The 72,089-nt window shown below is 34.6% G+C and overlaps 4 protein-coding genes and 1 long non-coding RNA gene across 9 annotated transcripts in view; 3 read left to right on the top strand and 2 right to left on the bottom strand.

Moving 5' to 3' along the window:
* LOC117920817 (plastidal glycolate/glycerate translocator 1, chloroplastic) overlaps positions 1–1,981 on the bottom strand; it is an 18,136-nt gene extending 16,155 nt beyond the window's left edge. The window contains exons 1-2 of the mRNA XM_034838461.1: positions 1,598–1,981; positions 808–1,123 (exon numbers count right to left, since the gene is read on the bottom strand). Of these exons, the coding sequence (XP_034694352.1) occupies positions 808–1,123; positions 1,598–1,891 (610 nt within the window). The 5' untranslated portion in view covers positions 1,892–1,981. The remainder of the gene's footprint in view (positions 1–807; positions 1,124–1,597) is intronic.
* Positions 1,982–13,241: 11,260 nt separating this feature from the next.
* On the top strand, positions 13,242–14,410 carry LOC117921214 (PLAT domain-containing protein 2-like). Its single transcript, XM_034839046.1, has 2 exons — positions 13,242–13,433; positions 13,869–14,410. The coding sequence occupies exons 1-2, from the start codon at positions 13,263–13,265 to the stop codon at positions 14,331–14,333; spliced, it is 636 nt and encodes a 211-aa protein (XP_034694937.1). The 5' UTR covers positions 13,242–13,262; the 3' UTR covers positions 14,334–14,410.
* Positions 14,411–15,562: 1,152 nt separating this feature from the next.
* LOC117920203 (BTB/POZ and MATH domain-containing protein 4) lies at positions 15,563–52,704 on the bottom strand. Of its 5 annotated transcripts, none has more exons than XM_034837597.1 (5): positions 52,094–52,704; positions 31,673–32,018; positions 31,188–31,467; positions 16,237–16,300; positions 16,064–16,155 (listed from the first exon to the last, which is right to left on the bottom strand). In XM_034837597.1, the coding sequence occupies exons 1-4, from the start codon at positions 52,486–52,488 to the stop codon at positions 16,269–16,271; spliced, it is 1,053 nt and encodes a 350-aa protein (XP_034693488.1). In that variant the 5' UTR covers positions 52,489–52,704; the 3' UTR covers positions 16,064–16,155; positions 16,237–16,268. The 5 variants fall into 5 exon arrangements, with proteins under 5 accessions (XP_034693485.1, XP_034693488.1, XP_034693486.1 ...); XM_034837595.1 differs by having other exon boundaries at positions 16,237–16,284; positions 31,192–31,467; XM_034837596.1 differs by having other exon boundaries at positions 16,237–16,284; positions 52,094–52,703.
* A 1,087-nt stretch (positions 52,705–53,791) lies between these two features.
* Positions 53,792–59,563, top strand: LOC117919799 (histone-lysine N-methyltransferase SUVR3). The gene is made up of 2 exons (XM_034837055.1): positions 53,792–54,401; positions 58,891–59,563. The coding sequence occupies exons 1-2, from the start codon at positions 53,831–53,833 to the stop codon at positions 59,277–59,279; spliced, it is 960 nt and encodes a 319-aa protein (XP_034692946.1). The 5' UTR covers positions 53,792–53,830; the 3' UTR covers positions 59,280–59,563.
* A 3,662-nt stretch (positions 59,564–63,225) lies between these two features.
* On the top strand, positions 63,226–67,923 carry LOC117920162. Its single transcript, XR_004652216.1, has 3 exons — positions 63,226–63,307; positions 65,176–65,261; positions 67,826–67,923. It is a non-coding gene; the product is annotated as an uncharacterized LOC117920162 (long non-coding RNA).
* Positions 67,924–72,089: the final 4,166 nt, after the last annotated feature.

Raw genomic sequence — 72,089 nt, 5'->3', positions numbered from 1 at the left:
CTCACCAGGTTTAGAAGTGTGGGACATGCACTTCTCTTAACAACAAGCAAACATAGGTCACTAGTGGCTTGATATAGTGTCGCTCTTTATTAATCATCTTAGCATGATTAACGTCCATTCTTGACCATCTGGGAACCTTCTTTCTTTTTCTTTTGTTTTTGTTTTTCTTTTTATTGTTTAAACTTGTACCCTTTTGCTGACCAACCCTGATCATGGTCCATCCTGAAGGCTTCAAATGTTACATTATTTTCATAAACAAAGAGTTTGGACAATACAACTGTACCAAAGTGAAATACGATGACTGAATGCAGGGGCAACGGCTAAACCCTGCATGTAAGAGTTGGCTTGGACATTTACATCAAGAAATGGCACTATTCAAAGTGGTACACAATCATTTATTATGTAAATTTGCGTAAGATAACAGGCACAAGAGGTCATGTTCCATGATGATCTAGAGGAGAAACAAAAAAATTACCACCATACTTGGGGATAATAATTGACAGAGGGGGAGAGAACAAAGCAAATGATGCTGGAGGACAAATGAGAAAAACATCACAAATTTTTTGGTGATTCAGAGTGAGCTGATTGGTGGCATTCTGAATAGATAAAACACTAATGAATAATGGGTTAAAGAGACTAAATGACATAAAGACATACAATCAATTTGTTAAATTTGCGTGGCCTGGATAACTTAAAAAGACAAATTTGTTTGTTTATGCTTTTACTTCACAGCAAAATAGAAACATGTAGAACAAGATTAACAAACCTTCAAAGAAAACAGAATTCAAGTAGCCGAAAATGCCATACCTATTATAAAACAAATCTTGAGACCCGAAGCTGCAGGAATATCTTTAACAGCAAGAGGCAAAACAACCAAGGATGGAACATAAAACAAGGGAAGCCATCTCTGAATAAACAGAAGTGCTGGCTGGAAGAAGTTCATCAAACTTTTTGCTGCAGCTGGAACAGTAGAATCAAGAATAACTAAAATGGTGAATATACAAAACATCCCAAACAGAGCACTTGGGAATTTGATGGCAGCAGCCACAAATGCCTTCTTCAAAAGCTTGTCCATTGCTAGTATTATCCCAAGAGAAACCACTAAATGCAACACTCCAAAGACCTGAAAAACACAAAAGAATACCTGTTATTTCCAAAATAGGGATTATTTTGACCCTTTTAATCAAATATCCGAATACATATCAAGAAGTTAGAATCCATGACTTCCAAGAACCAAAGTTATAAACTCATCTTAATCTACCACCATTTCATCCAAAAGCTTAAGTTGTTAGATAATGTGCCAATCATGCATACCAAATTGAATAATACTTTGACATCCCACCTCCACAAACCCATGATCTCTAAGAATCCCAGCTCTAATACCATATCAAATGCCTCAAAAGCTTATACTACCCAATAAGGTGTATCAAGAAACCCAAAAAGCTTATATTGTTAGATGATAGACCAACAATGCTTGAGCTTAAACTTTGGAACTCACATACTTAAAATGGAAGTGTCGAAGAACACTGAAAATATAAATACAAATATATATAAATGAGAAAAGTTGGAAGAGGGAGGAGAAGAGAGTGCTACACACGCTTTGGAGGCCCAAGGGAGTGCTCCCACTATCAGTCCCCATGGATTTCACCTGAAATCTTCGAAGGGGGCGACTTTTATGAGGACCCATCTGCAAAAACTTGGAAGCAGGTGCATCAACTCTACTGGGTACGGATAATTTTGGAAAGTATGACTGTTGATTGGAAGCGACATGAGGCGGTAGTCTGGGAAAATTTGAAAGTGAAGTAAGACAAGACGCGACAAGGGTTGGAGGAGAGCGGGGATTGGACAGTGAGAGGGGCAAGTTCCGGGAAATTGCAGAGGGCGTGGCCATGGAAAGAGAGGGGCAGTGAGTGGAAGTGTTCTCACACAAAAACCCATCATCATTTTGTATGGATGTTAAAAGGCTGTTTGGTCGGTATGGAAGATGAGGTTAGTTTTCAACGGATTCCACCGATTTTTTCTTCTTCATTCCGAAACAAGGGAAGAAAAGAAATGTCAAGGGATGGCCGCATCGCTCATTCTTTCCTTTTATATATAAATAATTTTTTTATTGTTTTTATTTATTTATTTTTATTTTATTTTTCTTTTAAATACGGATAGGATTTATTATTTTTTTTATTTAATATTTAAAATACTTTTTTTTAGTTGTTTTATTTGAACTAATGCAATTTTATGTTATATTTCAAAATATTGACTGTTCGAATCTTTCGATAACGTCAACTTCCACCTTTTTTTTTTAATTATTTTTATTTTAAAACTACACTTGATAACTATTATTTTTACTCTACCAACAATTGGTTATGTAGTCGTCGGCATTCTTACATGCTCCTCCTTGCCCCCTTACTTAAGAATCCAAAGGTGACCCCTTGGATGTTGTAGTGACGCTTTGGTTACAAAGATTATCAGGATCTAGGTTTATGGATAGATTCAATTAACAACCGTCCCTCAAACTTAATCAATATTAATAATATATCGTGATCAGGGTTTATTTTATCAGAAAAGAAAGTAGGTTTTGGGGATTCATTGATTAGTACACCTTCGGTGTTGGTAAGGTTGAGATTGTGGTCATCCGTCTCTGATTTACCACAGTTGATAATTATGGTTTTAATCTTAAAACTAAAGCCACAATTGGTAGTATGGTTTCAAAGCAAAATAATAATAATAATAAAGTGGAAGTTGACATGGTACGAACACATTAATTTGATGAATATTTTCAACACAAATTTAGATTGAGATTTATTTATTTATCTTTTAAATGTATATTTGATTGCAAACTCCTCGTTATCTAGCATTTTATTAAAAAAAGCTAAGTAAAATATAGCCTAATTTGTTAGGTAAATTTGATATGGAAAGTAGGTGAATGAAGAAATAATTTTCATACGATGCTACTTATTTTGTTATTTCATATCTACTATATTATTTGGATGACTACTTTAATATAGTAGTGATTCTTTAATATTAAGTGATAACTAGAATCAAAAGTTATTTTCATTATTATGAGGTTTGAATTTTGTATTTGGAAAGGTCAAAGATAAAGATAGTTTTGATATTTTTAAAAATTAATTAAATAAAATATATTTCTTGTACCATGCTTTTAAAAAATGGATAAATCATATTTCTAAGTGCAATATATATGATGGAGAGTTGTATTTTAAAATTTTCTTTTCTTTTCTTTTCTTTTCTTTTCTTTTCGGGAAACTCTTCCAAACAATAAAAAAATAAATAAATAAAAATGAACAAAATTTAAATTTAAAATCTTAAAAATTTAAAACTATATTTTTTGTTAATCTTTATGGAACTTCAACTGAATAGATTTTTTTGAAAATACTTTCCAACCATGATGAATTTTTAAGGTAATAAGAAATAATTAAAAGAAAAAACTTTTAAATTTTAAAACTATATCTAAAACTAAAATTGAATTTTTTTTTCTATTCTTTATTGGACTTCAACCAAATAGATTTTCTTAAAAGAACTTTCTAACCATGATGAATTTTTAAGGGAAAAAGAAATAAATGAAAGAAAAAGGTATACGGAGACAAAGTGGATGATTGATAAAATTTAATATTTATTACTTAATGACTTAAGTTAACTAATAAGTTAAATTATTTTTAAGTTATTAATTTAAAATTTAGTACTTATTTTTTACTTTTAAATATTATGGTTTTTGATAAAATGAACTTAAAATTTATTTGAAGTTATCAAATTGACTATATACTCTTATTACTAGTAATTAAAGTTTATTATCATTAATTTTAACTTATATTTATTTTCATTCATTTTAATTCATAAGTTGTTTAATCAAACATCCATGTTTAAGGTATTTTTAGATATATAAGATAACTTTAAAATATTTACTATAAAAAATAAGTCATGGATGTAAAGTTATGATTGTTAAATATATTATCATTAGATGTGAGCAAATAAGAAAAAAAAAGATTTGGGATTAAGAATAACTAAATTATTTTAACTAATACTTATAGACATCAACTTATAGGGAATTGCATGTAGTGGTCAGTAGATCATGTACCTGAGAAATTGATTAAATTGGATTAAATTAATTTATTACTCAATTTAATTTCATAAGATGCTAAGTGCAATTGAGTTAACTTCAAAATTGGATTTTTTAGAGCCAAAATTTTTCTATGGGTCCTCGTGTTCCTTGCTCGAACTCACACTCCCTAATAAGCATATTATTTTGAAGCATATTTAGGTTTTTATTCATATATGTGCATAGGAGCATCTTGGTTAAAAAGAAAGATTTATAAGAACTTATAAATTGTCTTTTTAGATTGAGTTAATTAATCAATTGAAACTTAATAAGGCTAATTAATTAATTAAAACCTAGTAGGCTAAATTAAGTGATTCAATCCAAGATAAACTCAAATCATTTAAGCCTACAAGAAAAGTCTATATAAGCTCTCTTAGGGTTTAGTTAGACACTCTTTTGATCCCATTCACTATTATTTTTTGGAAATAGAGAAAAAACCCTAGTCTTCTTCCTTTCTCTTGAGAGAGAAGTCTACCCTTTTCTTTTGCTAAGATTCAAGGAAGAGTTATAAAACAGAAGATTTCTAGGTCTTCAAGATTGTTCTTTATTAAGTGGAAAAAGATTTGGGAACATTCATATTTGAAGAATGATTTCTTCTTATCTAGTTTCCCATTGCGCCTATAATCTGTGGATGCATGCACCCTTTAGAGTTCTTGTGACTTGAAGTAGATTTATTTTGGATTCCAACAACTTTTCTTTTCTTTTCTAAGGGGTTCTTACCTAGGGATTGTTACCCCAGTTTAATTCTAAAATGCATTTGAGCCAATGCTCACAATTTGTTTCTATTTTTTTTAAGGGCCTCACTCAAGGAATGTTGTTGTAACTTAATTCACAAATGCACCTGAGCTAGTGCATACATGCTGCTACTCTTCTATGTCATTCTCATATTGCCATCCATTCAACCAAATCTTAACCTTCATATCAAAAGGTGATTTACCTTTCAAGTGTCCAAAAGGATCATTAGACCATTACCCACATAACAATTTAAATCTTAAGGGCCATTCCTTGCATAACAATCATGTCACCAAGGATAATTCTTTACATAATAGTTATGTGTCAAAGCACCCTTCTTATAGAGTTTGCATATTCTAGAATCTCATAATCATTAATTCATCTCAACATACAAGAGATTAGTCATCAGGCCTTAAAAATAGTACATCATCATGTGTATATATATATATATATATAATCGTGCTTACAACTGAGGATCAGGTCTCCTTAAATAGCTGAAAATAGGAATCTTAAATAGTATAAAGTGGAAGACAGGGCATTGTTTACTTTTTGACTTCGGTTGTGAATAGTAACCATCTGTGAATGAATAGTGAACAATAAAACTGACTTTTACTGTATCTTATAGTAAAACATTGATACCATAGACACCCAAGACAAGGTAATATGCAATGAAAACATAAATTATGCCAAAATTCAAGCAGGTAGCAATGTTTGATCTACGGTATCAGGGCCACGGGAAAAAAATTCGGGTGTGTTTTATGTTTTTTATCTATTCTAGGAAATGTAGCAGTGTGCTTGAGTGCGATCCTTGCCGGGTTGAGCCCGTTGTTAGCCAGAGATAGGTTTTTGTTAGGGTTGTAAGGGGTTGGGGCGATTACTCACTAGGTTTGTCAATCTACTATTAGGCTCTAGATTAAAACCTTAAAATGAGTTCGATTTTCAGAACCATGTCTAGGAAATCCACAGATTCTCAAGATATTATAGTAAACAGTAAAAAGATCAATTATCCTAAGATCCAAAATGATTTAGATGATTGAAAGTTACTCAAGGTGTCTAATCAAGAAATTTATAAGAAATGAACCTTTAAGTTCTTTACAGACTACACCATCAAGACTTTAGAACAAACCATAAGCATAGAACAGGAAGATCAAGTTATAAGACTCTTGGATAGTAAATCCATAGAGAAACATAAGTGTCATTACAACTTCATACATTTTGGTATGATTCAAGTTGTAGCTAAGCCTTTGACAAGAATAGGTTTAAACACCTCGATTGTCATGTGTTTAAGAGATAATAGACATCTTGATTATCGAGATTCTATTATAGGAGTAGTCCAAGTAGGATTAAATGATGGTCCTATTTACTTTCAATGTTACCCTAATTTCACAGTTAAATTAAGAGATGTCGATATCTTAGATTCGGTTGTCCTTCATGTTAAGCTTCATGGATTTAAGTTTAAGGAAGGAAACACTCCTGTTTCCATTATAACCAGATTTGCCTATAAGAGTATGACCACAAGTGTTGGATCTGGAGTACTGTGCACCAGTCCAAAGGGTGAAACTATTCTCTTCCACTCAGATGTCCTAAACAAGTCAAATATCATAATCCCCAAAATGATCATATGGAATGAGGTTGAGTTTCCTGAAACTTGACATTTTGCTAATGTTGTTCCAACTTTAGAGCAAAGATCTGAAAGGATTGAATAGATTGTTCAATATCCTGATGGAGGAGGAGATTTGATTTTCTCCAACTCTTTTCGTCATTCCAACAACCCTAGAATTTCTTATTATGAGCCCTCTAGAGCTTCAAGTTCTTCTATCCCAATAAGAACCACTAGGATAGATGAAGGATCCACTTCAGCAAATCCTAAGAACATTAAGCTAACAAGCGTAAGAAGTCACACCAATTTGGCCAGACCCTTTTACATGGAGGAAAAGGAGTCTACTCAAGGATCACATCAGGATGAATCTCCTGATATGTCTCCTACCTATTCTCAGATGATTAACACTGTAAGCCTAGATGATGAGGACTTTGAGATCAACAAGGATCTCTTAAGGAAGGACTTCTGCTCTGAAGTCACTAAGGAAAGAAGAGTTTGGTTCTTCAGCAATGTCCCTAAGGTCCTTAGAACCATCTACCAAGAGGAATTCTACACATACTTAACACAAGAAAAGAAAAACATTAAGTATTGGATCTGGTTTGAACTCTTCAAACAAGAGGAATACCTAGATTACCCTGGTAACCGTGTTAATAACACATTAACAAAAACTAAGATATGGAAAACTAGTGAGGAGATTGCCATAGAATCCATCCACCCTCCAGAAGCTAAGATAGAAAAGAACATTAATGGAACCATAGTTAAGGCTTCACCTTTTAAGACTAAGCCAGATGATAAAGGAACTGCTAGTGATGTGGATGTTAGAAGAATCATGGAACATAACAACTACACTAACATGTTTCTTAAGACTCTAGGTGATCAACTCAACAGGGTTGAGGAGATCATTGAAACACAAGACCATATCAAGACTTCGTTTGTTAAGAAAGATAATAAGCCTTTTGAATTCTCTAAGAAATTCCAAGAGAATCCCCATATTGATCAAGCTTTGATTGATGGGATTAGCTAAAAGGTTAAGGATAGCCTTATTGTCCCTGGGGCACCTCAACCCTCTCACAGGAGAATCAATATGGTCAAGGAGGATATTAGCCCTGAAGTAGAGGCTGATGAACTAATCAAGATCTTTAAGGAACCTCATAATCAAACAGTTTTGAGGATTATCCATAACCAAGAAGCACCTAAGACTAGGAACTACTATCCTAGACCAACCTTTCCTGATATGCAGTATGAGGAAAGAAACCAATATACTCAAGCCTCCTACACTAGTGGTACTATCTATGAATGGAACATAGATGGTATGACTGAGTATAACATACTCACTAAGCTCCAAGAAATGACCATGGTTAGTACAACCCATAAGTTAAACAATAGACTGTCTAATCATGCTGTAGCTCAAACGATTGTTGTTGGGTTTATAGATTAGCTAAAGGGTTGGTGGGATAACTATCTCACATTTGAAGATAGGAATGGAATCCTTAAAGCCTATAGGATTAATGAAGAAAATGAAGTGGTTAAGGACGAAGAAGGACAAGATATAGAGGATGCAGTGGCTATTATAATCTATTCAATTTCAAAGCACTTCATTGGAGATCCTGCAAAGATAAAGGACAAAACTGCAAATCTCTTAACCAACCTTAAGTGTCCCAAGCTTCATGACTTTAGATGGCATAAAAAGGTTTTCCTAACCAAAGTCATGCTAAGATCAGACTGTAATCAGTCTTTTTGGAAAGAAAAATTCATCTCAGGAATACCTAGACTTTTCTTTGAGAGAATTAGGATTAAGATAAGGGAACAGTTTAATGGTCAAATCCCTTATGATAAGCTTACTTATGGAGAAATTATAAGCATTGTCACAATAGAAGAAATTAAATTGTGCAATGACTTTAAACTTAAGCAACAAATGAAAAATGAACAAAAGATTTACAAGAATGAGTTTGGTTCATTATGTAACCAATTTGGTTTTAACCAGAAAAAAACTAAGCCTTCCTTTAAGCAACATAAGAAACAAGTAAGCAGAAAGCCTAGTAAGGAAAAGTTTTATCACAGCAAGAGAGGTACTTATGGAAACTATAGGATGAATGAAACTAAGAAATCAAGGCACATCCAAATAAGGATGAACAAGGAAACCCAGAAAAAGCTAGAAGCCCCTTCACAATCTAAACTAGTTTGTTTTAATTGTGGTAAGGTAGGCCACTATAAGAAAGATTGTAGGGTTAGACAAAAAATTAATAACTTGAATGTCTTAGAAGACTTAAAAGATATGCTTTATGAAGTAATGTTAAACTCCTCAGAATCTAGATCAAGGACTGATTCAGATAATGAAGATGATATTAATCAACTAGATAGTGGTGAGGAATTTTCTAGCCAAACTTCTAGTGACCAAGAAGAATGCATTAAGGGTAATTGTGATTACCAACCTAAGACTATAAATGTCATAAGCCAGGATCAAGAACTTGTCTTAGATGTTTTAAGAAAAATTGAAGATAAAAAAAACTAAGCAAGAACTTTATGAAGTTTTTAAGAAATCTGTCGGTAAGCAAGATGTTAAGAAGACAGTAAATCCTTATAGCCTTAATGAAATATTAACAAGATTTAACCAGCAGTCTCCCAAAGAAGTAACCATTAAAGATCTTCAAGAAGAAGTAAGACATTCTAAGAAGGAAATTAAGGATTTAAGACAATTCACAAGCTTAGGTTTTTCAGACCTCCAAGAACAAATCAATAGGATTATTATAGGAAATCTTGTTGATAACTAGGAGAACCTTGAAGAGGTTCCAAAATCTTCACAAGCTAATGATGAAGAGGCACATGCATACTTAAATACTATCAGTAGGGTTATTTTCCAGATATGGGAAGTCTCCCTTACTATAGTAATTAAGAATAAATGTCTTTGATATTATTGCTTTGATTGATTCAGGAACAGCTTTGAATTGCCTACAAGAAGGTCTTGTACCTATCCAGTTTTATGAAAAAACTAAACAAACTCTTTTTGGAGCTAATGGTAAAAGACTTGCTATTAAGTATAAGCTGTCAAATGCTCACATTTGTAACCAAGGCATTTGTATTAAGCAAACCTTCATCCTAGTTAAAGATCTTAAGGAGAAAGCTCTCCTTGGAGTCCCATTTTTAAGCTCTATCTATCCTATGTGGGTAGATGACCAAGGTATAAGAACAAAGCTCTTAGATAAGGAAATTCTTTTTGAATTTGCCAACCCACCTGATGAGAGGAGCATAAACACCTTAAGAGATCAGGTGATTCAAGCTAAGGAAAACTAAGTTAATCTCTTGAAGCAGGAGATTAATCTTGTTAGAATAGAAGAAGAATTAAAAGTTAAGAAAACTCAAGATGCAATAGAAAAATTTAAGGATAAGATTGTTGGTGAAGTTTGCTCTAACCTTCCCAATGTCTTTTAGCACAAGAAACAACATGAGGTAGAGTTACCTTATGAGCCAGACTTTAGTGAAAAAAATATTCCCACTAAAGCCAGATCTATCCAGATGAATAAGGAGTTGTTAAGCTATTGTGAAAAGGAGATCCAGGATCTTCTTGATAAGAAGTTGATAAGGAAGTCTAAGTCCCCTTAGAGTTGTTCAGCCTTCTATGTTCAAAAACAAGTTGAATTAGAAAGATGAACACCTAGACTAGTCATCAACTACAAGCCTCTTAATGATGCATTAAGATGGATTAGGTATCCTATTCCAAATAAGACCATCTTTGTGGTACCCTTTGGACATTATGAATGGAACATAATGCCCTTTGATATTAAGAATGCACCTTCAGAATTCTAGAACATAATGAATGAAATCTTTAACCAGTTTACTGATTTCATCATTATTGTTGAAAATGTCAAATCCAGAGTCAAGACCCTACCATGTCTTTCCCTAGCTAATCTAGAAGCCTTAAGATTGTTGAGATTGATGCCTCAGACATAGCTTATGGTTGGATTCTTAAGCAAAGAATTGATAACCAAAAGAAGTTGGTTAGGTATACCTCAAGAACCTAGGATATTACCCAACTCATTCATAACATCATTAAAAAAGAGATTTTAAGCATTGTCTTATGCACTTCAAAATTCCAAGATGTTATTTTCAATCAAGAATTTTTATTAAAAATTGATTACAAATATACAAAATCGATTTTTAAGAATATTGCTTCTAAACATATTTTTGCTAGAAGACATTATTTTAAGCAATTTTGATTTTCAAAATAAGTATACTAAGGGAGAAAATAACTCAATCCGTGATTTCTTAACTTGTGGATTTTGCAGGATTCACGAGATGATGACCCCTAAAAAGAATACCCAAACTCCTAAACCACCGAAATCCCAAACCAGTCAAGCTTCTTCTCCCCATAAAATGCTTTGGAGCCAACAAGTTGAGCTAGAAGAAGAAGCAAGGCTTCATTTTTCTGACTATATGCCTAATAAGATGTTATCCTTGTACTATGATCCTTCAGATCTTGCTAAACTAGTCAAGGCTACTCAGTATCCAACTATTTCAGGGTCTCAAACCTTTAAGCAGATTACCAAAGCTAATCCTTCTCAAAAGGAATTAGCATCAAGCTCGTCTTTTTCAAATAAGCAAATTATGGTGGCTACCAATCCCACACCTCTTTCTGCAAAATCAAGATATTGGCAAAAAGATTTTAATCAACCTATTTTGGTTATTGAAAGAGAATTTTTCTTTGAAAACCCCAGAGAGATTGTAGCAAAAGCTTTTCATGAAAACTTTCATTATCCCTCTAGTGATTTAAAAAAAATAAAATAAAATTATGAAGCAATCCTTATGGAAATTGGTTCTGTTAAAATCAAGCATAATGCTGATAAATACAACAATTTGGATTTGGAATTTTCTACTTGTCATATTTATAAAATTCTTACAGTTAAGCAATGGGGTGAGAATCCCAAATTTTCAAGAGAATTCTCTAAACCTTCAAAACTAAGAATTTTCAACTATTGGGACTACTAAAGAGCATGGTTCAATGCTTTTCTGATCCAGAACAAGGACTTCCATCATTCATGGATGTTCTATTTCCCATCCAAGCATCAACTTCCTTCTTTCCTATTTTGGTATCACAATTGGTGGACTTATTTTGGTCCGACTATTAAGATTCTCCCAAAACCCATCTTGGATGGCTTTGAGCTACTCAAAAGTTCTTTTGTTATCCCTAGAGAACTTTCAACTTTTTTCCCCTGTATTATTCTTTTTTAGTGAATTTGGCCTTGCTTGGATAGTCCAGTAAGACTATATCATTATTGCAGATGAATCAACAATCTTTCCAGCCCTTGGAAGGACTTTTAAGACTAAATGGTGGGACGCTTTGAAAAATGATGCCTCATTGCAAGCAGTAAAGCAATATTTTCTTGAGCATCCTACACAAGCTTCATCCTCTAATGATATGTCTCAATTTCTTTTTAAGAAACAACAGCTCCAAGCCATGCTCACAGCAACAAAAACCCCTCAAGAATTTCAGAAAATTCTTGACAAAAGCAGCTCAAGCTTTTCCTAAGAAGACTCTTATGTTGAATCATATGATTCTACATCAAACTATCTTTCGGATAATGGAGATGATTGTGAGGGTATTCTCCCTCCAATAAGGAAATAAGATCAAAATAAGCAGCTCTTTCAATCTTATGGCCTCATCAAGTACTCTCCATTCAAGCCTTCACAAGACTCCACCGACAAGAACTTCTCCACCGACTAGCTTATATATATATATATATATATATGATTTTTATGCCTATGCAGTAGCCACTTGTATCTCTCCCTTCTTATACCAATTTTTGACATAGTGAATTTTTTTCTCCTCTACTCATGATTTTTCTTATCTAGGGTTTTTTCATATAAATCTGTATGATTATGTTTTTTTCTTGTTGCTTATCCTTGTTTTTCATAACATCAGTTAGCCATGTCTATATCTACTAATGAGAAAGAATCAATTTATTGTACCATCAAGAATATTATAGATGACGAAAACTAGATACAACTATTGAATTCTATGGATGAGAAAAAATAACCTCCCTTGTTGCCACGTAAGCTACATCTCATTATTATTATTTTATTTAGGTTGAAACCGCATTTATCAAATGTAGTTTTATTTTTGAATTTTTTCCACTTTTAACTTTACAATTTTATATGTTTTTTATGATTTTTATTTTTATATTATTTATTCATATAACTTTATTATTTTAAAATTATTAATTTATTTATAAATAAAAAATAATTTATTATTATTTTGTTAAAATGATCCTTATTGAAAGTAATATTAGACTCTTAAGTTTAAATATTAAATTTTTTATTATTATTAAAACATATATTTCTAACTTCACACAAATAAAAGTATTGATTTAAATAATAATCTTTAATGATGTAGGACCACCCTCCCCAAAGAGCAAATCATTTCTAGCGATCATACAAAGATCTATTTCCAAAAGGAAATAGATCTCGTACTTATCAAAATATAATTTTTTTGGTAGGTATGGTAAAATTTATACTCTTATTTAGGTGAAATTAAAAATGTATATTTTAATAATAAAAAAATTATATATTTAAATTTAAGAGTCTTAGTCTTACTTTCAATGAAGATAATTTTTAAAAAATAATAATAAATTACTATTTTATTTAATAAATTAATAATCTTAAAATAATAAAATTACATGAATATATAAAGATAAAATAAAAAGTCTTGGCAATCCAAAGACTCTGTAATGCTCCATGGGACTGTGCCAAGGCATCAATTGTAAATATTAACAAGATCAATGCCATTTCAATGGTGTACTCGGTGGAGCAATTCAAAATCAGTTGGTGATGCAGAGCATCACTCTCCTCTATATAAAGAGGGCCCTTCCATTCACAAATCAAATATCCAAATCTGAACGCATTGATTGGGAAATGGAGATAGAGAAGAGAAGTGGGCAGCTCTGCTTATTCATTTTGGTCATCATCTTATCATATTCATGCCCCGGAAACTCCAACTCTGTGAGTACCCTAATTCAGTTATTCCATCATTGATCTCATTTTTCCCACTTGTGTTTAGATATAATGGCTTGATTAATTATCATCAACTAATTTATTAACCATATAATAATTGCCGATCTCATAAAAGACTACAAAAAAAAATGATGATGCGTTCTAATTCATTTCTTCACAAGAGACGATAGCATGCAATGTGATTTTATGTAAAACTTCGATCTGATAATTTTATGAAAAATGTTAAGGTATTGTAGTACTATCTATCAAGCAAAAGATCTCGATCGTTAAATATGAATACTTGATTGATAATGTCTTTTCGATGTTATAGCCAAACTACGAACCTTATTGCATCTCATACTGAAAAACTTGAAGTGGTCCAGTTTATAGAGCAACATTCTCACCATTGAGTACATGGATTTTGTATTGTATGTGACCATGAAGGACAACTGCGTGTACGCTCTATATGTAAAAACAGGCTCAGCCCCGAAGGCAGGAACGGACTCAAAGATAAGCATCACCCTCAGCGACCCTGGTGGGAAGTCGGTGCGGGTCTCCGATCTGGAGTCTTGGGGCCTGATGGGGTCCAACCACAACTACTACGAGAGGGGCAACATGGACGTGTTCAGCGGCAGAGGGCCATGCATTGGTGCACCAATCTGTCGCCTCAACCTAACCTCTGACGGGTCAGGTGAGCACCATGGGTGGTACTGTGACTACGTTGAGGTTACAGCGACTGGCCCGCACAGGCCTTGTGGGCAGACCATCTTCTACGTTGATCAGTGGCTTGCCTCCGATGCTCCTCCCTATCAGTTGACCGCCGTTGTCGATGGATGCAGACTGGAGAATATTGCGGCAAAATCTGGGCGGTTGGTTCTGAGAAATTCGTTGGGATCTGCTTCAATGTGATGCGGAGATTTTCATGTTTTGAATCCGGTTTCCATGCCTTGTCACAGGAGAGACATTAATTTATTTCTTTAAATTCTCGTTTCTAATGTCCATTTTTCAACCTTTTTCCTTTTCCTAAATTTTCTACTGAATGAAAAAAGTAAAACTATTTGATTTTTCAAAATATTTGGTTTTTTAAAAAATAAAAAATAAAAAATTAAATTTTTTTAATACTTAATAAAAATAAAATATTATAAAAATAAACAACTTAATACTTAAAATATTAAGTATTATTTAATTTTAAATTTTATTTAATTATATAAAAAAATAAAATATCCAAACACTACCTAAAATTGAAAACTTATGATAGGTCTAAGAAAAACGTGAAAACTCCATCAGTAAACAAATGATAATTTGACTCACATCATAACACTTAGGCTATGTTTAGTTCTCGAAAAATAGAGAAAAATAAAATTGGAAGAAAGAATAAAAGGAAAAAAAAAATTAAAGAAATGAATATAAATTTTTTCACTTGTTTGTTATTTATGGAAAATTTAAGGAAACAAAAAAGGAATTTTTTATTGAACAAAAAAAGTCAAAATATTGATTCGTGAACATATTTGATTTTTTCTAAATAGAAAAAATAATATATTTATAAAATAATCAAAATTAAACAGGCAAACAAATCAAGATATTTAGTGGAAAAGCATATTTTGGACATTGAAATGTGATTTCAATCTCTTTGAGGCAAACCTATTGTCGTGAAACATAACTTCAGTGCACATGACAAGGCTGAGGAAAATGTCATGGTAAGAAGATTCAAGGGGTCTTTTTAGGGTTGAAATGACCATTTAGCCCTCTTCGAAACACACATGGGATGAAACTTTTAGACATGCCCAGCCAAAGATAAGGTAGTAATTGGAATTTTCTATGAAAGATTATGTCAAGTAGAAGTTCCATAATTCACATGAGACATCATCATAAAGAAATCTTGTTGATTGTTGTATTCAATTTGAATGGTCAAGAGACTATTTCAGAAGTAATATCCAAAGAAAAAACCATGCTTCTGTTTAAGGGGATTAGTGGTGAAGCCATGTCTTAAGTATAAACATTAGACAAGTAACAAAGATAAAAATGTATCTCCTGAAAAGTTCTTGTGGCAGCCTACCAAGTTACTTTGAACACTTTCTGGACAATTTCACTACAGAATCCTTTGATATCATCTCAAAAGTAGCATGAAAACTACCAAGTTTAATAATCCTAAAAATCGCATGTATGATTTCCAGTAGAGGCAAGAAGTACAAGATTCTTAAATGTTACCTGCTACTACAATATACTATTGAACCATCATTCAGTTATACAATCAGATTACTGTCATCCGAGTCATGGAACATATATATAGAAAAGGGATTAGCATAGCAGAGGCCATGTTACCTTTCTAAGCATTTATTTTTCTTTCATTTTGTTTTCCTTTTACACATTTGTTTTCTTCAATCTGCTTTTCCCATTCATGCCATAATACGGTCGTTAGACAAAGAAAAATAAGGCGTTATTACTGTATCAGCCTATTACCTTGCATTCCTACCACCTTCATCACTGCCATCAGAAAGCTGGACCCAAAAGGTTCGGCTTCTTTCTCCTCCATTGCTACATTCCCAGGTTTGTTGCCTTACACTTCTAGCATTTGTTTCATCATCACCGTCAGAAAACTGGGCACAGACACTTCGGCTCTTTCCCCCACCACTAAATTCTTCCTCACACCCAGCTACTGTCTTCAGGAGCTCTGACTGCAGCAACGGGCAGTTTGCTTTAAGATACTCGAATCCATCTGATCGCATTACAGCTGCATCAAAAGCGGCCATCAGGGAATGCAGAAACAACAAGAACATGGAAGAAAAGAGTAGCTCATAGAAACAATGGAAACCTTAGGCTCCGTTCTCGATTCCCGGGTTTTCATTAACTTGGGGACCTCCTGAAGAATAAAAAACCTTATAAACAGTTTAATCATGACAACATCAACTTCACTCATACACCAAGCTTTAGAAAATTAGAAGTTTATCCAATTTGAATAACTAAAACCAATGAACATGCTACTTGAATCCTCCATAACTGGTGAAGTCAAAGGAAATAATAAACAGTAGACTGAGCAATAGGTTTAGAGAGAAAAGCTCAAGTGGTTTATGCCAGGGGTAAGTACCCATGACAAGAGAAACAGATGTTACAGCCACAATAACCAATATGCAACACCGAAACAAAGTTCAATGCCTACTCTACATTCTAAATATAAAAAACAAAGTACAGAGGTGAAAAAGTTAATTAAGTCAGATTTTCATAATTGGACCAGATAAATTCCTTGAAAAGCCTTTCTGGTAATGTGAAGCATTGAAAAGTTCATCAAGCATGAAATGCGGATACATGGACAGACTGACCAAATGCCATACCCATCCAGATGAAAAGACGAATGTAGAGCCCCATATTCCATATGCATACAAATTTCCAACTATAAATGAGTCAAAGGAAAGGTTTCTGGATCATCTTTTGCAAGCAAAAATATGTTTAATGAATTATCAAATTCAAGAAGTTTCATCTCTTTCTCTCTCTTGGTCAACTGCCTGGCTCGCAAACTCACTGTTCAAACCATATCTACCAAGACATCTCCTTGTTTTCTTATTTGTTAGTCTATTCTGTAATAACTTAACTTATTTATGTTGATAACTTGTAGTATCTACTTCGAAACAAGAAACAACAGTATTGAGCACTTGAAATCTTTAATGTCTTGTTTCTTGGAAGCAGCAACACTGCAGTCAGAGATTTTTCAAAGATGGTATGGAGAGGTCACTCCCAGTAGGAGATTCATTTAAGAGAAGAAAGGAAGCGTTCAGGTTTGAATGTTACAGGAATTTTTTTTACTGTGAAAGGAAAAGTCCTCTTATCAAATAACTTTCCCATTTCTCTTCTATCTTTGACATTCAACTAGCCTGTGATATGGTAACATAATAATATGAATGTTTTCTGGCATGATGACATAGCATTATGAGGCACTAGACACTATCTGAAATTGAATAGTGAATTTCTAGAGTAAGTTTCTATATACTTTCTTTTAATCACAAAGAAGAAAATACCAAATACCAAATACCAACTCCAGTCCTACCCCTGTCCAGGTTCCATTAGGATGTTGCAAAATAGAGATTCCATAAAGAAGATGCATTAAAATGGCTACATAATTGAAAATAGTATGATCTTATCATCCAGCACTGACAACCTTGCTTCAGCTGGCAGCGACTCATTATATAATTATCATCAATGATCTGACTATCCATCTATCACCTCCTCCTTCCTGGTGATAACAACCTAAATTCGGTTTGCTCTTGCAGTAACCCATCACATAATTATCATCAAAGATCTGGTTATATATCTATCCCTTCCTCCCAATGCATAATTATCATCAGTGATTTGGTTATACTCTCTCTCTTGACATTTTTTAGGTTGTGATCAATACATCGTTCTCAATCGACATTCTTTAGGTTTCCTATACAATCACCACTCCACTGACATTCTTTGACTGAGATCAGCATTCTTTAGGCTTTCTGCACAATCATCCTTCTATTGACATTGTTTAGGTCTCAATTTTGATCGATCACAATTGTCATTCTTTAGGTTTCTTGCACAATCATCATTGGGTTGACGGAAACACTTGACCTCTCTCTCAACATTATTTACATTTCCTGCATAATAATCCATTCCTTAGGTTTCCCACGTAATATTTGATCTCTGTCTCTCAACACCCATGACTTGCTTCAATCGAGAAGGCTAACAAAGCTTTTAATCTGGACCATTGTGTGATGTGCTTGAAGAGTAGTGAATCAACCGATCATCTATTTCTTCACTGTCCCATGGCATTGGTGCCGTGGCACATATTGCTCAACATTGCTAATCTTGATTGGGTTCCTCTTAGAGGTATAGCAGGGATGTTAGGAATTTCCTTTTAAGGCCTTTGGAAGCCTTCCAAAAGGGAAGATTCTTTGGCAAGTGGTTGCTTTATCTTTGATTTGGTTCATTTGGTTGGAGAGGAGTGCAAGGATTTTTTAGGATAGATGGAGATTAGTGGATGACATTTGGGACTCAATTTTCTTTTTCTCCTCTCTATAAACCTCAGTCACCAAGCCTTTTGTGGATATTCCATTTTATCTTTTAATGCTAAATTGGAAGGGTGCTTGCTACTCAATCAATTTGAAGAAGGCAATGATTGATTGGTTAACCCCCCCAAGTAGGTTCAGTAAATTTGAACTTTGACAGATATTCAATAGGTAAGCCTGAATCTGAGATAGAGATAGGTATTGGAGGTGTGATTAAAGATCATTCTGGTATAGTATTGAGAGCTTTCTCTAAGCATGCTAAAATGGGGTTGGCCATTAAGACACAGATTTTGGCTTTATTGGAGAGTTTGATGTAGGCAAAAGCTTCATATATATCCAATCTAATTGTAAAGGGAGATTCTGCAACTGTAATATCATCAGTGAATAATAGGGAAAGGGGTTCAAGGAAGTTTGATAACTGGATGCACAAAATCATAAATACTGCAAATGAGTTGGATTGTTCTTTCTCATGGATTTTTCATTCAACTAACCAGGTTGCAAATCAATTAGCCAAATAAGGAGCAAGGCATATGACCTCCTTTGTTGGAAATTTCCTTCCCCCTTGTGTGTCCAATTATTGTTCTCTTGTATATATGCGGGTTTTTATGAGGGGCTACTTTTCATGATTCTAGTTCTAGGTTACTTTCTACCATATTTTGTACATCTTTGAAGATGTTTATCCTTCTTATATTTAATATATATATATATATATAATCTATGTCTCTCTTGATCGACATTCTTTAGGTTTCTTGCATAATCATCATCAGTTCTTTAGGTTTCCCACATAATATTTCATCTCACTCTGCCTCTTGATTGACATTCTTTAGGTTTCCTGCATAATCACCATCCATCTACTAAAACATTTGACCTCTCCCTCAACTTAGTGAGTTCATCCCAACATGGTGAGTTACTTTTCCATGATCTTTTATTGCTTCTTTAGCCAAGTCAAGTAATAGTACATGTGTGACCCAATTCTTTCCATCCTGAGTCCTTGACTCTAGAATTAACTTCCAAATATTTGGTAAAGCATCTCTCTTCTGTAATCTAAACATGTTAATCATCAAATTGTTTTAGTCGATGACACTTCGAAGTCTATTCTCGAACAATATGTCCTAATGATACTTGTTATCGTTACCGTCTACTCTCTACATTCCTAAATTTCCATTTAATTTGCTTCTGTAAGTAAGCATGCTAAAGCCTTAAACTGCTCCACTACTTTTCCTCCCACTTCATGCATTTTTCAAGACCTCATAACAAAGAAGATGGTTAGCTTAGGGCATGAGAAAGATGGTTGTATTATTTAGATCTTGGTTAACCTTCTTCATTAGTATTGTGTGTTGCTATCTCGCCTCTTCAATCGCATTTCCACCGATGGGATCAATCTTTGGCAAAAGTTGTGTTTAGTTATACCATATTAAGCTCTACGTTTAGATTTTAATGCGAAGCTTGTTAATTAGGCAAGCATAATTGTATTTCCCAACAAAGTCATAGTCAAAGTAGTCAATTTGAGTCCTTTGCTATAGTCTACACGAACATTCAGGATCCATCCTAACCTACAAGTTTGAATGAATTTCTTTATTTTGTAATATTTTTTTTATTTTTTATAATTCCTCTCAGGTGACAGTCATTTCTTATGAAAAAGAGAATTGTTTCTAAATTCTAAAATGAAGTTTTTTTTTCCTTTTGGAAAACATATTAAAGTTCTTTGATCTAATAATGCAATGTAATATTGACAAGCTATCATGAGTTCATTTTGTGTTAATTGTGGTATTATTCACCAAACAACTTTCACTCACACATCTGAACAGAATGGTGTTGCTAATAGGAAGAATCACCACTTATTCATTTTTTACTATGCTTTACTGTTCCACATGCAAGTACCAAATAATTTTTAAGCCAATGCTCTTCACACCACCTATCATCTCATAAATCGCATGTCTGTTGCTATTATCAATAATCAGACTTCTTTTTTCCCTTTTACATCTAGGTCTCGCTCCTTTTCAACTCACTCCTCATACATCTGGTTGTCTTGCCTTTGTTCACAATTTACCCTAATTGTGACAAACTCTCTCCTCTTGCTTACTAAGTGTATCTTTCTTGGAGACACTCATACATTGTTACAATTCTAAGTCCCAATTATATTTTGTGAGTATTGATTTTACATTTTCTTATTCTAATCCCCTTTCTTTCATCACCTGGTCAAGCTTTGTCTAGGGACCCATGTTGAAAGCAATAGTTACTACCTTCTCCTACTCTTCTTATCCAAGTACCTCCACCTACTAAGCCTCCTTCGCAAGTCTCCACCTCCCATACCCTTGATGACTGCCATGCCCTAATGAGGTGAGCTTGTTCTTTCCTTGAGTCAACCAAGAGTTTGCCTCTTGGTGAATTTTGCCTTCTCCAAACAATGCTACTGTTGCAGTGAAAATCCAAGCACCGTGTGTGGCTTTTGCTGGAATCACAACATTCTCCCTCACCTCCATTCTCTGGTGAATATTGGAAAGGTCGACCAGTTTTATTATGTAGTAGTCAATCTCGATAACCTTCCCCCACCCATCAACCATTTGCAATAGATGTTTCTCAACCCACAAATGAAAAGGCACTCCTTGCACCTCAATCCACCCCTTTTGAAATGATCCCAAAATCACTATATTCACCCTCAATGACCATATATACACTTGAGTGTTTATCTTTTTGAACACCGAGATGAACCTCTTCTTATGAATATGTTTTGCTTCATCTATCGAATTCATAAAGAACCCTTGTGACACAAAGACGTGTTGATGGAAACCACCTCTTTCTTCCCCAAATATCTAGCTAAAGCTCTGCCTACTGTTGTCCTACATGCAATTGCTTCTGAGAATTTGCACACCCGCCCACTGGTTCGTAACCTCATCCTCTTGGCCCTTCCTCAACCACCATGCTAGCGTAACTGCATTTCAAGGTGTCAACATAAATTTTCTTCTTGCCATCTCTGATTACTTGTGCTTCCTTTGTAACTATTGCCTGAGAGGGAGAAAAATTAATAGATGCTATGGCATCTCAATGTTTCCCATCCATTGCTTTTTAATCCTTTTAAGATCACCAGGAAGGTTGTTTTCCCACTTGCCATGAACTCTGTGATTTGCAGAAATCTGCCATTGGGGTTCCTTTTAATCTCCAAAAGGTTCACTCTAGTATTTTTCCTATATTTGTGATTAAATCCCAAGCATCCATCCATCTTTGAAGCCTTTTCCAAATGGTCCAAAAGCCATTCAATCCCTTCTTTCTTGAAGCCCATGGAAAGTAGCTCCTCTCTGTTATGAGTGTACTCCATGGCCCTCCACTCTCTCCTACAAACCTTACTTCAAAAGTCTTCCTCTCTACTAAGCAAATTCTTTTTTTTTTTTTTATTGGAAACGACGCAAAGATATATTGATAGAAAAAAGAAGTACAATAAGAAGGATGAGAAATCATCCCGCCAAAGAAAACTAAATTATAGGAAAATACACATAAAACAAATAAACTCTCTATAAAGGACCATTCCTTATGGAGTACACACCGCTAACCAATCAAGTTGTAACCTTCTTGTGTGCCACTAACCAGATAAAGGACTTCACTTTGAAAGGAACTTGAGAATCCCAAACGAACTTAGAAAGGAAATCCTGAGAAGATTCAGAAAATTGAGATAATGTTAGAAAGAAGGATTTGACTGAAAAAAACCCTAAAGAGGATAATGGCCAAAATCTGGCATCTGGGACCGAAGGAGATAGATGCAATACATCAAGTGACCGCATGAGGCCTTCTAAGTCCTCTATCTCAGAATCTGACAGGTTACGGCGGAAATTTAAATTCCAAGAGAAAGGACGAGTAGGACCGAGAACTGAAGAAATAGGAATGTTTTTATCCACGACTACTCTAAATAGTCTTGGATATTGGGTTCCCAAAGGTTGGTCCCCCCACCACAAATCTTCCCAGAACCGAATTCTTTCCCCATTTCCTACCACAAATCGAGTAAACAAGGAAAACTCCTGAAAGACTTATGCAATAGCCTTCTAAGGACAGCGATGTGACCATCTGACTACAGTGTTAGCATCCCAACCATTGGAGTGTGAACCATAAATGCTTAAAATGACCTGATGCCATAGAGCTGAACCCTCTCTAGGATACCTCCACAACCATTTCCCTAAAAGAGCGAGATTCCTCAAAGAAATATTCCAAAAACCCAAACCCCCTATTGCCTTCGGTTTACACACAACATCCCACCTCACTAAATGATCTCTTTTGCCTTCCCCAATCCCTGACCATAAAAAATCTCTTTGCAACCTCTCGATTTTTGCAGTCACTGAAGCGGGTAACTTAAATAAGGAAAGGAAATAACAGGGCATATGGGAAAGGCAAGATTGGATAAGAGTTATCCTTCCCCCGAAGGATAAGTAGGCCTTTTGCCACCCATCTAATCTACTTGAGATTCTCTCAATCACTGGATCCCAAAAGCCACACGCCTTAGGGTTCCCACCCAAAGGAAGACCCAGATAGAGTATAGGTCAGCCGAAAGCCTTGCAATCAAGCATTTCAATAAATCTTGAAAGATGAACCTGATCAAGATTGATGTTATAAATACTACTCTTGTCAAGGTTGACCTTAAGCCCAGAAATGTGCCCAAACACTAACAAAAGACTCTTGAGAGTCTACAGATCTTCCTCCCTTGTGTTAGAAAAGAAAATGGTATCATCAGCAAATTGCAAATGAGACACCCTAGTTCTGTTTCTACCCACCCTGAAACCCTCCAACATATTTCTTTCCTCTGCTCTCATAAGCATCCTACTCAGTATATCTGCGACTAAAGTAAACAAAAAAGGGGATAAAGGGTCACCTTGTCTTAATCCTTTCGATGCCTTAACCCACCCTTTAGCGCTACCATTCACCAAGATTGCATAAGATACCGAGGATAAATATCCACTCATCCATTTCCTCCATCTAGGACTGAACCCCTTCTTCTCTAACACATGATCCAAAAAATCCCACTTCACATGATCGTAGGCCTTTTCAAAGTCTATTTTGAAGACGACACCTTCCTTCCCTGATCGTCTTATCTCGTCCACTATCTCATTCGCTATAAGAATTGCATCCAAAATTTGTCTCCCTTGAACAAAGCGCCTTGAGTATAGTGGATGGTCTCATGTAGAACCCCTCTTAGACGCCCTGAGAGCACTTTGGCTATTATCTTGTAGAGACTAGTGATCAAACTAATGGGTCTAAAATCTAATATTTTCTTTGTTAAACTCTTTTTGGTTAATAGAACAATGAAAGAGGCATTAGTGCTTTGATTGATAATTCTGCTCCTATGAAATTCTGCGAACACTCTCACCAAATCCTCCTTAATCACATCCCAACAGTCTTGGAATACTGCAATAGTAAAGTCATCAGGCCCCAGAGCCTTGTCCCTATCCAGCTGAAAAATGGCCTTAGAAATCTCTTCTTCAGTGAAAGGGGAATCCAACCTTAATGCGCTCTCTTCCGAAATAGGGGACCAATCTAATCCTTCAACACCCCAAGACTCTCCTGTAGAGCTCGCGTAGAGCTTTTCAAAGTAAAGTAAGATCTCCTCTGTGATACTATCGGCATTCTTCAACACTAAGCCCCTCTCATTCTCCAACTCCTTGATATATTTCCTATTTCGCCTGCCATTAGCCACTTTATGATAAAACTTAGAGTTACAATCCCCTTCCTTAACCCATTTCACCCTAACTTTTTGTCTCTAATGGATTTCCTCCCTCAAAATTAATTCCTCTAGCTCCCCTTTTCTTGAGGCTCTTTGACTTAACAATTTAGAAGTGAGACCCCCTACCTGCTCAATGGCATCAAAGTTTGCTAAATCATTGAGGAGACTTTTTTTCTTTTCATTAAGCTCTCCAAAAGAAAACTTATTCCACTCCTTCAATTTGGCTTTAACATATTGTAGTCTCCTCATGAACTTGTGGCCTTCCCATCCATTTCCTTGAAAACCACTCCACCAATTTCTAAAGATCTCCTTGAAATTAGGATGTTGATATTCTCAAACCTAAAAGGTGTTGGGCCCCACATAAACGGGTTGGTATCCAAAACAATTGGCCAGTGATCCGAGGTCCTTCTAATTAGGGCTTCTTGAAGGCCTTGGGGAAAGAGCAGCCCCCACTCATTTGAGTAAAGAAAACGGTCCAGTCTCTTACACACGGGAGACTCTTGCAAATTTGACCAAGTGAATGAAGCGTTCCGAAGAGGTGGGTCAAGCAATTCACATTCTCTAATAAAACTATCAAAGTCCCTCATGCTTGAAGTTAGATTAAAACCCCCCAATTTTTCTGAACTTCTCCTTATGACATTAAAATCGCCGCCCACACACCATAACGGAAAAGTTAGACCATATATGTCAAAAAGTTCCACCCAAAAATCCTTCCTAAGTGAGTGACTGTTTGGACCATAAACAGCGAAAATCCACAGAGGTCCAAAGCAAACTTGACTGAGACCGAAAAAGATCCTATTACCACTTCCTCACTACGTAGATTTTTTGAATCCCAAATGATCAAAATCCCACCTGATGCCCCACACGCTGGAAGAGCAACCCAGTCCTTATATCTGACCGTCCAGACACTACCCACAAACCTTCTGTCACACCTCTCCTTTTTTGTTTCTTGAATCATCACAACATTCGGATTCTCCAACCTAAGGAAATCTTTAACCACCTTTTGCTTATTCCTTGAACCCAAACCCCTGACGTACCAGCTGATAATTTTCATGGAAAAACACACAGACCCTAACCTTCCAAGCCAAAACCACCAGGTCTCAATTACCTGTGGAGCCACTGTTCTTCCTCCTGAAATACACCTTAATGTCCAGAGAGCATAAAACCTCTCGCACTTTAGCCATTTTCCTGGGGGACAAGCCATCAATAAAGAGATCGCCCGATGGGGATACCTCAGTATCCCCCTGACTACCTAACAACATATTGGAATCCTCCTTATGCGAGCTAACATTAGACTTCCTATGGGTAAAGTTCTTGGTCAACTGGTTTGATAAAGCACATTGGTTCTCCTCCTCATCACGGACAGGGATGTCAACATATTTTAAAGAGTCAACAACACCTTTTTCAGAATTTTTTTTTGAAATAACTTGATTTTCCGTAGGAGACTAAGAAAGAGAGACTGAATTAGGGAGATGTGGACCAGAGGGACTCGACAAGGGAGATTCCAGACTACAAGAAGGAAAAGAAGAAGACTCAGGTGGTTGAGAAGGAGAGGGCTGACATACCTCCATGTTTTTCACTCCCGGAATTTCGCAAATCCCCTCAAAGATGAGTCCTTTACCTCTGATTATTGAAATAGAAGGTAAAACCATGTCTGAAGAGCCATGAGGATCGGACCCCACTCGTCCCGTTAAACCTTCTTTGTCTTCTTCACGGAACGCCGAGGTTTCTTCCCTCGAAAAATTACAATGCCTTGACAGTGGACAACGAAAGAGAGGATTCTCTCTAATTCCTCGTTCCATCTGAAATCCCGTCCTGAAAACCACTTCCATATTGTGAACTTCCATCTGAAATTTAAATAAAAATTCTTCTCTAGTTGTTCTTCATCTTCTCATTAGGGCTTCCTTATCCTTGGGATCTTGTGATAGATAGGATAACTAGAAGGTTCGATAATTAGATGAAATCGTTATATTCGACATAATAACCATGTGGGCAGCATCTTACAAAGCAGTTGGCTTGTAACACCATTCATAAATTGTGTTCCAATCTAGACATGTTTAGCCTCTATTCTCCAACTTGAAGCCAAGTGCTAGAATTTATTTTATTTTGTTATGCCATGTTAAGAGGTTATTTGCAAGTTATTATGTTCACACTCCCATGTTGACACATTATAACAAACAATTTGCTATCTTCTTGCAAATAATCTTGTCATTCATGAGAATAACAAGCATATAGAAGTTAATTGTCATTTAATGTGAGATTTCTTGATGCAAAAGCAAATTGTGATCCTTATGTCCAATCTAATAACCATTTGGGCAACATCCTTATGAAGTTGTTCGCTCATAATACCTTTCATAACTTGCATTCAAAGCTAGACAAGTTTAAACTTTATACTCCAGCTAGAGGAAGAGCATTAGAATTTATTTTATTATGTTATGTTCTAAAACTCACTTGTCCTTAGGTGTTGGTTGTTGGGGTATTTTTTGTAAATCTTAGCTGATAATATAAATAACTGAAAAGGTAGAGGAAGTTAGACAAACTTAAACCTTTCAAACCTTTCTTGTTCTCCTTTCTTCTTCCTCTTTTATTTCCTAACACTAACCTTAGTCTCATATGTTTTAACTTCTAACTACTATAAATAAAGATTTGATTGTAATTAGCATTATGATAAAAAAAAAAAAAAAAGGTTGATTTGGGAACAATAATTTATTTAACCCACCCTTAATTTGTTTTTGTTTTCCTCATCAGGATCCAATATTCAATCTAAATAAAATGTTATTTTTTTTTTTATAAGTATTCAATCTAAATAAAATGTTGATTTCTCAATCTCCATAATCATCTTAAACCAAAAGTTTACCTTGTCAAAATTTGGCCTATTCCTCCTTTCCCCAAATTGAACTTTTTTCCAAACGTTTATTTTGCAACAAAACATTATATATAATCTAACTACAAAAACTATGTATTTTTTAAATATTTGCATACAAATATCATTGAATGAATGTCACCATGAAAACTCAAAGGCAAACTATAAACAAAACAATCTTCAAACTTCAAATTCTTACATTGCAACAAAATTAATTTAGCATTAAAATTTCAAATGATACCAACGGGTTTATTATTTCTCCAAACTTAGCATTTAAGTAATCAATGCTTTGAAATCATCAATAGAATTTTCAATGTTAAAATTTCAGTTCATCAAACACCCTTTAATTCTTCATTTTTTACAAGTAGTTGTTTGGCTGGTTCTTAACAGCTCAAGGGATTAGGGCAGGATGATCCATGCCTCCTTTACTTTTGATTATTGTAATAGAGGCTTTCAGAAGGTTACTCTTCAACCAGCAAAATGGAGTATGTTGGAGGTTTTCAGTGGTTCCAACAAAAAGGGGAATGTATGTAGGCAGATACGCTATTTTTTTTCTTCTATAAGGAAAGCATAGGCAATTGAAATACCTTTCATACATCATATTGTGCTTTCAATCTGTGTCACGTTTGACAAAGAACTTGGAGAAGAGTTATATGATTTCAATAGGGTAGGTGGAGGGGTATAGGTTAGGTTCCAAGATGCCTTGGTTTGCCTCTAGGCTTGTCCTTCAAAGCCAACATAGTGGAACTCACTAGTGGCACTTCTTAAGAAGTTAGCTGATTGTTAAGTTCAACCTTTATTAAAAGCATGCTGTTGGTTTCAAGGACATTCCTCTCAATGTTATTCAACTTGCTTGGAATTCCACATGTAGATCAAATAGCTTAAAACAACAAAGAGAGGAACAATGCTTCCGAAATCTCTCTCTTTTGCATGAATAACACCAACTCCATTTGCATAGAGAGCTTTGTTTAGCAAAGAGAGAGATCTAACAACCAAACCCCCTTTCAACTTGGTCTTATAAACAGTCAACCACTTCACTATTGGTTACCACCTGTCCTTCCAAAATTTCACTCCTCTTCCATTACCCACTGAAAATGAAACTCTATTGTTCAAGAGATCTCATTCCTTTCTTATAGTTTTCCATAAGCCAGCTCCATTAGTGTCTCTTACCTCACAACACCACACTTCATCCTCCCCATATTTGCCACTTATAACTTTCTTCCAAAGCATATCTCTTTTGCACGAATAACACCAACTCCATTTGCAAAGAAGAGCTTTGTTTAGCAAATAGAGAGATCTAACACCCAAACCCCCTTTCGACTTGGTCTTACAAACGATCAATCATTTCACTATTAGTTTAAGATTTTTTTTTTTTGATAACCGAGGAACCATCCATGGCTAAGCCTTTAGTACTTTCCATGGGGACCCAAACCTTAGGGTGTTGATTGCCCTATAACAACCAACACTTCACTATTGGTTTAAGATATTATTAAAGTTTGTTAAAGTATGTTCCGACAAAAGAAAAAACATAAAATATCCTCTTAACAATAAATAACTACCTTCTAGAGAAAGAGAAGTGCGCACTGCTCCAAGGTCAAGTGAGGTTATTGGGACCTCTCCTCACATTTGTGACAAGACACTAACCTCCTCTAAGGTTTCATTTTGTAGCAAAGATGTCCCTCGCATAAGTAAAACCTAAGGATTGACTAACAAAATATGTTAACATCATGTACTTTCTTAAGATACCTACTTTACCCTTTTAAGCAAAAAAAAAATTGAAAAACCAACTTAAACTCTAAAATAATGTCATCCAAGCCATCAATATGAAAATAATATTTTTAAAATATACATTTTTACAAAAAAGTTTGTATGTAGATAATTTATAATTTTCAATTTTTATTTATCAAATGTTAAATTTAATTTAAGAAATAATCTAGTTCATATTTTAATTTTAATTTCTCCCAAATTTTATATATGGGAATATTTTTCTTTTTTCAAATCTTAATTATCTATAATTTGATTCGTAGAAAAAAACTATTTGTTCCATTTTTACGATAAGTTTAATGTACAATTAAGGAATGCTACTTTTAATTAGAAAGATCTTAACAATGGCCTATAAAAGTGTGGGATCCTAATTAAAATTGTAATGAATACGTTTTCTAGAAGACTAGCAATTTTATCAAAAAAAAAAAAGGCTTGGTGGTTGTTTTTTATGTACTCTCACCTTGTTTTAGCCTTTTGGCACCCTTGCAAACATTGTGCATGCTTTTGTGCACCCTTTTGTTTAGCTATTGTTAATATAATTGATCTTTACCTATCAGAGATAAATGTTACCTAACCTAGGTACAACACATTCTCTAAAAATCATCCATCTTAGGGGTAAGTAGGGCAAGGATAGCATAAGGTTTAAGATTATATGGAATAAAACCTTTTTCTAGCAGCCCATGTACTTGCCTATTCATTTCAGCATGCTCTTTAAGGTGTAGTCCACCTTCATATAGGGATAAGGTAGCTTGGGTAAACCATGGAGGCTATTTAAATAGAATTTGATATGAATTCCTCCCTACGATGTCGCTCATGTTTTAAGTCATCCTTCCTTATATAACCTTGATTCACCAATTATGTAAACACTTAACAATTAAAATGTCATCCTTCCTTACGAGCATTTGACAATTTACATACGAGCCTCTCTTCATTTGACAATTGTTATACATTAACAATTATAATAACATTATATTTCATGAAAATTTTCAAATTGATTTTCGTAAAAGCTATTAAAAATAGTCAAAGGTTTGTCTTGTAGGTTTGGTTTAGATTAGCTTTTGAGAAACCAAAAGCTCCCTTTTCAAGCTGAATACAAGCTTCTATATCTATTTTGATAATTTTATTAAAAAGAGTTCTTAGCTTTAAAAATAGAAATAAAAAAATAAAAAAATAAAAACTTAATATGAAAATTAGGAAAATGCTACTTCCATAGAAGCCCTTTTTGGTTTATGCAAATAATTGTTTCAAGTTTAATGAAACTTTTAGAATATCAATATTGTCCCTTCAAAGTTATGATTTTGGCTTTAAGTTCATCTTCTAGTTAAAGCAAATAACAAAAAGGTATCCCATACAAGATTGTAGTATCATCATATGTATTTATATTGTGAATGTACATTATGGTAAGACAATGAAAATGAGATACCAACCAATTGCATATTGTATTGCATAAAAAATGTATTAAATTGCATTTATTGTACGATGTGTTGTATGTATCATATTGTGTATGGTAAGTTTTTAACAACTATGGTTAGGAGAAGTTGAGATGAAGATCGTGAAATAATGAGGTAAAGGTTATGAAGTCCTAAACTCATAAACGAATTTATTCGGTGGGATGAATTGCATGTATCACTATATTGCGAGTTGTGTGGCAAGAGAGAAAAGCTAGGATTTTTGGAGGAAAAGTATAGAATGGAAGGGATGTTATGGGATCTTATTTATTTCTACTCCTCTTTTTGGGCTTTTTGTACCGTCGCTTTTAGAGGAATTCCCCTTAATATTATTCTGCTTAGTTGGGTTTCAATTTGTAATTTGTAAGGGGTAGATAACTTTTGAGAGAGTTTGGTTTTGATTTTTGAGAGTTTTTGTACATGCTTTTATAAGTATTTCTCCTTATACAGTGGAGGGTATACTTTTACTTTGATTAGGTTTTGTACATTGAAGGAAGGACCTATCATCCTTCTATTAACTTTATTATTATCAATATATATTATATTTTCTGTCTCTGATAAAAAAAAAAAAATTATTCAGTGGGCTATTTAAACAAATTTATTTGAATCTAACTTCTGATATCTTAAAACCAAATCTTTTTGGTCCACATCCAAAAGCATAAATTTACAGTCAATTAGTGAGGGAAAAACATTAAACTCATTTCATGTTGTTAACATTATTTTAGCAACAATGCTAATAGCGATGGTTTTTCTTACAAAATGAAACCACAGGAAAATAAGTCTGCAATTTAAAGTTTGATAGATCTGATATAGGCAACCTAACAGCTTGACCCGGTGGAGGAGATCAGAGCCAGAAGAATGACCCAAATTTTCCACATTAAATGACTGCATTGATTACTTATCAAAAAAGATGAGTAAACGAAAACCTAAAAAGGTAAAAGTTCATTGAAAGAAATATACCTACAAGGTTTTCAGCAGCAAATTTAAGGCAAACGGCTTTTAGATCCATAGCATGATAGCGGTCAGCCAGAGCCAGAATTTTGGAAACAGAATTCACTGATATATCCTTGCACAATAAAGCCTCACACATCAATCTTAGTCTAGTTAGACCATATTTGTCTGCTGCGGCCAATAACTTTGCTGCTATTGTGTCAGATTCAGATACCATGCAAGATGAACCCGATGTTAGCAACTCTTCATCTTCAATGAGACTATCTCTGTATATAAAGTGCAGCACAGCCTGCTCAACAATATAAGAGATGATATCAAGAAATCGAAGACAAAAAAGATAACAGAAAGCTCTCCTGCCATATAAACCACCAAAATTGCAGCACTAAAATCCAAAGTACAAAAATTTGTGGGAGGTTCCAGGTTCAAGTCCCAATGGGAAAAATTTACCTATAAAAAAAATCCAAAGTACAAAGAAAAAAATTATTGATGGTTACCTTAAAAACCTTAGGATCCATGTCTTTGACAACTATTTCCTGTTTATCATCCTCTGGCCCATTGATAAATTCAGATTCAAATATAGGAGATCGAGCAGCCAATACAAGCTTATGTGCATGAAACTTTTCCCCAGACACATCAAAAATAACATCTGAACCTTCCTCGTTCTCCAATAACATACCAAAATGTGCTCCAATATCAGAATCAGGAACCTGTATTGGGTGTAACCTGGAGCAATCTATTGCTGAAACCACAACTCCAACGGTGCAATTAATTTTCAAGCAATCATCCTTGAGGAAATCTGATGATTCCAGCATAGCTCTTCTGAAAAAACGCTTATAGCCCCTAAAGGAACAAAAACAATGAAAATTTATCTAACAATTAATGCATGTCAATTCAGAAATAGACATACAAGTGCACTACCTGGATTCGCCAATTCAAATAAAGCACAGCTAAAAATTCCAGTAAGAGCAAAGAGAAACTAAAAAATTCTACGAATACAAGCAAAATGCTACAAATTTCTTTTAAGGAAACATAGATTTTTTTCCAATTGTAACAGTTTTTCACACAGATGCACAAAATGACTGATGCAATGTTTCACTTTTCTGTATTTTCCATATAGGGAAGAGGAAGGCAAAACCATCTAAAGTCTCACAATCTACAGCTGAATACACAAACTCAAGTTCAGATTGGAGAGAAAAAGACTGCAACAAAACTTAAGGCAAGAAGAGCTCATATTGGACGAAGACTCGCTCTGCTTGAATTAAAACAAGTATGAAACACATGGCTGGTCCCATTTAAAGAATACTTAGGGAATCCTACATTGGCAATGTCACAGATACCTGTGCCTCGATAGGAAGAAATCCTATAATACAAAACACAAGGCTGTTCTCCATTTTTTCTTTCCAAAGTAATCATCAAATTCACAACTTTTAATTCATTTTTGGAAGTTTAAAACAAACTTCATTATCAGTTCACCTACATATGGCATGGATTAAGGGCATCAATGTTGTCAGCTTTTAATTATGAGGTCATTTTTTAACCCCACAAGCTTACAAGCTAAGTGTGCATATCTAAATATCACCAATCTCAATTTACAACAATAATGAAATAAAAAATCACATGGTTAAAGATTAGGTTCCTTCAAACAAAACATATGCGATTATGAAGTATGCATACAAATTTGGTCTTACCATCATGTCCTTGGAAACACAACCAGAATTTGCAATTGAATACATCATTTGCTCAAAAAACACATTAAAAAAAAAATGTAAGAATAGAGTGGACCTAGTTATATTTTTTATTAGTGGATATAACATGCCAGTATAAAGGTGAACAGGCATATATGACTCTCTAAACTTACATAAGAAAATCCCAGTCTTTAAGCCACAGAACTTCCTTTACTATTTTTGTTACTGATCTATTCTATTGTACTTTTAACAATACTGAAGCTAACTATAGAATTGACTTCCAAGATAATGGTCCACCTGCAAGTCTAACACATACCCATCAAGGATACCCTAGTGTCATCTTCCCCTGTACATGCATCCATATAATTATCAGCAGCCTGTAAAATTGCTCCTAAACAAACAGAATGCAAGGTATCCAAGAATTCATTTTGCCACATTTTAGGTCATGTTTGGTTGGCTGGATATAGTATGGATAAAATAAAAGTCGGGATATTATATTCTATCCCATGTTTGGATGGTGATGGGATAGGATAATTTATCCCATCACTTATCTTATCCTATGTTCAACCAAACATAAGATAGGATAAATCGTGGGATATAATATCTACCCTCTTTTTTATGTCTCTTCTACATGAGATATTTTAATCCTATACTAAAATATAGGATATGCATATCCCATGTATCATAAATTTATTAATATTTTATTTTTTTATATTACTTATTTTGTAAAATAAAAACTTTTTATTATAAAATTAAATTTGTGGTTAAAAAAGAACAACTAAAAAAATATTTATAAAATAATATTAATAATTGTGTTATTTAATATATATTATTTTCATATATTGAATAACATAATATAAAAATATATATTTATAAAATTTAAATATTTTAATTATGAATATTGTTAAAAGTAAGAAATTTCATTTCTTTTAAATAGAAAATATTATAATGTAATATAATTTTTATTTTAAACATTGAAAAATAATATATATTCTATGCTATTTATTTTATTCATTTCACAAACTAAATATAAACATAATATAGCATAACATATTCCATTGGATATGTTACCTTAGGACATCATGTCTGATGGATATAATATCAAAGGATATCATATCCCATTGGATAGGAAATGCATATATTAGGATATATATATATATATATATATATATATCATCCTATCCTATCCCCGCCAACCAAACATGGCATTAATGTTTCTTACCCAGATATAAAATCCACAGACTAACAACCTTCTACACATTCTGTAGAAAGTCAAGAATATTTGTACTGATAAGGCACATGGGAATTAAGGGATTTTAATGTGTAATGTTTTGACTTTCCTTGAATTAAGGATTTGGGTAGGATGTTACCTAGATTCCTTGTTTTCCTAGTTTATTCTGTTTCCTATTTTAGAGGAATCTGTTTAGGAAGTTTAATCTGTATCCCATAATTAGAGGAAGGGAATTACATTCTCTCCTCCATTTATTCCCTAGTGGTTCATTATTCGAATAAGAAAAAAGAATTACTATTCTTTCAATTGCAGTTTCTTCACGGTATCAAAGCGTGATTCTAAAACCTTTTCTTTTAAATGACAAAATATGGGATGGCCACCAAAAGGCAGAGCTCCACATCCAAGGTCACATCCAATCCAGGAGCTGTCATCACAAGATCTAATAAAGGGTCAATAGACAGCTTTCTTCCCATCACAGGCCACAAATTGAATGGCCACAACTACCTCCAATGGTCCCAATCTATGATGATGTTCATCTGTGGAAAAAGCAAAGATGATCATCTCACCAGAGCAGTAACCATTCCAAAGAAAGAAGATCCAACATTCAAGGTCTGGAAATCAGAAAATAATATGGTAATGTCTTGGCTGATTAATTCTATGACCAATGAGATAGGAGAAAATTTCCTACCCTATGGTACTACGAAAGAGATTTGGGATGCAGCCAAAGAAACCTATTCTAGTTCTGAAAATGCATCAGAACTATTTTCTGTCGAAAGCATCCTTCATGAACTTTGATGGGCAGATTCCTCTGTCACCCAGTTCTTCAATTGCCTCAGGTGTCACTGGCAACACTTGACCTGTTCGAAGTGCACGAGTGGAAGTGTCCTGAAGATGAAGCACTGTACAAACAGATCATCAAGAAGAAACGTGTGTTTAAATTCCTAATGAGATTAAACAAAGATCTTGATGAAGTACGTGGAAGAGTTTTAGGAACAAAGCCATTGCCTAATGTTCGAGAAGCTTTTTCAGAGGTTCGTTTGGAGGAAAGTCACCGAAAGGTGATTATGGGATCATCAAGTTCCTCATCCACTGGAGAAGGATCTGCTTTGGCTGTTTGTGGTTCCCAACAGCCCCTAAACAATGATAACAGACCAAGGAAGGGACAAACTTGGTGCAATCACTGTCATAAACCTGGCCATACCAAGGACACTTGCTAGAAGATCCATGGAAAACCAGCAGATTGGAAACCTGCACATTTTTCCAATGACAAAGAGAGCCGCAGACAGCTTGCTTCTGCCAAGGACAACACCACTTCTTCAAAACCAAACCTGTTCAGCAAAGAACAAATAGAACTACTCCAGAAAATGTTCACTCAATCACATAATAAAAGGTACAGGCTCTTTGGCTCAAACAGGTAATCTGATCAGTGCCCTAAATGTGAAACACGTAAAACAAGGGCCATGAATGGACTCTTGTGCCTCAGATCATATGATGGGTGATGTCTTTATTTTAAAAAATTATAAACAATGAAATGAGGGACTTATTGTTAGAATTGCAGATGGTTCATTATCTAAAGTTGTTGGAATCGGGTCTGTTTGTATCTCAAACCAATTAACCCTCGATTCAGTTTTATTGAATTGCAGTGCTACTCCTGATCTTTGTGAATTTCAGGACTTGGATTCGGGGAAAATGATTGGCAGTGCTGAGGCATGTTCAGGCCTTTATCTCCTTAAAGTTGATTCCACAAGCTCTCAAGCTCACAAGGCCATGTCCACAAGTCAGTGTCAAAACAACTCTTTGTCATGTTTTAATTCCAATAAAGATAGTGAAAAAATGTTATGTCACTATTGGTTAGGTCATCCAAAGTTTTTCTATCTTGAGAAACTCCTTCCCGTATTATTCAAGAATAAAAGTTCAAAAAAAATTTCATGTGAAGTTTGTCAATTCTTGAAACATGTGAGAAATCCTTATCCAAGTCTATCACATCCTTTTTCCTTGATGCACTCTGACATTTGGGGACCATCCACAGAGTAAAAAGTTTAACAGAACTTGTTGGTCCATTTCCTCCATTGATGATCACACTAGTCACATGGATATTCCTTATGAAAGAGAAATCTGAGGCAGGTCAAATATTTAAAAACTTCAACACTATGATACAAACTCAATTTCAAACAAAAATAAAAGTGCTAAAAACTGACAATGCAAAAGAATATTTTACCTCAATCCTAGGTGATTATCTATTAAGTCAAGGGATAGTTCATCAAAGCTCTTGTATTGACACTCTGCAACAAAATGGGGTAGCTGAAAGAAAAAATAGACACCTCCTTGAAGTTGCCAGGTCACTTATGTTCACTACACGTGTTCCTAAATTTTTTTGGGGAGAAGCAGTTCTAACAGCAACATATCTCATAAATAGGATGCCCTTTTGAGTACTTAACTTTCAAACTCCAAGTCATATACTCCTAAACTCTCATCCAAACACTAGAATTATCTCAACCATTCCCATGAAAGTGTTCGAGTGTTCTGCCTATGTCCATATCCATTCACATAATAGGAGTAAACTGGATCCCATGGCCATCAAATGCATATTCATAGGATATTCCTCAAATCAAAAAGGGTACAAGTGCTATTCTCCTATTACAAGACGCTTTTACAACTCCATGGATGTTACTTTCTTTGAGCAGGAACCATTTTACACCAAAACTAATATTCAGGGGGAGAACTTTTCTAAGGAATATCAGCTTTGGGACATTATTCCCACTGTTGTTACAACACCTACTGCTACTACTCCTCAAGTTGAAGCTGTTATTTCCCTTGACCAGCACACTTTATCTGCCAGTCCAACCAGCACACCTGCTTCTACTGCTGCTACAACACCTATTGTTACTACTCAAGTTAAAGTTGTTATTTCTCCTGACCAGCACACTTATCTCCTAGTCTGTCCATCCTCCTACTCAAAACCTTGAGCTGTTTTTTTCAAAAGGAAAAGCATTCAGAAAGGAGTGGAGCACCAAACGCGCCATGAGCAAGGTCAGAAGTCCAACCCAAGTTCAAGCACTCTTGAAAATTCTCAAGGTAACATCTCCTCTGAACCCATCAATGTTGACTAGCCTAGTGAGGACCTAAATAGACTAATTGCCTTGAGAAAGGGTGTGAGATCTTGTACTAATCATCCTATCTATAATTTTGTATCCTATGAGGGTCTTTCTCCTAGCTTCCGTGCTTTTGTCAGCAATCTCAACCAAGTACAGGTTCCACATTCCATACACGAGGCAGTCAAAATACCCAAACGGAAAACAGCCATCTTGGAGGAGATTCAAGCACTTGAAAAGAACAAAACATGGGACATTACCGAGCTGCCACCAGGAAAACAACCGGTGGGTTGCAAATGGATTTTCACTATCAAACACAAAGCTCATGGAAGCATAGAGAGGTTCAAGGCATGCCTCATGGCAAAAAGGTTCACCTAGTCTTATGGAATTGACTATCAAGAGACATTCGCCCCTGTAGCAAAACTTAACACCATAGAAGTGCTCTTATCCCTTGCATCTAACTTGGATTGGCCACTTTACCAATTAGATGTCAAGAATGCTTTCCTCAATGGTGACCTTGAAGGAATGGCGAAGTTTTTTGAAGTGGAGAGAAAGGCTTTCAAGGTTTTGTTGTTTCGATAGGCTTTGGAGAGGAGGAGTTGGATTGCTTGTCGGAGCATTTAAAGAAAGCTGTGGAGTTGGAGGCTTCCAGGGGTTTTATTCGAAAGATTAGGGGCAAGACTAGGACTCATTTGATGGAGATTTGTTTCAATAGTAGAGGGAGATTTATGAAAATTACAGAAATTACAAAGAGGAAACCTCTAGTTCTAGTCATTCCTAAGGGTGTTAAAGGCAATGGGTGGGAAGCCCTTAGGAAGGCGATTTCTTCAGTACAAGACTTGTCTGATCAAGCTGTAAGAGCCTTGAAGGAGATGATTAAAGATTCTCAAGTGAGCAAGGGCATTTACAGAGAAGGTCGGTCCTATGTAGATGTGGTTGCTGAGGAAGGACCTAGGAATGGAGCTTTGCTGCCAGTGGGAAAATGGGCTAGAGCTGTAATTTGTGACAGTAAAGGAAAAGTACTAGATTGGTTTTATGTAGGAAAAGCTATTGCGAGGATGATGGGTACGAAAGGAATGGTGTCTGTAACCCCTATTTCCGCTTACAGGGGGTGCTTTTTCGTGGATTCTGCAAGGAGAGCTAATTGGTTTCAAGAACAGGGGAGTTTAACAGTGAGAGGAGAGTCTGTTGTTCTGAGGAGATGGTTGTCAAGAGAAAATATTGTTGTATCCGGAAAATTTAGAAGGGGTTGGTTAGAACTAAGAGGCCTTCCTTTTTATTTGTGGGACGAGGTTCAGCTGAGATACATTCTGCAGAAGTGAGGGAAGGTAACGAAGGTGGCATGGGAATCTCTAAAGATTGTAGACTTGTCGAAGGTAAAGTTGTGGGTGGAGATGCTTCCAAATGTCATGCTACCTACGCTGCTAGAGGTGGAAGATGGGACCTGGTCATTTACGATTGCGGTTTCAGTCGTCGGAGAAGTTGAAGGAGACGGCCTTCTCAAGCCTGAGTCAACTCGCAGCAAGGACGAGTTGATGTCAGCGAGAGGTTGCGTCTCTCAGAGGCCAAAGAACACTGCGGGGCTACAGGCTACTGCTAGGGACAATGAGTGCTACAACTGGAGGCCTCGTCATCGTTCCCGTTCTTGTTCCTCAGTTTCAAATATGGCTTCCAAAGCGGAGAAAGGATGGGGAGGGAGTCTCTTGGGCCCAGCGGTGGGAAGAGTTATCGGGCCAACAAAGCCAGATGCCTTTTTTAAAGCCCGATCTGCTAAGGCCCAATTTGGGGTGAAGAGTTTTGGGCCTCCTGCTGGTCCAGTCCATGAAACAAAAGCAGGATCTTCTAATGGCAGCCCTGTAGCGCCTTTCTCCTCAAAGTTCCAGTGCTCAGGATCCTCCGCAAAGGAGGTTACGTCGATTGTTCACTCTCAAGAGTCGTCAAAGTTAAAAGGCCCCTCAATCTCTGCGAGGTGCAAAGCGAGAAGCTGGCCTTCGAGCCTAAAGGTGTCGTCTTCTGCACCGAAGCGTAACCTAGATGGGGGTGGCTCTACGGAAGCAAATCTAGCAATTTTTCAGGGCAGACCAGTTTCCAATAAGGGCGTTCTTCCTCCTATTCTAGAAACCTCCCAAGTTTTCATCGAGGAGACAGAGGGAGGCGATGGGTTTTCGCGTTGCAGTTTGGCAAACAAGGTGTGTCCTCCTTTCTCAGCTTCCTCTGAGTGGGGTCATCCTTTAGCTGGGGCTTTTGCTCCAAAATCTCTTCCCATCTCCTCTATTTTTGTTGTTCATCTGTTTTGGTGTCAACCTTTTTTTCGTATCCGATGGAGTCAGTCTTTCCTTCTCAGAATGTTCCCTTTTCGAATCCTCCTGGTGTTAAGCTTAGTCGTCGTGTTGGCGTGTCTTGTTTTGAAGGTGTGGCATTTCCCATAGAAGCCTCTAACCGAAATTTTATAGACTGTCTTGTCCTTAGGGAATCACTCAGTAACACAGAGGAGCTTTGCGTCTCAGGCAAGGCTTCGTTCCCAGAGCCAAAACCTCCCACCCTCCCGTTGGAAGGTTTTCAGATTGAGGGCCTCACGCCTAGGAAGATGGTCAAGGTTTAGTCGGTTTTGGAGAGTTTAAGGATTAGAATTGTTAGAGATAATGGAAAAGGTGCGGAAGTAGAGAGCAAGAGTACTCTTTCTGCGGACAAGGTCTATTTCAGAAGGAAGAGGAAAAATGATTGTGGAACCCAGGGAGAGACTTAGTTTTGGTTGCAGTTTGTGCATTGGTTTTATTTGTTTACATGAAGATCTTAAGTTGGAATACAAGAGGATTAGGTTCCAAGAAGAAAATGAGGATTGTCAGAAGGTTTTTAAGTTCTCAAAGTCCAGATATTGTGATGCTTCAGGAAACAAAGAGAGAAATTTGGGATAAGAGGTTTGTGAGTAGTGTCTAGAAAGGTAGAAGTATGGAGTGGGCTGCTCTTCCTGCTTGTGGGGCTTGAGGGGGGATTGTGATTATGTGGGATTCAAATAAGTTCAAGTGTACAGAGAAGGTGTTAAGATCTTTCTCTGTAACTGTGAAGTTGAACTCGGGTGAGGAAGGGTCTTTTTGGTTAACTTCAGTGTATGGCCCGAATAAGCCTTTGTGGAGGAAGGACTTTTGGCTGGAGCTTCAAGACCTGTATGGTCTGACCTTCCCAATGTGGTGTGTAGGAGGGGATTTTAATGTAATCAGGAGGATCTCTGAGAAACTGGGTGATTCTAGGTTAACTTTCAACATGAGGTGTTTTGACGAGTTTATAAGGGAGAGTGGTTTGTTGGATCCCCCACTAAGAAATGCGGCTTTTACTTGGTCAAACATGCAAGTTGATCCTATTTGCAAGAGGTTGGATAGGTTCTTGTTTTCTTCTTAGTGAGATTCCTTTTTCTCTCAAAGTCTTCAAGAGGCGCTTCCTAGATGGACCTCAGATCATAGCCCAATTTGTTTGGAAATTAATCCCTTAAAATGGGGTCCGACTCCTTTCAAGTTTGAGAATATGTGGTTGCTCCATCCTGAGTTTAAGGAGAAGTTTAGTGATTGGTGGCAAGAGTGTACGGTTGAAGGTTGGGAAGGTCACAAGTTCATGAGAAATTAAAGTTTGTTAAATCAAAGTTGAAAGATTGGAATAAAGTGGCCTTTGGAGATTTAAGAGAGAGGAAAAAACTCATTCTTTCGGACTTAGGTAGAATTGATCTAATTGAACAAGAAGAGAATTTGAATCTTGATTTGGTATCAGAAAGGACCTTAAGAAGAAGGGAGCTAGAGGATTTGTTATTAAAGGAAGAGGTTCATTTGAGATAAAAATCTAGGGTTAAGTGGATTAAAGAAGGGGATTGCAATTCTAAGTTCTTTCACATAATGGCCAATGGAAGGCGAAGCAGGAAGTTCATTAAGTCTCTGATTTCTGAGAGGGGGGTGACTCTAAGCAACATTGAGGTTATCTCTGAGGAGATTGTAAATTTCTTTGGGAAACTCTATTCCAAACTCGAAGGTGCTTCTCGGAGAGTTGAAGGAGTAGATTGGGTCTCTATTCATGGAGAGAGTACGGTTTGGCTGGACAGGCCTTTTTTCTGAAGAGGAGGTACGAATGACAGTTTTCCAATTGAATAAGGAAAAGGCACCTGGTCCTAATGGTTTTACTATTGCAGTATATCAAGAGTGTTGGGATGTGATCAAAGAGGATCTTATGAGGGTGTTTCTTGAGTTCCACACCAATGGGATAATAAATCAAAGTACAAATGCAACCTTCATTGCTATGGTGCCTAAGAAAAGCCAAACTTTTAAAATCTCAAATTATAGACCTATTAGCTTGGTTACAAGTTTATATAAGATAATTGTTAAGGTCTTATCAGGGCGTTTACGCAAAGTCCTCCATGAAACAATCTCTAGCTCTCAAAGAGCCTTTGTTGAAGGGAGACACATTTTGGATGCTATGATGATAGTCAATGAAGTGGTGGATGAGAAAAGAAGGTCAGGGAAGGAAGGGGTAGTCTTCAAAATCGCTTTAGAGAAGGCCTATGATCATGTGGATTGGGGCTTTTTAGATCATGTGCTAGAAAGTAAGGGGTTCAACCCGAAATGGAGATCTTGGATAAGGGGATGTTTGTCTTCATCAAGTTTTGCAATCCTAGTTAATGGGAATGCAAAGGGTTGGGTTAAGGCCTCTAGAGGTTTGAGACAAGGAGAACCCCTCTCTCCTTTCCTTTTTACTTTAGTAGCAGATGTTCTAAGTAGGTTGATGATCAGAGCAGAGGAAACTGGCTAACTGAGGGTTTCTTTGTGGGGAGGGATAGGACTAGAGTGTCTTTGTTACAGTTTGCAGATGATACCATCTTTTTCTCTAAAGCCTCTCTGGAACATCTTCAAAACCTCAAGATTATCTTTTTGGTTTTTGGGCAAGTATCAGGTTTAAAAATCAACTTAGAAAAAAGCATCATTTCAGGTATTAATACTAGGCAGGAGTTGTTGTCTAGTTTGGCCTCGGTTTTTTATTGCAGAGTCTCAGAGTGGCCTTTGTCTTATTTAGGCCTTCCACTGGGAGGGAACCCAAAGACAATAGGCTTTTAGGATCCGATGGTTGAGAGAATTTCGAGGAGGTTGGATGGTTGGAAAAAGGCCTTTTTGTCTTTGGGAGGGAGGATTACTTTAATTTAGTCAAGTCTGTCTCACATCCCTAGCTACTTCCTCTCCCTCTTCAAAATTTCAGCATCAATAACCTCAAAGATTGAGAAGCTACAAAGGGATTTTCTTTGGTCTGGGGCGGGGGAAGGGAAAGAAGATCATCTTATCAGATGGGATGTTGTTAGTAGACCAAAGGAGTTGGGAGGTTTGGGTTTTGGGAAGACTTCTCTAAGAAACATTGCTCTCTTAGGGAAATGGCTTTGGAGGTTCCCTAGAGAAAGGAGTGGTCTTTGGCATAAGGTTATTGCGAGTATTTATGGTACACATCCTAATGGATGGAACGCCGACATGGTGGTTAGATGGTCTCACAGATGTCCTTGGAAGGTTATAGCTCAAGTTTTCCAGGATTTCTCCCCTTTTGTTCGCCTAGTGGTGGGGAATGGGGAGAGAATCTGTTTTGGGGAAGATCTTTGGTGGGGTAACCAAACTTTGCACTCTCAATTTGCTGGTCTTTATAGAGTTATTTCTGTGAAAAACCTCATTGTCTCAAATGTCCTTGGCAATTCCTTTCCACTGTCTTGGAATTTTAATTTTCGCCGCAATCTTACTGATTCAGAAATTGATCTCTTTCAGAGTTTAATGTTTTCCCTTAATTCAGTGCTTTTCTCTCCTTCTTTGGCAGATTCAAAAGCGTGGTCTTTGTCATCATCAGGCTTGTTTTCAGTTAAATCTTTTTTCTTGGCCTTGTCAAAAGTCTCAAATCCTATCTTGTTCCTTCCGGCCAAGTTCTTGTGGAGTTCAAAAGCCCCCTCAAAGGTTAAGGCCCTCGCTTGGTTAGTAGCACATGAGAAGGTAAACACCAATGACAAGTTGCAATCGAGAAGACCCTACAAATCCCTCTATCCTCAATGGTGCATTCTTTGCAAAGGAAATGGAGAATCGATAGACCACCTTTTTCTTCATTGCCCTGTTACCATTGGACTCTGGCACAAGTTGTTCAATCTAGCAGGGTTGGCTTAGGTTCCTCCAAGGAGTATTGAGGACATGTTGGTTATTGCTTTTAAGGCTTGGGGAACTCATTAAGAGGCAAGAAACTTTGGCAAATCGCTTGCTTTACTTTGTTATGGATGGTATGGCAAGAAAGAAACAATAAGATCTTTGAGGATAAGGAGAAAACGGAATAGATGTTATAGGACTTGATTCTGTTCTATTCCTCTCTTGGGGCCTCTTGTACTACAACTTTTAGAGGAGTTCCTCTAAGTGTTTTACAACTCAATTGGACTGCGGTTTGCACATCAAGTTGGGGTTTTTCTGTGTTTTTAGTTTTCTTCTCTTTTGTTCAGTTTTTGTTTTGTGGGAAGGACCTCTCATCCTTCTCTTGGTTTCTTCTCTTTCTCCTATATCTTTTCCTCTATTAATATACTTTTCTTCATTTATGATCAAAAAAAAAAAAAAAATGGTGACCTTGAAGAAGTCTACATAGAAATTCCTCCTGGTTTTCACATATCTGCTACAACCAATAAAGTTTGCAAACTCAAAAAGTTCCTAAACGACTTAAAGCAATCCCCACGTGCTTGGTTTGACAAATTCACCAAAGCAGTTAAACAATATGGGTATATACAATGTCAAACTGATTATACACTCTTTATCAAAAGGTCACCAGAAGGAAAATCAACTATTTTAATTGTTTATGTAGATGACATTATTCTCATAGGGGACTTTGCAGAAGATATGAGCAGACTCAAGAGACTCCAAGCCAAAGAATTTGAGATTAAATACTTAGGAAATCTCAAATACCTCCTAGGTATGGAGGTTGCTCGATCATAGAAGGGTATCTCAATCTCACAACACGAATATGTCCTTAATCTCTTAAAAGAAACAGGAATGTTGGGGTGCAAACCGGAAGATACTCCCATGGATTTTACTATTACACTTGGAATCAAAGATGATAGTGCTCCAGTAGATAAAGGTCAATATCAAAGACTTGTTAGTAGATTAATCTATCTCTCTTACACTAAACCAGATATTGGTTTTCCAATTAGTATGGTCAGTCAGTTCATGAATAATCTTACGGAGAAACATATGGAGGCAATTTGTCGAATCTTGAGATACCCAAAAATGACTCCAGGAAATGGGTTAACTTAAATAGGAAGATTGAAGTTTTCACTGACGCTGACGGGCAAATTCAATTACAGATCGCAAGTCTATTTTAGGGTAAAATATGTTTGTGTGGGGAAATTTGGTAACTTGGCACAGTGAAAAGCAATCTGTAGTTGCTCGAAGCAATGCTGAAACTAAATTTAGAGGAATGGCCCATGGAATTTGTGAAGGAATATATGGCCAAAGAGACTTCTCAGTGAATTGCTTATTTCAATAGAAGGACCAATGAATCTACTTTGTGATAATCAAGCGGCAATAAGCATCACAAAAAACCCCGTATACCATGACCAAACCAAACATGTCAAGATAGATCACCACTTCATCAAGGAGAAGATAGACAGTGGGATCACAGCTCTTCTTCATACTCCAACACGTCACCAAATTTTAGACATTCTCACCAAGGCTCTTCCTTGGACGAATTTTGAAGATTTGAGTTCCAAGCTGGGAATGATAAACATCTACAATCCAACTTGAGGAGGAGTGTAGAAAGTCAAGAATATTTGTACTGATAAGGCACATGGGAATTAAGGGATTTTACTGTGCAATGTTTTGACTTTCCTTGAATTAAGGATTTGGGTAGGATGTTACCCAAATTCCTTGTTTTCCTAGTTTATTCTATTTCCTATTTTAGAGGAATCTGTTTAGGAAGTTTAATTTTCTGTATCCCATAATTAGAGGAAGGGAATTATGTTCTCTCCTCTATTTATTCCCTAGTGGTTCATCATTCAAATAAGAAAAAAGAATTACTATTCTTTCAATTCCAGTTTCTTGACATTCAGTCCACTAAATTTCCTTACAAATTCCACCATTTAGCATATATATATTCTATATATAGGGAGAGAGGTTGTTTGCCCTTGGTACAATGGAACAGGCAATCTCCAAGGAGGTGTTTTTGTTATAGAATCTCCCTTGCAGACTTGAGGAGATGGGGAGAAAGAATGTGTAGTGGATGGAACTATCTCGGCCATGCTGTAGGTTCTATGAGGGAGGCGAGAAAAAGAGAGAGAGAGAGAGAGAGACTACGTATTAGATTTGCTAGTTGAAGATATACGGGTCATGCCAGTTTTCTTTTCTTTTGTTTCAATCCCCAAAATAATTTGGATGTGCATATTCAGCAGTATAATTGATCAACAAGGGGAACTTGTTCGCTTACATGTAGCTCAGTGCATGGTTGCTGAAACTGGAACTTCCTGCTGGAAGATAAACTTAAAATGATCTTAATAGAGTTATCTGGGAAATATATTCTGGTTGTGTATATGCAATATGAGTAGAGCAAACAGGTAGCATCAAATTTGTGTGCTCTAAACCAGCTAGGAGCACTTTTGTAGTAAGAAGCTAGGCTTAGGGGCTTTTTTGGCTGCTCCTTTCATTATGATTAACTAATCCTCTTTCATTGGATTCCAAGACATTACTGATTAACTCTTATCTATCACACAAATCATATGGGATAATGAATCATAAATCATTACAGGATGCTAGACTATCTTTTCTAGGAACAAAGCCAAACAGGTTGAGTCGGGTTATCACATCAATGGGTTATTAATCATGTCCAATGTTTAGTCTTCTAGCTCATTTGATCTTCAGGAATCATAATAAAGAAACACAGAGATTACTATAAAGAAAAAAACACTCCTAGTTATTAGGATTCCACAAATTCTTGACAAAGCTAGAGGAAACTCTATTTATGATCAAATTTGATGCAGGACAACTTCAAAATAGTTGTCTGCAATCAAATAAATGGGTCAAGGCTTCATTCTCTTATGATTTGAGCAAGGAAACATGGAATTGAGGTTGGACAATGAGAAAAAAAATAAAAACAAATGTAAGGAAAAGAACAAGAAGGTGTGGAAAAAAAAACGGGGGGCATGAAAAAGCTAAAACTATGTTTGGTTCAAAAAAGTACCAAGGAAGGTAGTAAAAAGAAATAAAGGAACAATTGCTAAAGAAATGGTTTTTTCATGTTTGGTTTACCAAAGACAATCAAATATAATTAAAATTAATTAGAAACTCATACATTTTCAAATTATTTAGTCTTTATAGAGACAAAGAAAAATAAATGAAATGAGTTTGAAAAAGCATGTAGTAATAATTTATTAACTTTAAATCTTTCTTTTTTTTCCTTCACTTTTTCTTTCCTTCTATTTTTTAATTTTTCCTCTTTATGTTCCTTTCTTTGCATTTTTACTCAAATTTTCCAAGAATCAAACATAGGATAAGAATCTTATTAAAGCCTTTTAAGAGTATTATTTACAAGAGAAAACAATTAGTCTCACCATTGAAATTTGCAAAATATACAAAAAAAGTAACATATGATTCATTCACTGTTCTATTAGTTACATCGGATAGCCTTATTCATAGGCCTTATAAAACCTAGCAGACTCAAGAAATTCAATTCAAGCTTTAAATATCGCAAAATTGTGTCCATTGTGGGGCTTTCATCTAATTTAATTCATACTTTCCAAATTCACGCATGTTAAGCACTTCTTTCAACTGCATTTCCTTTCTTCTTTTTTTTCTGATTGCTTAGACAAGGGGATTTCCTTAATTGGATGAAGAATCTTCGTATGCCTATAATACACTAGAATATAGATATTTTCACAACCATTATATTGAAATCGAAAATTCATGGTCTTCCAACCAAAATATGCCAAAGTTTCATGGGCAAAAACATCTCAGCATAGGTTGTTTAAAATCACCAATCCTCCTCTAAAATCACCTTTGGTATAACCACTTTATTCCCTTGAAACCCGAAAGGGCACTAAAGACCTCCTTAAGAAAAAGGCTCCTCTAACCAAATAGCCTCTTAAGCCTCTAGACCCTCAGACAACAACCCATTTAAACTTGGTCTCCAATACCCTGAATTAGTTAATAGGGCCTGAAAAGCTTGAACCACCCCTTCCTTAATATCCTTCTCCTCTAAAAGCCATGTTCCATGTATCTTAATTTTGGCAGAGAAATTCCTCTTACTATGAGCATTAACCATGTCATGGAAAAAAAATCATAATAATAGTTTTTTTGTCACCCTCCTTCAACCACACTTCTCTTGATTTCTACCTCCAAGAAATTTCTTTTAACATGACCAACTTTTTAAACTCCTCCCTCACTACCTCTCTTGCTTCCACCTCCTCATGGGATAGATTACAGGACCTCTCATTTGTATCCCAAAAGACCACTTGATCCAATGCCATAGCCTTCCCAACTGCAGTCTGCCTAAAAACTTCTTTGTTCCATTTTTTCAAGTTAAACTTCTAACTTTGCAACCAAAATGAAACTAAAAGAACCGCTAAAGTTGAACCCCTCCCACCATGATTTCAACAATTGAATCCCTCCTCCTTCAACCATAGATTTTTATATCTAAAAGACAAAGGGCCTCTCCTCAACAACCCCCCACCCCAATCTAGCAAAATGGGAAAGTGATCAAACATTGGTCTAGGAACGTTAAAGTGATTATCCCACTCAGACACGAAAAACGATCAAACCTAGACTTATTTTGATTATTCAAACCACCTCTCCAAGTAAAAGGGGCCCCTAACAAAGGCTCTCAACTACAAGGTCCTCAATTACCTCAGAAAACCTCCTAATTGTTGAAATCAGTCTACCTCCACTACTACGCCCCTGAGGAAATTTGATCATATTAAAATCGTCTGCAACACACCAATGGTTACTCCAAAGATCTTTTATAGCCTCTAATTCACCCCAAAAATATTCCCTTTCTCTCTTCGGCGCCAGCCCATAAATCCCTATAAAAATCCAACTGAAATCATATTGGCAATTTTTAAACCAACACAAAATTGAAAACTTACCCACTTCCAATGCAACCAATTGTAACACCCTATTAGCCCAAAATACCATAATACCTCCAACAGTACCCCTCAAGTTCACAGCTTCCCACTCTAAAAATCTCCCCACTCCAAGACTACACACTAACCCCATAGACATTTCTTGAATCTTGATTTCCTATAAACAAACCAGGTTCACTTGATGAGACTTAATCAAAGCCTTAATAACCTTCCTTTTGTCTCTATCATTAACCCCTCTTACATTCATTCCAAGATAAAATATGCATCCTCGTCTAACACTGGAAACACTACCCCCACAATCCACTCTTGATCTAAAATAGTTCACAAACTAATCCAATTTTTGCAACTCCCTTTCAGACCTAGAAGACTTCAATTGTTTCCTCCTTCAACCAGTCCCAATCCCCTTCTTATCCTTTCTCTCTTTCATTTTTTTAGCAACTTCAAAATTTCCCACTCAAACCCCTTAGTCAGCATCCCCAAGCAGTGACTAAACTTCGCCAAACAACTAGAGGACCAACAATCTAATAGCCTAACCAAATCCTCTAAAAACCCGTCCCCCATCTCCTTAACCACCAAGATCCTAGGTACTGCTTCACCAAGCCCTAGCTCCAAAACAAGCGAGCAAGAACCACCCAACTCCCTTCCATCAACCGAAACTTCCCTTAACGGATTTAGGGACTCCTTTTCCAAGATGCATGCACCAACTCCATCATCCAGCTCACCAACAGTGACAAACAAAGCCCTTTCCAACCCAAAAAGAGAGGAACAAGAAGAAGCTCATCCCCCCAAGCAAAATGAAGAATTAGGAGAATTAATGTGCTCCTTACGCCTTTTAAAACCATGTTCCTTACCATTTGTCAAAAAAAAAAACAAAAACAAAACTATGTCCCTTACCAAGAATTCACCCAATCTACAAAAAAATCAATGAGAGATTGAAAGCCTACTTTTATGCACATGCTACTCCAAGACAAGAGTGTACTAAGTAAAGAGCATTTCAATGCTTGAACCAGTTGCACCTTCCTATCAAACACTATTTGGTTTCTCTTCTTCCAAATTGTCCAAACAATTGCAAAGGGGAACTACTCTCCCAACCTTCTAACGTTTCCTCCTTACAAAGGAATCATGCCACCCTAAAAGAGTGTCTCTTATCGACAAAGGAAGGACCTAAGCAATGTTGAACAAAGAGAAAAGAAGCTGCCAAAGTGAACTCACTACATCACAATGGATGAGAATGTGACAATCAATTCCTCATCGCAGTTGCAAAGGACACATCTATTCGTCAAAGCCCAAAATCTCTTTTGAATCTGATTCAAGGTCAACACTTCACCCAAACTAGCTTCCCAAGCAAAAAACAACATTTTGAGGGACCAAGGAATTTCATATGACTGCAAAAAGTAATGGAGTTGCATGTCACACTCTAGAAAGGAATAAAAAGATTTAACAAAGAAGCCCCTTTCTAAACACCACCATACAGACCTCCTCACTATCTTGACTTAATGAAGTAGGAATCTTTCCCCGACACCTCTACTTTGCCTAATGTTTCTTTCCCTAAATTTTTCACCAAAATTATTATTGAATGGTATTGGTTGTGATATGTCATGTCTTAATCCACTGCAACAAAACCACCACATGTGCCCCCACCTTGAAGAAATTTCTCCCCCACAAGTGCACCGAAATACCCAATCTACACATCCATATCTCCTTCAAGTTAAAATTCCAACCCAAACAAACTATAGGAAGATCTCACTTACCCACTAAAGATGTTTCCCCTACAAACTCTCCTCACCTACCCAAATACAAGGACAAAGAAGACTACAAAGAGTTCTTGATCTATTCCCTAAATTTCATCCAAATCCAAAGACTTCCAAAACCTGCTTTCATTCCTTTATCCAAATCCTTACTTTCCAAACCTAGATTATTATTATTTTTTTTGATAAATAAGCACGAAATATATTAACAAAAGGCAAAAAGCCACAAAGCATACAGGGAGTATACACAGTAGCCTAAACCTTAAAACGCAAAAAACAAACAACCTTACCAGCCCTTAAGTGAACGCAAGCCACTTCAAAAAGCCTAACAACGAAGAGGACTCTTGTCCAATATACATCCTAGCCCAACTCCACAAATTACATACAAAAGAATTTTTTAGTTTTTGTATAGCTAAGGAACCCCCCCCCCCCCCCTGAAAGCTAATTTATTCCTTTCTTTCCAGACCGTCCAAAAAATACACAACGGAATGGAATTCCAGATCTTTTTCCTTTTTTTCCCCACAAAAGGGTCCCTCCAACTAAATAACACCTCTTTAACTGTCTCTGGGAACACCCACTGAACCCCAAACAAGGCAAGGACGATCTCCCAAAGGACCCTGACTACTATACAGTGTAAAAGAATATGATTTACAGTTTATTCTTCACAACTGCACAAAAAACAACGATTAGGGAGCTGTCACCCCCGTTTTTTAAGCCTATCTAGGGTAAGAATCTTCCCCCACATGGCCTCCCAAGCAAAAAAGGCAGCTTTGGTTGGAACCTTATCCACCCAAATGCACTTTTTCGGGAAGGCGAAATCGTTGGGAGCAACCAGCAGTTTGTAAGCATCTTTAACCCCAAAAATTCCATTTCCCCCACCCTTCCAAAAAACCGAATCCTCCTCTGAAGATATCCTGTAGTCCCTCAATATAGAAAGCAAAACTCCTATTAAATCCAGCTTTCAATCATTAAAACCTCTAGAAAATCTGAAATTCCAACCTCCTTGACCAAAATTTGGGTCCCACACTTCATTAATCGTTGCATTCCTATGGACTTTCCAAACCTAGATTATATTTCATTCAAATCCAAAAAGCCTAGTAAAAACATTGATAAGGAGTGTTGGTATGATATGTGAAACCAGAGGGAGTGTCCTAGTAACATCACCCAACCTTAAGCAGTAGAAGTGTAATTTTCCAATTTTTTTTTCTCAACTTTTGTCAAGAATTTAATAATCCAAATGCACTAGACAAGACTTTGTGAGAGAAAACTGTACTTCAAATCTATAAAGTATCATCCATAGTGAATCGCATGCTTAATACAGTCAGATTCAAAAAAACAAGTGTATGGTATTCGGAGTGGAATTCCCTTCCATCTAGGCTCAGCCCATTTTATGACTACATTAATAAAGAAAAAATTATAATTCTATTTGGCTGCTTTTTTCGTATATATAATATAATCAGTTAATAATTCTAGTCCAATTATGTGGCTCCACCTAAGATGCCAAGGCCAAATTTTCACCACTAATGATATTATTGCTTGCAGCAAAAGCTGCTATGTAGATACAACATAAAGAATCCCCTTTCCATAACTCTACAAAATTCAGTCCAGAACAATGAAAACTCCTATCTACCAATCTTGCACAATCAAAAATGTCCAAAAGTTCCGCATGGTTATAACATCAAGAAATCGTTTGTCATAACTCAACTGGAAAAAATTGAAAACTGCTATATATCAATCTTGCACAACCAAAAATGTCCAAAAGTTCCACATGGTTATAACATCAAGAAATCGTTTGTCATAACCCAACTGGAAAAAATTCAGAATTGACCTAAAAAATATATCAAATCTCACAACAAATAATGGTATACGGATAAATAAATAAAAAAAATCAAGAATTGACTCCCCATAGTTCAACTAGACAAAATTAAAATTCATCTTAAAATTATATAAATCCTCACACCAAAAAATGCTCTATGGATACAAAATCAAGGATTTACTTCCCTTAATTCAACTGAAAAAGAAAATAAAATTAGAGCTAAGAAATTAGAAACTTACCACATGCTACCTCTATACTTCAAGGTGTAAGGCCCACTCTCCAGTGAGCGATCAAAGTGGCTATGAACCTTATGTTTGCCCTTGCCACTTTGATCCACGAGCGTCAATTCGAAGAGAGCTCGAACATCGGTGCCCTCGCTGGCCAGTGCAATGAAAACAGAGACATAAGTGGAATGATCCTCTGGATTCTTGCCGTCAGGGTAGAAGTAAATCGCCCACTGGTAGCCTCCGACCGTGAAATTCTCGCTGGCAATGTGTTTTCCAACGCCCATGCCTTTGGCCAGCGAGTAGCCTTGGATCACGAACTTGTGTGAGCCGTTCACGGTCTCCGTCACGGACCGAGAACTGGTGGGAGAGAGCAGTGAGGCCTTGTTCGACGAGAGGAATTCTGACATTTTTCTCGCCCTAGAAGATGTGGAAATCCCAAAACCCTAGGTCAAAGACGATTTTCTCGGTTTTCTGTTCTCTTTTCAGGGGGAAAATGAAGGAAAATTGAGGTTCTGGGAAATTTGGATTCGGTTGGTAGAAATGATTTGAAACTTTAAAAACAAAAGAAAAAGAAAATGGATTGTCCGCTCATTTGATTTTTAACCTTATGAAAAACGTTTCTATTCGGCCTCCCCGCTATTTGTCGGATCACCATCTAAACGGACATTTAATTAAAAATGACTTTCATCTTACAAAAATATGAAATATAATTTTCTTTAAATAAAATTAATCTTCAACAATTTTTTAATTCCATCTCATATCAAACAATTTTTAAATAAAAAATAAAATCATATAAGTAATTTTCAAATTTCGAAACATATAAAATGATATAAGTCGTTTTTCAAATGAAAGTATTATCTCATCCCTTTTAATCAATATTTTTATTAAAAAAAATAGTATTTATAATATAAGAATAAGATTATTTGATTAAAAGGCCCATTAAAAACCCAAATTCGGAATTCTAACTCTTTATCTTTTTTATCATATTTTGATGAAAATGTCCTCATTCATTTCTTATAAAACTAACCATTTCTTTTAATAATTAAGAACATTTATGTTTAAAAAATTGGTAATTTTGAGAAATGAAATTGAATTATGGTAGCTTTTGTTGAAATAATATCATAAATACTATTTATTTATTTATTTATTTTTATAATAATATCCATTATGGTGTTTTCACTAAAGATGCTCTTAGCCTTAGGTATCACATTCTCCCCTAAAAGAAATATCCCAAAGGAAATTATAGAAATTTTCACTATTTATGTGAAAAATATTATTTTATTTTTTTATATTTTCAAGTTATTATTATTTTTTTAAAAACCTCTTGTTCTTTAGACCAAGCCTACTCATTTTTTAAAAATAATTTTTATATATAATACTTTATTTTTAATATTTTTATAATTATTTTTAAAATAATCTTAAAAAATACAAGTAAAAGCAATTAAAAATAATTAAAATATTTTATAAAAATAGCATGTTTAATGCTTTTAAAAATAGATAATTATTTTTTGTTATCAATTTAATTTTTATTTTTTAGAATAGAAAATTATTTTAAAAATAGATAATTAACCAGGTGTAATTTATTTATTTTAAAAAAAATCATAATTATTCTTATATTTATTAAAAATATTTTTTAAAAACACTTTCTAACCATAAAATTCAGAAATGCTATTTCAAATCACAAGGGTTTAAGGTATGGGATTAGCTAAATTGAATTGAGGTGGTGCAGGGGAAGAGGAACGAGTGACAATGGAGGAGCATGCGTTGCTTGAATGCTTGGAACTGGCCATGCCATGGCTAACCCCAACAGAGCTAGCCACGCTCTCCTCCACCTGCAAAACCCTAAACCACATCTCCAAATCCATCACCTCCGCCAGAGCCTCCGACGCCTCCAGATCCTACGAGAACCTTCCAGTCCCCTTTGTCAACGCTTGCGACGCCCACCCCTACGCCTACTTCCACTACACTCCTTCTCAAATCCTCCCTTCCCAGTCCTCTCTTCTTCGACGCCAGCCATGGGGCTCCAACAACCAGAATAGCACCCTTCCGCCCCCGGGTCTGATCCTCCCGTACACGGGCGAAGAAAGCGGGTGTGGGTGCGAGAGTTGTGGACTCGAGTGCCTGTGTGGGGGCTTTGTTGAGGGGTCGGAAGTGATGAGCGAGTGCGGGCCAGGTTGTGGTTGCGGGTTGAATTGCGAGAATCGGGTGACCCAGAGAGGGGTTTCGGTTGGGTTGAAGATTGTTAGAGATGAGAAGAAAGGGTGGGGTTTGCATGCTGCTCAATTTATTCCCAAAGGGCAGTTCGTCTGCGAGTATGCAGGTACCATCTTTTTACATACATTCCATTACCTGATTGTTTACGCTATGTTCCTGCGGGAAGTTTGAGAGAAAATGCGGAAAGAAAATAGAGGGGAAGAAAGAAAATACAAGAAAATAAAAAATAAATTTAAATTTAATAAATTATTTTTATATACTTATTTTAATCTCACCATTTATAAAATATAAAAATTTCATACCAATTTTAATTATATTTTATTTTTTTATTTTTCTAAAACGAAATATGATAATATCATTTTCTTTACTTTTTTTTTTCTTTCCTAAGTATTTCTTAGGAACCAAACATAGCCTTAGCTTTTTGGGTTAAACTTCTAACTTTGCAAAAGCCTCATAATATATGTTGATGGTGTATAACACTTGCAGCCTCACCAGGGTACTTTTCAGAATGGGGATATGGTATTTTGCCTCTGATTTTTGGGAACATCCACATGTCATGCTGTTGTGTTCTTGTAGTTAGAGGCATTTCCGAGAGCATGTGATGTAGCATAGAACTGGGCAATGCTCATTTTGTTGCTTGTGATTTGGAATGTGTTTGAAAGTTTTTTCTATCTTCTTAGTATACCTAGTCAAGTATGAGATAGACATGTGAAAAAGGTGAAAATTATAAAGAAGTAATTTGTAAGAAACTCACGCATCAAATCTTGTTTTTAACATCTCATTGCTGAAATGATCATTTGGTTGCTGCTAGATTTTGAAGTGTCGACACATGAGGAAACAATTTGTGGATAAGTAGTGGACCTTTGACCTTTTTATTTGTGTTGATCCTTGTGATAATTTAAAAACTGTAGAATTTGAAATTTTGCGTGTTAAAATACATGAAGTGCATAAAAGTGCAACCAAAATCTTAAAAAAGAAAACCTTTCTCCTGAAAATCTCCACAAAAGAATTTCTTAATAACATTATAAATATAAATTTTTAATCCATTATGCGCATTCTTAGGATCCAAGTCCTAGGACAAAGAGTTCTATGTTTCGATCAATAAATTTATTATTTAACTCCGACAATTAGAGAGTCCGTTGGAGTGATTGCTTTCTCAATTTGATGATGACACTCAATTAAAATGTGGTTCTATTGATGAGAATCTATAGTGAAGAGTATCTGATGTGTTAGATGTAAGAGGTGTCAAAGCAGGAGAGAGTGCCCACCTTCTTCCCTTCAATTACTTTCTTGTTCTTCTCCAAGTGTTCTTGATGAAAGCACTTGGTTATATAAAGAGGAGCTTATTTATTTGTTTGTTAACCCAAAACTATTGTACCTAATACTAACACAAATGCACACAACTAGAGGACCAAGCCTCATGCAACCAACTTGGGGTTTTCCAACCTTAGTCCAATAACCTCCTATCAACAACCAACTAGGAAATGGTAAATGTTAGTAGAGGTTACCAATAATTGAGCACTTAATGATGAACCACACATCAAGCTTTCTTCAATGTCCTTCAAGTCTTCAACTCTAAGCTTGAAGACTCCACCTTTGTGCACCACACTTAATCCCCTTAAACATAGATGATAAGATTTATGGTTCTTAATGAGGAACTTAATCGCATTGGGGAGAATATTTAAGGCTCAATTTGATGCATGATAATCAGTTTCAGTCTTATACTCAATAGTGGTGTTCTTAACCACCAACAATGAGGCTTAAGAAGATTAAAGGAGATTTTCTTCGGGGAGGCAGGGCTTTAGAGAAAAAACTTCATTTGGTGAAGTGGTCAATTGTTTACATGGAGAAAAGAAAGGGGGGTTTTGGACATTAGATACCTTTCTTTGCTTAATAAGGCTCTTTTATGCAAGTGATGTTGGCGATATGCATATAAAAGGGGAGCTTCTTGGGGATAGATTGTAAGTGGAAATTATAGGAAGGAAGAAGAAGGGTGGCGGTCTTGTGAGAGATGGGTATGGTGTTGGGTTAGTTAAGTTGTTAATGCTTATCTCAAATGGGAAAAACAAATAAGGTAGGACTTCAGTAAAAGAGATTTACCCTCTAACGTGAATGGTAGGGAATCAATATCTTACAAAGGCCTGTAGATATCATATTTGCAACTAGTACATGGGAGCTTCCTCCATGAATCAATAAAGAATTCCAGATATTTTTTTTACTTATTTTTATAGTTTCTCAACTGTTCATAGTCTTTGAACTATTTCTTCAAATATTCCTAATTATTCCTACATAATTAAGGGGCTAAGCAACAGCTCTATGCTTTACCAGTCTTAAATCGGTGATACATCACAGTTTGCCTAGGGTGTTCTTATTGTCAGAATACTAAGCTAAGCAGCAGGATTAAGCAGAGACAAGGAATTTAAAGTCCTTAACAAACAAGACATAGAAAAAACCTCATGCAAGCATAAAGATCCTTGACCTGAATGCACAGGATCCTGTTGAAGTCAAATTGGACTGGATCATGGTAGCAAGGCCAAAAATCATTTTGGAGCCATGACTGATTAGTAAGTTGAGTAGGAATACCCTGGCGTGCCTACACAGCATATTCTACATGTGAAGAGTGGGTTGACTGATATAGCTTGTGCCACTAACTTCCTATTTGTGACCTCTAACTTAATTCTTGATGCAATCCCACATGTATGTCAGTGTTAATGAAGCTAACCATCATCCTCACATCGTTATAATGCAAACTAACACAAATATTTAATGGTTCCCATCTCTCGTCAATTTCCTTCTACTTTTCAGCCTAGGCCTTTCTTCTTGCTCAATCCTAAAACTTTTACCCAATATCAGGAACCCAACATTTCTAACCCCCGAAGGGCTTCATTGGCTCATACTCTGGTAGATCATGTAAAAAGCTATTCAAACACTAGTTTAAGGGAAGGGGAAAGCAATTTTTTTTTTTTTTTTTGATAGGTAAATTTTTTGTCCTCATTGGAACTTGAACTTGGAACCTCCCACAAACCCTCTCCATCCCTCTACCACTTGAGCCAGGCCTCAAGGGTAAGGGAAACAATAACATCTCCAAACTTCTTATACTAAGTAAAGGATGCAAGTTGAGGGTCAAGGAAGTACTTTAAAAACTTGAGGTCAAATTCTCTAATTGAGAAAATGATGCTATACTTAAGAGGTCCAAGAAAGACCTGACTTGAAGAGAGGAAACAAGAAAATTGGTCAATTTTAAGGCTTGACTTGGAACCATGCTTTCCCTTTAAATGTTTTAGCTGAGTTGAGGCAATGACAATGTGTTGGAATTTAATTTCTCTTATACATGGCTTGTGAAATATTTTTTTATCACTTCATTGAGTGAAATTAGATTTCCATTTGCATTCCTTCTATTTGTTTTGATGTGTTATGTTTACATTTCTATTTCTCAAATGGAACACATTTACTTGGTAACATTTCTTAGTTATCATAAATTTAAAACGCAACATATTTGATAAAGAAAAAAAGTAAATATATTTTTTTCTCTGAAAAAAAGTAACTAGGTAGTTACTGTAAACTTATTTGATAAAGATTGATATAATCATTCAGCTATGTCTATGCAAAATTGAAGTAACGTTAAAACCAGAAGATCTGAACTAAATTGAGCCAACCGATATTAAAAAAAAAAATTGGTTGAAGGCCTCTAACCTGACACAAAGTTGAGCTGTGGGTGGATTAATCTTAACCCCAAGCCAAATGGTCCAATTCACAGTTGTATTAAAGACTAAATCATTTCTTTTCTAACTGATTGTTAAAATCTCTCTCCAAAGCCCTGTATCTTTCATCCCTTCATCAACTTCCTCACCTCAACAGAAAAATTATTCAGAAATTGCAGCTTTCATAGGAATTGCAAAGCTTATTAAGGAGATTGTAAGGGATCATTTAGTTAGTTACCATGATTTGCCAAGTGAGTGACTTACCATGCATTTGTGTTTTAAAATGTGGGAACCAACTAAGACAAAGCTAGATTTTATATGAATTAATTCTGAAGATGGCCAAATTTTTGGTGGAAATAAGTTATTATTATCATTTGAAGTTTCTTGTGCTTTGCATGGGTTAGATGTATTTTTTTTCTTTATTTATTTATGGGCAAAGATCGTTTATATTAATAGTGCCCAACTAAAGGGTGCGTAAAAGCATACATGGTGCATACAAAAGCACCAGAAGGTCAACCAAAAGCAAAGCGATAAACAAAAACTTTTCTTAGGTTAGTGCTATTTATTATATTTGAAACTTAATTAGAACTAATCCACTGATAAAAGGTTGCTAACATTTTGAGAATACACTAAAACTTTGATATTCCATTTTGTAGATTTAGTGCAAAACTCATTTAGGAATTATAAAATCTCTTGATCTTTTCATTATGATTCTTAAGATTTACAAATCAGATGGTTACAATTGCTCGATTTGTGAGTTTTTTCTGAGATGAAATTTATTCACATCCATTCTTGTAACATAATTCCCCCTTTGAAAATAGGTTTTGATAATTTCCTTTTTCCCCACTTTGAGAATGGGTTTTGAATTTGGGTGTGTCGAATTGTTTTGAATAGGTGAACTCTTGACAACTGAACAAGCAAGAAGGCGGCAACAAATGTATGATGAACTTAGTTCAGGTGGTCGATTTTCTTCTGCTCTTTTGGTTGTGAGGGAGCATCTTCCATCTGGAAAAGCATGCCTGAGGATGAATATTGATGGAACAAGAATAGGGAATGTTGCTCGTTTCATCAACCATTCTTGTGACGGTGGCAATTTGTTGACAGTACTAGTGAGAAGCTCAGGGGCCTTGTTACCTCGCCTTTGCTTTTTTGCCTCCAAAAATATACAAGAAGATGAAGAACTCACTTTCAGCTATGGGGATATTAGGATCAGGGAAAAGGGCTTGCCTTGCTTCTGTGGCAGCTCTTGTTGTTTTGGAGTTCTGCCTTCGGAAAATACTTGATTGCAGTGAGGTAATGAAAAACCCCAAGTGGAGGAATTGATTGTACATTGTCATGTATCATTAATTGCAAAGGTATATGATTGCTGCCAATGTGCAGCACCAAGTGTATCAGTAATCCTAAAACATAACCTTTGAGAGACTGATTTGAAAAATAGAAATGCTCTGCAAATCTCTCAGTAGAGTTTTTGATTAGGAACATAATATTAGTTTGAGAATGTTTAAGTATGGTCTATGGTGTATGGAGCTAATTATGTAAATACATTCTTTATGGTTGATGGTATTAATAAGTTCTCTTAGTGTAGAGGTTTAAGGCTATGTTTGGTAAGGAAATATAAAATATTAAGAAAAATGATTTTCTCATGTTTTCTTTATCACAAAAAATATGAATGAAAACTAAATATAATTAAAAATTTAAGCATTTTTAAATTACTCAATCTTTATATAAAATAAAGAAAGAACAAGCTTGAAGAAATATTTAGAAATAATCTTTTTTTTATTTTTATCTTTTTTCTATTTTCTTTCTATTTCTCGCATTTTTCCTATTGAGTTTTTTAAGATCCAAAAATAGAGTAAGAGTTGTTCTATGTTCAGGTAGAGCCCTTAAGCCATGCCATGTGCTCTGTTCTGTTATGGCGTATTGAGCAAATTATGTAGACATATTCCTCAATGTCAGGCCTCAATCATTTTTCTTTGTGCCATACAAACACCATAATTTTTTATGGTTTAAATTGGGGAAATAAATATTTTCAATCATCTATAATGAAATTTAGTAAAATTTTAATTAAACAAAAAATACTAGAATTTGATCTTAGTATGCATTGTTAGTTCTTCCTTAGAGAGTGAGAAAGTGGGTATGGGGAAAAACAAATAAATTCTAGTTATCCTTTCTAAGATAAGGATCTTTGAATTATCCTTGATACATGATAATACATTAAGTGAGGATAATACATTAAATGAAGGCAATCAGCTTCACATGGAAAAACAAGTCACATTTTCATGCAATGGAACATTTTAAAGATTAATGGAAAAGTAGTATAAGACATGTAGGGGGAACAAATCTCACATCCTTGTTATCACCACATACCCCCAAAAAAATCTCATAAATTTAGTTTCACCACATATGTTGCACCACAAGCTTTTTGGGTTGGACCAAATAAAATTCGAATCACCAAATTCTAACACTAAGTCCTTTAGTTGGAACATCGATTAACTAATTAATAGTACATATATATAGCATGCGTACTTGATCACTATCCAACTTTTATAAAATATTTATCAACCTCCACGTGTTTGGTTTGATCAGAATAGATTGGTTTGTAAGCTATGTTGATAACAATTTTATTATCACAATACAATATCATAGTTTTTTGGAATTTAATCTTAAGATCCTCAAGTGTGATATTAATCTAAAGAAGTTCACAATACCTTGTTCAATGACACTAAGGTGGTGTTTGTTTTTTTGGCTTTTTGCTGAAAGCAATTTAATTTTAGAATTTAAATTATTTGTTTTTCTATTTTTTCATGACTTATTGTAAACTTTTTACTAAATAGAAAAAGCCAAAATATGTAGTTTTTTCTAAATAGAAAAAATAACACATTGGTTTTTTTTACTTTTTAATACTTAATAGAAATAAAATACTACAAAAACAAACAATCTAATATTTAACACTATTAAACATTAATGTTCTATTTAAAATTAAGTAAAAAAACAAACACCACCTAAATTCTACTTTTGTATTTTAATAGACTACGATTGATTATTTCTTACTTCTTCAAATGATAAGACCATCTCCTAAAAATGTACAATGTCTAGTAGTTGATTATCTATCCATTACTCCTAGTTTACCACTAAGGAGGCTTCCAACTTCAATTTTCTATTATTCATAAATAAGAGACCTGAAAGAAATTTAATGTCTAGTCTTGATATGACACTACTACAGAAAAACAAAACAAGGACGCTCTTATCATTGGCGCTTTTGAAAAAGAATCATTATTTAGTTAGATATACTAAAATGTTGACGCTTGTTTACTACGGCGCCTCTATAAGCGTCATTGAACTGTAAAAGTTTAAAGACGTTGGCGCTTATTTTAAGCATCATTGTATACACATTTCAATAGGCGTCCTTGGCGCTAAAAAAACGCCATTTTCTTTCTTACATAGAATGTAATATATTTCCCATTACCTCCATATGATTCGCTGCACCTGTCAAAAGACAAATTTAGCACCGCCACAAGCCTTAGAAGACCAGTTGTGAGTATCGAAACCCTTCGAAGACCTAAACCCTCAGATCGTAAAAAACCTAAACCTTCACTCTCGTTGAAAACCCTAGGCCTTCACTCTCGTTGAAAACCCTAAGCTTTCTCTCTCTTTATTGAAAAACCTTAACCTTTGGAAGAGTACTATATTCAGACTCTAATCTACAAATATTCTTAACCTGTCGGTAATGGAATCTCATAGATTTGAGTGGCAACGAAATCAAAAGTGAGGTGGGAGACAATATTGGGGTGATATATCACATCGTGAAACAACGACGTGTAGTTGGTGAGTAGCCGAGCTGTTTGGGGGTTTTCATTTTCAAGATCCTGCTCCGATCTCCTCTGTTAAGCAGCCAGAAAATGTGAAGGTTTCTGTTCTTAGACCAACTCGAATCTGATCTACATTTGGTTAGGAAGATTTATTTTGGGGGTCAATGTACATACTTTCGAATCAAAGGACCATCCAGATAGAGGAGTCCATGGGTTGGAAGAAAATGAAGCTTTATGGAGATGATGGTCACTGGAGGTAGCATAGGCATGGAAATTAGAAATCTTATTGTGGAAGGTAAAAAGTTTTAGCAAAAGTGAAAATTTTTAATTGAAAAGATTTCAGAAATTGGGACTCCGTGGATTGTGAATTTGTGACTTGAAGGGTTGGTTGTTTGGAATGAGTTTTTGCATTTTTGTGGAAACAAAGCTGCAAATTTTCATATTTTTATGGATGAATAATCCTCTGCATGTATAAGATCCTTGTAGGATTTGAAAATGTATCAAATTTCTGTCATCACTATAGTGGCAATTCCTACTTGTATCATGATTCTTGACTTGAATACCCAAGTTTCCAACTTAGTTGGGGGTGTGGCAGTTCTGTTGCTGGTTTATCTTCTATGTCATTAAGTAAAAGGGATGTTTGGTAAGTCTTGTATGGTATACGCTGGAGACTTTTTTATTGGTAAATTCACATGTTGTTTTTCCCATTGAACTGTTGTTTTTCTTTCTTTATTTTTTTTTAAAGCTAATTTTGGTTGCAATTTTGTGTGTAGTATCTGGAACAGAGCCTCCTTAAGAGTTATTCATCTAGTTGAAGGCTTCCCTTTGTGGTATTGCTACTTTATGCTTGCTAGAAATATTTAATCATCAATTAACTATCTTGTGTTTATCTCAAAATATGATGGCCAGTTTGCTATGAGGGATTTTATTTGCATTACTTGTTGATAATCACACTTTGGAATGTGAAAAGACCTTCATTTAATAGAGGTTCGTATTTTTGATCGGATACCGAATTGTGTTTACCACTTTGTCAGGCTATGCACTTCAATTTGGCATTGGGTTATCATTTCTAATTCAAATTCCATTCCGATTGTTACCCTTTCCGAATAATGCACAGCAATGACACAGCGTTTGGAAATTTCAAAATCTTGTGTACAGGATGCCATGAATTTAAACAATGTACTAATATCTATTATGTATTACCTATCTTTCCACCCTTGGATTCATGTTGTGGTTGTTCAAAAATACCCCATTATGATTCATTTCATACTGTGCAACATGAAAGGAGAATGAAACTTGAAGCTTCTGCCAAGGCAGGACATGGATCCTTTCTACTCTTGATAGCCAGTTATAATATTTGAATCCATATTCTGTTATTTATAGTCATTGGCATTGGTGTTTAGTCCCTTGACTTCTATATCAGTCCATGGTGACATGATGAAGAAGGAAATGGAGGCAAGTGCTCTGCTAGGGTCCATGGCTTTGCAGTGAAGCTTAATGTGGTAAGGCCATTCAGATCAAGATTTTGTTTTTTGGTTTTCTTTCGTACTTCATTTTACTGGGGTTATGTGTTCACATCCATTGTTGACAATTTTGGAGAAATTTATGAGGTTATGCAATTTAGACTACATTTGAACATATGAATTTCAATATTTTCATCTGGGAAGTTATTTTCCTTAGTCTCCAGTCTCCACTGTAGTTTCCAATAAGATGTTTTATATTTTGTGGTTTATAGATTATTGCACTTGGCAATATTACATAAGGTAAATCCATACTTTTCATATAAAAATTATTATATTTCATGTGAAAGTTACTACTATTTTTTATTTATTTTTAAAGATAGAAGCTTACTTGTTATCCTTGTACTGATGTTACTATTTTTCAGTCTTAATCTCTAGTAGTGTTTTTCTTGCTATTTTGTAGTCTTACCATTTGATTTTTTTTGCTCAAAATCTCTCCAAATTTCTTCTTGGTTGATTGAAAAACATGATGAGCCTATGTTTTGCAACAAATTTCCATCTATGGTCACTATTTTCCTCACCTCCCCTGAATCCATTTCCGAAGTCTGTGCATGTCCATGGAAGATTCCACAAAGACCCTTGAAATTAAATGTGATTTTTTTTTAATTTAAAAAAAATAAAAGGTACAAAAAAAAATTCCTTATTGACTAAACAAGAAGAAAATTAGCATAACACACTTAAAAATATTCTTTGTCATCCATATGTAGAGATGTAAGAGAAATTCAAATGTTATAATATCATTATTGGAAGTGATTACATCAGTTAAGAAAAAAAAGGATGGAAGGAGCAGCATTGGGTCAAAGGCTTACAATAAGAAGAAAGCATGAGCCTATCTGTTAAGCATTGGTAAGATTTGGGTTAGGCCACTTGAAAGCTAATGTTTGAGATAAAAAAAAAAACCTATAGGTATAGAGCTTATTGGAAGGGATTCACTTATTAATGTCATTCAAAATATGATTCTCTTTCTTGTGTTTATCTATTCTAAGCAGAAGATTTTCCAGCATTAACCTTTGCTCTGTGCCAAAGAATGCCATTCAACCATACTAATTAAACTATCTAGAAATTAGGAATTAGTTATTTATATAAAAACTGAAACAACTGTTCTTTGAATTAGGTGGCAAGAAAAAAAAAAAAAGAACACAATTGCAATGCTTTCTTAAAGAGGAAAACATAAGCTAGGTGTTCCAGAATGTGACAAAAATCACAAGGTAAAATTCCCATTTCAATGTTGATTCCCAACACCTAAAAAAATGCATAAAACAGGAAACATAATGGAATTCTTTCTAATTTTCTTTTACTTGTTCCTTATCTAGTCTCTTATGGATGGATTTCTTTAGATATATGAGATTTGGAATTAAGAGATAGGTTGGAGCCCTATTTAAGTTTCTGTTTTTTGAGAAACTATCACAATTTGGAGATCTACAACCATTTTGTCTTTACATTTTTCTTGTTAAACATTGCAATAATCAGTTTTGAATTTTGCCAAAACGCCTATAATTGATGTGAATGTTTATTAGAATATGTGTGGTGTTGTTGAGATTGCTTCTATTCTCTTTATATAAAAAAAAAAAAAAAAAAAAATTGGTATTTTTTCTATGGTGGTGAAGAAGCATAAGAATAAGGGGCTTGAATCACTTGTATCCTATAATAAATAGTTTGGACTAAATGAAGAAAAATAAGACAAATTAGTGGGACTATGCTGGTATTTGACCTTTAGGAAAACACTTCAATGAATCCCATTTATCAAGCCCAAGATGCAGATAAAAATTCTGGTATTTGACCCATAGCCTCATGATTCCAATGCATGGACCATGCTCTGATTAAACATTTATTGCCTTTGCCTCCTGTAGGTCTCAAGGTGTATTAGGTTTTCTACTCCTTCAGTGGAGCTTATGAAGTTCTAAGACTGCTGCAGAAGGCTTCATCTCGAATTCAGGTGATGCACTCCCACTTCTCCAATGTTAATGAAGATTATATCTGAAGTATAATATATGTGAGTGACCTTATTAGTTATATAGATGGAATCTTGTGATGTGTTACCTTATTGGTAGTGCTGATTTTTCTAATAGCAAATAATGGTTGATATAGTTATTTAAGAATTTTGATTTTCAATCCTGCTTGATTCCTAGAAGGAAACAGAAATGTTAGAGCAAAGCTAGCAAGTCCATCACAATCTTTAGATCATTCTTGCGAACACCGATGCAAAGAGGCTTTGTGGATTTCATTTTATAGATCATATCCACCAACTTGGCTGTTTCCAAAGTACTATAATGAAATGAATTCTAATAAGCCATAGCAAAGGGTTAAAACTTAATTGGGAAATCATATTATTTAATTTAGATATGCTCATTGAAATTTTGGCTTATTGCCATATGATGAACTTCTCTAGTGACCTTAATGAGCATCCAAGTTCAAGTCAATCTTCAAACCTTCTAGGTGCAACTTTTGTAACTTTTAGTGATTAGTTTTTTCATAGATAAATTAAAACTGAAATTCCCTATTATTCTTCCTTCTCCCATTTTCTCCGATGAGCTACACAAGCACTACCTATTCTTTTTCTCTGAATAAACACTACATATCCTAAATTTCATTAGGAATTCTCTTGAATCTTCCTGTTTCAGAATTTTTTATCCAATGACCTATACTTTCTACCCTACTCAAAAGGTCTTAGGCTCTCTTGCTACTATTGTGGTGATTCTGAAAAGGAAGGGAAATCTAATCCAACTTAACTATTTCTGTCTAAAATGCATCTCATCCAAAACCAATAACAGGAAATCTCACCTAGTTGTTTACTTTGTTTCATTTTACGTTAGATGCCATTAATGTAATTTTTCTTGCTTATAAAAAAAAAAAAAATTGCAAGCCACTCACCTCTCTCAAATTCTTTATTTCTAGAATTGATATACTCCTTCACAACTAGGGCATCATCAAGAATTTTTTCTGCCTTCACAAATATTATTCTGAGATTCTAAGATCATCTCATCAATGACCCTTTTTAGCCTTTGAACAATTTTGCCATGAGTTTATAATGACCCCTTACCAAACTATATATATATATCAACAAAATTTTATGCTTAGATTTAGTTCACAGAAAATTTGAACCAAGTATAAGGAGAAAAAAAAACATGAAAATGAAAATAAACAAAAAAAGAAAAATATAATAAAAAATTTAAATTAAATTCTTATTTTTCTACCACAATCCTCCAATTTTCTTCCTCTAAAATTGTATAAATTCTCAAAAAAATTATTCTATTTCATTAATTTTTCTTTATATCTTTGAAACCAACTAAACAGAAAATGAAATTGTGCCTTTGTATTATTTATTTTCTTTTTCTTACTATTTTTCTAGTTTCATATAAAATCTCACAAAAACTATTTATTTATTTATTTAAAATTAAGTTTTTTCCTAAATAACCAAGTAATTACCCAACGAGGAGTCATACTTTTCATCACTTTCCCAACCAAGTAAGTGCCCAACTAACTCATTTGCATTAACCTAATAACTATAAATCGCATTTACTTAATTGGCCAATCTTCTTTAAAGCTTTAAATGTGTCTGGATCCTTACATTGTACTAATCCAAATCCTTTCTTAAAGCTTTCATTGTTCAAACTTGTACTTTTATGAGGTTCTTTAAGAGTTATTGAGAATAATTTGCTCCTTGTTTCAACTCCTCTAATCTCTAACACCATTTTTTCTCATTCCAAATATTAAGGTTGGAAAAATCTAACTCCAAATAAAAAGTAAGTTCTATTGCCTTAGTTATAATAATTTCATAGTTATAATATTAAGTATGATTAAACCCAACTTAATGTTCATAGCTAATTGCTTTTCTTTCAAATTTTGAAGTCAAAACTTGAGATGCTTTTTACTGAACATCATCATGCTTGTGAAGAAGTTGATTCATTGTTGCTTTCATAGTATAATAAAGGGTCACCATTCTCAACCCAACCACCTTCTCCTTTTTCCTTGCTAATTTTGCTTAGGTAAAATTTCATCTTGTTGAATATTTATTTTGGGTTAGTTAATGTTTATGTCATGTTTCATTTATCTTCTTATTGTTTTGGGGTATTATGATTTGTCATTTTTAATTTTTGATGTTATATCATATTTGGAAATATATTACTTGTAAAGATTTTTTTTTTTTACTAATGAAGAATTCAAATTAAATTTCCATTAACTTTAACAAATTGATGTTTCTCTCTATTTCTTAATTTGGGGTTTGCAACAATTATTTGGCTTATTTTAATGATGTAGGAGATGAATGGGCATTAAAGATTCAAAGTACTAACTTAAATTGTACCAACAGTAATTTTGGCTTAGGAATTTGACAGTGTCAGTGATTGATTTTCCATGTTTTCTTTCTATCTTGAATTGTAATTTTAGTTGAATGTTAATAGAAATATTAGACACCGTCACAACATCTTATCTCTCTTCTTCATGTTTTCATTTATTAATTATAATTTTTCTTTTTTAATATATTTATCTATCTATTTATAGATCACTCTTCTCTTCCTAGCTTGGAAGAGAGAGAAAGAAAGAAATAGTGAAAGATAGAAAGGGACAGAGTGTTCTACTCCACCATCTAAGTATGTGATGAAAAGTGAGTACAATTAAACTCTTGTTACTATTTTTATTATTTTTGAAATTTCTACGGCTATTCTATTCTGATTGATTTAATTCTATTGCTCCTAATTTACCATTCCTCAAGGCTGAATCACAGCCTAAATCACAATTTATTTATTTTTTTAATTTCTCCCTAGATCTAGAATAAATTTATTAAAATTGCATGACTTCTCTATCATTTATTTCATAAAAACATTCAACTACTTTTTGAACTTTTAGGTTGAATATATATTTGGTTAATATTTAGTATTGTGATTGGGTTTCTTAATTATTTTCATTATGTCAGTTGTATTTTCCTTATTGACTATTATATTACATAGTGTTGTTAGCATATTAAAATTTAAATGAGTCTGAATCTCTTAAGTTGTTATAACATCATAATAGTAGTTGCTCCTCCATTGCATATTAGTAGCCTCTACATAGAAGAGGTGCATGTTAAGGTTTGATTTCTTACTATCCCTTGTTCTTGTTTTGTTTTAGGTATTAAATATTAATCAAATTATTGCCAAAATTTACTCTAGATGGCTTATTATTGACCACAACTAATACCAGTAGGGAAATACAAAAGTTTGACTATTCTATAGATGGGTTCATAAATTTGTGTTCTCCTCAACATGTTTGTATTTTTCTATCTTTTCTAAAATATTTGTTTATAATATTAATAAACAAGAGATCCAACTTCCAATATTTTTCAATAATATATCTTCATATTGTTCAATGCAATTAGTGGCACTAATTAGACAAAGTGGTCTTCTATCAAGAATATAGGGGAAAAAAAAAACAAGGCTATCATTCTACATGAGAACAAGAGTAGGAGGTAATGATTGTGACAACTAGGAGTAAGGGGTTAACTGCTAATAAGATAGAATTCTATTTGTACTATAACTTTATAATTTAATTATTTACTTTTATAATTAGATAAAATTTTGATCATGACATAGTGATAACATGATGGTTTTCATCGTGTTTGGACCTCGATATTTTTTTTTATTGTGCATTATAGGACTTATTTTTGTATTCAAAATGCTTTAAGAGGTCACCATTAAATGTCCATACAGAGCAACCCTAACTCATATATACACTCTATAATAAGCATTTAATGCATATTTATTCACTTAGAGTCTATGAGTTTATTAAAGATTTAATTTAACTGTTAATTTATACTAAAAATACAATATTTTATCTCATAAAAACAAAATTTATTTCTTCTATGTTGTTGAATAAAAAATTGAAGTACATTTTTTTCCTTATTTTGGGGAAAGCATAATATGTTAGTTGAAATTGTAGTTAAGGTATTTTGTTGATAGAGTACGAATTTATTTATTTAGTTTCAACTCATTGGTCTCCTTAATGAAATATTTTGTATGTCTAGTTTTACTTTGATGAATTCTTTATGAGGTCTTTTTTAAAGTAATGCTCTAAAGGTGCAACATAGAGATGACAATAGAGAGCTTTTTATCTACATTAGAATAATTTGTTATATTTTATTTCGAAAACACTTCATAATATAAATTTTTTTTTCTTATAATGAATTGAAAGGAGCACAATCCATGTATGTAAGAGGCTAATTCATGTAAGCAAACTTGATAACCTAAATTAATTTTGTGAAAGTTATACTTTCATTTATGCTTATTATTTATTGTATGTATATATAATTTAAATGTTTTCTACTCTTCCTTATTTTTATTTACTGGTTACAAAGGAAACTTGTTTGCTAAAAGAAGAGAAACCATTGTGTTAAAGAAGGCGAAGTCAAAAACCATGGAGGTTGAACTATGCTTTTAAAGATTATGGTTTATTTTTGTAGTCTTGATACCAATGCTTGTTCTTATGTTAGAATTAGAAATTCTTATTGAAATATTTTGGTATAATTAATAAGTTTATGTGTAATTAATATATATAGGTGGTTACATTAACTATTTAAACTAGGTTCATGTATATCAATATTTGGATATATTTTAATTAATAAAATTTGATTTTATTTTATAGGTTGTAATTGTTTTTTAAATTTAATTATATAAGAAATAAGTTATTTTAATAATGGAATCAAAATATTATTTTTTAATAGAAATTGTTCAAAGATGATGCTTTTATAAGCGTCATTGTTAATGTGAAACAAAGAAGACATTTTTAAAAGTGTCATTAATAAAATTAAATCAAAGATGGCGTTCGCATAAGTGTCAAGAATGGTAATTTTATACAAATTATTTCAACAAAAAATGTTCAAAGACAACACTTCCACAAGTGTCATTGTTGACATTATTTAAGGATGACACTTCTTAAAACGCCATTGAAAGCATTAATAAAATACGACGCTTCCTGAAAGTGTCATTGTTAATTGTAACATTTAATGATAGGAGCGGAGACGATGCTTCAGGGAAGCGTCATCTTTTACTTTTCTTGACGCTTAAAAAACGTCATTATTTCACTTTTTTCTTGTAGCATGATGAAATTGTCTAAAGGGAGTTGAATAGGTAGTCTCTGAATTAATCCCCGAATTAAAATTTAGTGAGAGCAAAAATCTCATGTATAGATAAATAAAAATTGATTTCAAATAATACGCAAGGTATAGTGTGGAAAAACTACCTAATAACTTACTAGATGTTAAAAACCATGAGTGATTTCTTGACCACTAAATAATTTAGTAATTATGAGAAAATAGTACATAGTTTTATCATATCAAATACACCTACTTTCTTAGGGTTTTATACCATCAACATCCACAAATTTTTTCCATGTTCCCGAAGTAACAATCATCTATGCTCTTTAGATCTCACGAAGTCCTTATTGAAGTTTTGTGATGAGATCTCTAACCCTTGTTCTAACTAAATATACTTTCAAAACAAATCTTGAAAGGTTTGAAAGATAAGGCTTTAGATGAAGGGGTTTAGATAAAGTACTATACTGTCTTAAGGTTCATGAAGGTCTATCATAGCAGTGTGAATCAGGGTTAAAAAGAACCTTCATAGATGGTGCAAAAAGTGGCAGTGATGAAGGCCAAGATATGATGGCAATGAAGGCCACCAAAAAAAAAAGTAAAAAACACTCCTAGAAACCCTAAATGGGCTTTGATAGTATGCTGAAGTTAGAGAGAGAGAGAGAGAGTAGAGAGAAAAATATTCTTTCTTATTCTTTCTAAGGTATTGGTATAAGGTTGTTTATTGAATCAAAGTTCAGATTTTTAAAACTAAAGAAGGAAACAAATTAATCCAAGCAAGATTTCAAAATCTATATAATATTGTTCAATTATATAACATCTAACTATGAAAATATATTACATGGTAAATTCTTCTTCTTCTTCTTTTCTCTCATATATGAATGAGTTAGTGGAATCTACACAATTTTATGTGAAATTGGTTGGGCCATAATATATATATATTAACTTTATATCTATTTTTCAAAATTTTTATTTACTTCTTTTATCCTCTTATGCTTATATTTTTCTCAGATTTTTAAGAATCAAATATAATTTTAATGAACTTAAAAAAAAAATAAAAAATAGTGCCTATTTGGATATGTTTTCTTAAACTTGTTTTTAAGTTAAAAAAAAAACAGTTTTATAGTGTTTTATAAAAATAAAGGTGTTTAAAAAATTGTTTTTAAAAACAGTTTTAAAAATTTAGAAAAACAAAACAGAAACAAAAACAAAAACCTTGTTTGGATTAGTTCTATTTAAAAATAATTTTTTGTTTTGATTTTGTAAAAACATTGCAAATTCAATTTATATAATATAAATTAAATTAAATTCCAATCTTATTAAAAATGAAAATAGTTTTGTAATTACAAATAAATTAAAAAATAAATACTTTTTAGCAAAACATGAATAATAATATTATAATAAAATCATAAATTATATTTTTTTATAAAAAAAATACTATTTCAGTATATGTTAAAAACATATAAATATTGTAAATTTTCTTGGTTAAAAATAAATAATAATAATTTAAAATAATATTTTTAACAATATTTTATTTAAAATGAATAATGAATAAGGTTTAAATTCTTTAATATGTGAATGGGTTAAGTTTGTTGAATTCAAAATTATTCTTAAAAATTAAAAAAATCATTAATGAATATGAATTATTAATTATGTCTTGTTAAATTTATAATTTATCTCCAGTAAAGTCATCATTCAAAA

This window comes from Vitis riparia, chromosome 8 (assembly GCF_004353265.1).
Source record: "Vitis riparia cultivar Riparia Gloire de Montpellier isolate 1030 chromosome 8, EGFV_Vit.rip_1.0, whole genome shotgun sequence".
Classification (NCBI taxonomy): domain Eukaryota; kingdom Viridiplantae; phylum Streptophyta; class Magnoliopsida; order Vitales; family Vitaceae; genus Vitis; species Vitis riparia.
This window is presented reverse-complemented; position numbering and strand designations above follow the sequence as displayed.

Coding starts and splice junctions, on each gene's coding strand:
- LOC117920203 (XM_034837594.1), bottom strand. CDS start 52,488: ATGTCAGAATTCCTCTCGTCGAACAAGGCCTCACTGCTCTCTCCCACC. Junction 32,019..52,093: donor AAGTATAGAGGTAGCATGTG/GTAAGTTTCTAA, acceptor TTGTTCCTTTAG/GGGCTATAAGCGTTTTTTCA. Junction 31,468..31,672: donor TGGATCCTAAGGTTTTTAAG/GTAACCATCAAT, acceptor ATTGTTGAGCAG/GCTGTGCTGCACTTTATATA.
- LOC117919799 (XM_034837055.1), top strand. CDS start 53,831: ATGGAGGAGCATGCGTTGCTTGAATGCTTGGAACTGGCCATGCCATGG. Junction 54,402..58,890: donor GTTCGTCTGCGAGTATGCAG/GTACCATCTTTT, acceptor TGTTTTGAATAG/GTGAACTCTTGACAACTGAA.
- LOC117921214 (XM_034839046.1), top strand. CDS start 13,263: ATGCAGAGCATCACTCTCCTCTATATAAAGAGGGCCCTTCCATTCACA. Junction 13,434..13,868: donor GCCCCGGAAACTCCAACTCT/GTGAGTACCCTA, acceptor GTGACCATGAAG/GACAACTGCGTGTACGCTCT.